Source organism: Mustela putorius, unplaced genomic scaffold (genome assembly GCF_011764305.1).
Source record: "Mustela putorius furo isolate JIRA1106 unplaced genomic scaffold, ASM1176430v1.1 tig00003845_pilon_pilon_pilon, whole genome shotgun sequence".
NCBI classification, from domain to species: Eukaryota; Metazoa; Chordata; class Mammalia; order Carnivora; family Mustelidae; genus Mustela; species Mustela putorius.
In genome coordinates this window covers 51,899,826-51,971,914 of record NW_025421998.1, presented here as the reverse complement: position 1 = coordinate 51,971,914, position 72,089 = coordinate 51,899,826, and the positions used below count along the sequence as shown (strand labels likewise).

Below are 72,089 nucleotides of genomic sequence, written 5' to 3'. Positions count from 1 at the left end.
ATGACTAGAGCAGAAATCAAGAGTCAGATGCTTAACCAACTGAGCCACCCAGTCCCTTATGTGACATATATTTATGCTAATGTCCTTACTCAGTTTCAGTCACTTTAGGCAGTTCTTCTCCCTCTCATCTTCTCCTTCCCCCACGTCTGCCCCTCATCCCTCTCTGTCTCCTCCTCCTCCCCCTCCTCCTTTTTCCCCTTCTTCTCCTCCTCCTACTTCTCCTTCCTCTTTTTCTCCCCCTTCTTCTTCTTCTCTTCCTCCTCCCCTCCTCCCCATTCTTCCTCTTCTTCCTCCTCATCCTTCTCCTTCTCCTCCCCCTCCTCCTTCTGCTCCTCCTCCTTCTTCCTCTTCTTCTTCAGTTCTCTCCAGCTTGGAGCCCGGAGACTGACCAATAGGAGATATTGAACAATTTTCCTAAATGAGTGGCATACTAAGTCTTTCAGATATTTTTTGGCAAATTGCATTTATAATAAATTCTGTTTGGACAGACAGAAGACATATGTTTTATAAGGGAAACTCTCTTGTTTTGGTAATTTAAACACTGAAGTAGGCTTCTACGTAACTTCTTCTTGATGAGTAGGAGATTTATTGTGAATTGGTTGGACTTCTTTTGTACACCAGTATCAGGCAGATTTTTTTTATAAATACTCCACTTGTGGGGCACTAGGGTGGCTCAGTCACTTAAACATCTGCCTTTGGCTTGGGTCATGCATGATCTCAGGGTCCTGGGATCAAGCCTCTTCTTGGGCTCTCTGCACAGTGGGGAGTCTGTGGCTCCCTCTCCCTCTGCCCCTTCCTTTCTCTCTCCCCCTCCCTGTGGTCATTCTCTTGTTCTCTCTCTCAAATAAATAAAATCTTTAAAAAATAAATATAAATATTCCACTTGTGTTTGAAAATATGTAATCTTTCTCTTTGCTGTAATAAGAGTTTATTCAAGAAATATTTTCTTGAAGAGCTACTATATGACAGACACTTTTCTGGGCACTAGGAAGTATAGTATCATACAAGTATTCATGGAACCTTCTTTCTAGTTTAGTGATAGACAAACAAATAAGCTAATAACCATATAATAGTCACATCGTGTTAAATGCTAAAGACGGTTATAAAGAAGTGTTATAGAAAGTGGTTGGTTCAATCTTTTTAAAAGAGATTTTTAAGAATAAATCTAAAATCAATGAGAGCGCAAGCTGTCTGATAATATAGGTGAATATCATTCCAGGCAGAGAGAACAACCAGAACTATGGCCGTGAGGTAAGAATAAGCTCGGAATATACACCTAGAAGTAATTAATCATGAAGGAGACTGGGGGAAGTCAGAGATAAAGTTACAAGATCAGGTAGCATGTTTGTAGGCTGTGGAAAATAATTTGAATATTACTTTGAATGAGGTGGAAGCCATTGGGTGATTTGAGCAAGGAAGTGGAATGATTTGATTGTAGGGTTCAGCCATTGGAGGTCAGTTGGAAGGTGACTTTAGTGCTCTAGATGAAATATGATAAGGTCTTAGACTGGGGGCAGGTATTGAAGATGGTCAGAGTTCAGATTCAAGAGACAGTTTGAAGTTATAGATAAGCAGACTTAACTCTGATGATTGGATATGGATACGAGGGAATTAGAAGATTGAAGCATGGCTCAGGTGTTGGGCCTGGACAACATGGGAAATGGTGCTGTCACTTAATGAGCTAGAGAAAACTGGGAAAGAGCCAACTGCTGAGGAAAAATCTGCTGTCAAATCTTTCTTTTGAAATGACTGCTTGTAAGATTTTTTTCGCTTTGTCTTTGGTATACTAAGTTTGACAATGATGAGCATAGATGTAGATCTGTTTGTATTTGTCCTGCTCAGATTATCCTGTCTATTCTATATGAAAACTTTTTGTGTTTTTTTCAATTCACAAAGTTCTTTGTTGTTATATCTTTAAATGTTGTGTTTAAAGAGAGCCATTCTTCCTATATTCTCTTCCTAAAATTCCTAACAAATATATTGGACCTTCTGATTCTATTCTTAATGGCTTTTAAACATCCTGAATCTTTGCCATGCTTTCTACATTATCTTTCAGTTTATAAACTTTCCTTTAGCTGGATCTAGTCAGTTACCTTTTTAAAGTTCAATTTGGTTTGTATAAATCTACTTGTTCCTCTTTTCCTCTTATTGTGTCCTTTATTCATTATGATTTGCATTTTCTCTTTTACTCTGTAATTCATTTAAATACTAACTTACAGTTTCTTTCAGACTCATCTATGATCTCCAGTTCTTTCAGTTCTCCCATATTTTCCTCTTACTCTTTTTTTTTTTTTTTTAAGATTTCATTTATTTATTTGACAGACAGAGATCCCATGTAGGCAGAGAGGCAGGCAGAGAGAGAGAGGAGGGGAAGCAGGCTCCCTGCTGAGCAGAGAGCCTGATGTGGGCTAGATCCCAGGACCCTGGGGTCATGACCTGACCCGAAGGCAAAGGCTTTAACCCACTGTGACACCCAGGTGCCCGCCCTCTGCTCTCACTATGATGACTCCTCCTTCTCCTCCTTTTTCTTCCTCTTTCCCTTGTTCTTCTTTTCACTATGAACTCCTCCTCACTAGGGGATTTTTGTTGTTTGGTCTTTACTTCGTGTGCTGTAGGACATGGAATTGTGTCTATAGAACACTTTTTTTTTTTTTTTTTTTTGCCAAGACAAAAGGGGTATGGGGCCTCACTAGTCAAGAACTGGTTTTTATGCTAGTCTTTCAACTTGGGTTTTATTCACCATTTATATAGGCAGTTCTACCAGTGCATACGATAGAAGCTTGAGGTCTTGATTTATCATGCATGATTTTATCCCTTCAGGTATAGGCTTGAGTAGAAGGAAATTTTTGGTTTTGGGGGCAAGTGGATAGAGTGTTTCATGTAAGAGGCAGTAACATTTCTGGCACCCAGTATCACATGGGTCTCATCCCACATTCAATTGAATTACAGTCCTATACCCTAGCCTCTGTAACCTGTGCCCATTAAGTTGACTACATTGAAGGGAAATCGCAATGCCATGTTCTACCCACTTCTCTCTTTTGAGTTTTCAACATATTCCTGGCACACAGGTATGTATATATATATATATATATATTTTTTTTTCTTTTGTCTACCTCGGATTCATTTAATTTCTTGTTAATATATATTATCCAGCATTTCTCATATTTTTATTAAGAAGAATTCATTCCAGGGCACCCAGTGGCTCAGTGGGTTAAGCCTCTGCATTCAGCCCTGGTCGTGATCTCAGGGTCCTGGGATCGAGCCCCACATCTGGCTCTCTGCTCAGCGGGGAGCCTGCTTCCCACCCACCACCCCCCAGCCCCGCCTGCCTCTCGGCCTACTTGTGTTTCTATCTCTCTGTCAAATAAATAAATAAAATCTTAAAAAAAAAGGAATTCATTCCCTGCCAGCTTAGACCACTGTGTTGCCAACATTCAGAAATAGCTTTGTGATGTCCACATATCACACCTATTCAGGAGGGGTTGCTTCTCTTTTTCATACCCTGAAACATTGGAAAGTATATGTTAATCCTTGAGCCCTTGGACCAATTTCAGATTGCCTTAGTTGGGTCCAGTCCTGGATATGCTAATGTTCTTTTGAGAATAAAGGGCAAACCAAAATTAACACCTCTTGTCATCACAAGTCTGTAGTAGAAAGGAAGACAAGGGAAGAAAAATACCCTGTCGTGCTGTTAAACAGCCTCATCCAACACAGCATCAGAAACAAAGGATTTTCCTAACTCCTAGAGTGGTTCTTAAAACCAGAAATCATTATTTACAATTGAGGAAAGGGTAGATTGTCTTCTTATAGCCTTCACCTACTTGTCCTTCATAAGATTGCTGAAATTCTTAAAAGTAAGCAGGTTGCCTTTCCTTAGTTTTATATGAATATAAAATAGCAAATAACTTTCCGAAGGTGTATAAACTAATTTGTAGTCCTGTCACATTCCTATCCAAAGTCCTACTTAAGAAATAGCATTTAAATGATTAAATGAATTTCTTTCTTTAGTATCTTTTCTATACAGTCATATGAAACCATTTTAGTAAAAATAAGATATCCATTCCTCAGACTTCAAAAGTCAGGCTTTCCTGGCCCCTTGAACTCATAAATATTCTTCTCATGATTGAATATAAAGAAACAGCAACTCACATTTCTCAGTCCCGCCATGAGTTGGGCACTTTGCAAACATTATTTTACTTAATTCTCACAACAAATAATGCAGGTAGTTACTATTACTAACTTTTGGTAGTAGTGAGCAAATAAGATTCATAGAGATTAAATACACTTCCCAATATCTTAGTATTATTTACCAGAGTTAGGGCTTAACCCCCAGTACTAATACCTTAGTTTCATAAAGTCTAAAATTAAAGAAATCTAGAAGTCATTTATGAAATCTGACTAGTGATTTCAAGTCATTGCTAAAAAACAGATGGATGGACCTAGAGCCATAATTTAAACATCTTAACTACATCATGCTTCATTTCCCTTAACTTTTAACTTCTAATGAATGGTAATACCTTTTGAAAGCCCTTTTCAGTTCCATGAACTGCTTCAGAAGGATCAAATCCATGCATTGTCTTTTAGGTATTCTAATGTTAAAATCCAAGTAAATAAATGAAATCTTTTTTCTTGTACATGTCCTTTTTTTTGGTCCATAGTTCAAAGCAAGAGTTTTATGGGGCTAAATATAGGTGACTATTTTGGCTACACAAATATTTTAATTGGCTTAATATTTGCCTCAGTATCCTAAGATATAATAGTAAAATAATATTCCATATCATAATAACATCTGTATTATAATAACTATCATAATAAATATCACTGGGGCACCTGGGTGGCTCAGTTGTTAAGCATCAGCCTTTGGCTTGGGTCATGATCCCATGGTCCTGGGATCAAGCCCCGCATCGGGCTCCCTGCTTGGTGGGAAGCCTGCTTCTCCCTCTCCCTCTGCCTGCTGCTCTCCCTACTTGTACTCTCTCTCTCTCTCTGTCAAACTAATGAATAAAATCTTTAAAAAAATAACAGCTATCATTTACTTTGCAATATCATGCACGATGCATTTTACTAGGTGCTATGCACAGATTGTCTCAACTCATCAGTGGTACATTGGAAAATCCTGACTTTTCAGCCAAAGCTCTGAAGTTAGATTATTTTCCAAAGTTACCCAGCTGATCAGTAGAGACGGCAATAACCTGATCTATCTGAGTCCAAAACCTAAGTTATTGCTACTACAGTACAACTTAGAAACTCTTGCTAAGAACACTTCTATTTTAATACGACTCTATCTTAATACAATTCGTTCTCTGAACTCAAAGTGGTTATTCTGCTCCTGTAGGTTTTTGTGAAACTGAATAAAATATAGATGCAATCCCAATTAATAATTAATACAAATGCACAGGGAAGAGTGGAAGAGTGGGTGGTTACTGCCTTGTGTGTTGTTGCCAGTGTAATTTAATTCTACTTCTTGGTTTGTGTTGTGCTACCTTTGTGGAGAAGAAAATGTTCTGTTACTGGAAACCATTACCAGAGTGCATGCGAGGTACCTAACATATAAAAGAATAGTACAGCCATCTCTTTTTAAGGGGCATCCTTTGACAGGTTTATTTAGTGTTAATTTTCTGATGCCTTTGTTTCATTGAGTTAATATTTGCCACCTGACATCTTTTAGCTAAACACAGTGATACTTTGAAAGTTGTACATTCAAGCAGGTTTAGTAAAACAAAAAATACTTTCTCAGCTATACCAACTTAATTTTTTTCTTCCTTTTTTTCCCCACCATTGTCAAGATATTAGATTAAAATAATTGGCTTGGAAGTCTCTGTGCATGTCTCTTCTCTGATCGTGTATTTATATTGCAATGTCCAAAGACATAATCATCCATATAGTTTTGGTTCCTTAGAACACTTGAACCATTATAGCTTTCTTTCCTTCACTACCACTAAGACTTTTTTCAGGGGTATAATCTGAACAAAGTTTAACTTGGTGGGTTTTTTTTTCTTAAATCCAACAGAAGTCACATATTTGAATGCCTAACAAAAACTTATGTTACTTAAAGGAAATAGAAATATCTACTTTCCATAATTAAAAGAAATATATTACTAAATGAGCCAATTCAAAAGAGACACATTTTTTTCTTTGTGTGGCATTAAAATGATAAAACTTAAAGCATCATGTGTTTCTCTTCTCTCCAGGATTATTGAGATTTTATTCCTCAGTAATACATTATTTTCCTTCTTTTTATTGATACCCCTTTTTACATGTTCTAAACCCTACCTGACACTTTTTCTTCTTTATAATTTTGCTATTTTGTCCATGATTTGGGGGCTTTGTTGGCATTCCAAATGCATAGATATATACAAGAGATTAATGGTCTTCTACCTGTAATAGCTTGCAAATTCTGAATATTTAAGTACTATTGGTCTCTCTAAACAAACCTAACTGAAATATGGTAAGATATCCTAGGAACTCCTGTGCTGTTATAATTTCTTCAGTGACAGAGGTCTTGCCTTTGTGTCTCTGAATAGCTTTTATTGAAAGCTATTTTATTGAAAAAATATTTTATTTAGTAGTCAGTAAGTGTTCAATAAATATTAAACTTAATAACTAAAAAGTCTCAGAAATAATTCTATTTTTGAGGAAAGCAAAACCATATTGATTTAAGTTCCTACATGAAGTTATCAGTAGAATGTGGCTCCCTAGCAAGAAATTAGATTTGTTAAAATTCAAACGTTTCTGAAACAATCAAGAAAACTAAAAGGCAACCCACTGAATAAGAGAAGATATTTGCAAATGACATCCAATAAAGGGTTAGTATCCAAAGTATATAAAGAACTTATACAGCTCAACACCCAAAAAACAAATAACCCAATTAAAAAATGGGCAGAAGATATGAACAGACATTTCTCCATAGAATATATCCAGATGGCCAATAGACACATGAAAAGACACTCAACATCACTCATCATCAGGGAAATGCAAATCCAAAGTACAATGAGATATAACCTCACACCTGTTAGAATAGATAAAATCAAAAACACAAGAAAACCGGTGTTGGTGAGGATGTGGAGAAAAAGGAACTCTCTTGCACTGTTTGTGGGCATGCAAACTGCTGCAGCTGCTGTGGAAAACAGTGTGGAGGTTTCTCAGAAAGTTAAAGATAGAACTTCCCTATGATTCAGTAATTGCACTACTGGGTATTTGGTCCTAAAATAAAATTTTAAAAGCCCACTAATTCAAAGGGATACATGCATCCCCATGTTTATAGCAGCATTATTTAGAATAGCCAAATTATGGAAGCAGCTCAAGTGTCCATCAAAACATAAAAGAACAAAGAAGATGTGTGAGATATATATATATATATATATATATATATCACATTATATTGTACACCTGAAACTCATATAATAGTGCATGTTAACTATACTGGAATTAAAATAAATTTTTAAAAAATGAAGACTCTATACCAATAGCTATACTTACAAATGACATAATTTTTTGAATAATATATAAAGACTAGTAGCTAAACATGTTGAGAAAAATAAATACCAGAATATAACTTGTTTTTACATGACTACTTAGAAATTACTTTTGGGGGGGTTTCCTCAATAAACCTGTGTGACAGTACATGTGAGAAAATATAAATAGATAAATAAATAAATATTTTTTCATTACTTCAAGGGGGGAAAAAAACTTTCAAGCAGTGATTTTTACCCAGAGCACTCTCAATCAAAAATAAAAGCAAAATAAACACATTCCAGATAAACCAAATCCGAGACTATTTGTTGCTAGTCACCTTATGTAATAAAAGAAGTTCCTTAGTCTCTAAACAAAGTTTCTTAGTCTCTAAACAAAAGACTTTAGACAGAAACTTAAAACCCATAAAAGAACATTAATAAAGGTAATTTTTTAACCATAAAATATTTTTATAAATAAATAAAACTCAGACCTTTCTGTAACTGACTTGTCCACTGGAGAGAAAGTATAAAGTGTGCATCTCTATTAAATGACAAACCAACAAACGTAGCTACTTTTATACTAATTCTAGTACACAAGGCGAGTAATTTTAAGTCACTTATTATGTAATTTGTGTAAAATGATACTTAACAACTTGTATTCATTATTCTTTGCTATAACATTTAATACACTGTGAGTTCCTAGACTTGTTAAATACAAAAACAAAACAGCATTCATTTGACAAAGTAAGTTCATTAAAAGACTTCATTTTATTCAGAACTATTCCTGACTCAGACTTACTTTGAAGAGTAGGAAATAAGGCATTTTTATTCCACATTGTCATTGCTAACATGGTTACTGAGATTTTATAAGCTAGCATACCCTTTCCCATTGTTATTATTTTAAAATGAGATATACTAAGGATTTTGGAAGCACACTTCTCTCTGAGAGGTAGATAAGTAAAATCAACACAACCTGATGAGCTAGCAAAGAACAGAAGTCATTTAAGTATCAGTCTACCTAATGAAGAGGAGAAGGGGGCTTTTTGATAACTATTTTAGTTTCTAAGAGATCTGCTGCCAGAGAGTGCACTATGTAGGGCAGCCTTGAATATTGTAGTGACTGAACAGAGACATCTCTTCTATTATCAATTAATAATGTGCTGTTCTACTTAATGTGAGATCTCATGAATGGTGAACCAATCTTCAAGAGACTGACAAACCCGAGGAATACAGACAGTTCCTACTCCTTATATTGCAACTCTGGGAATTAGAAGCTGGGTGTTCACCAAGGTGACACAGCTGGTGAAGAAGCCCTGTGTAGGTAACAGGCTGTTGCTGCAGTGACATCTCTGTTTCATCTCTCCAACTATGCAAACAGTAGATAAAAAGTAGCTATAGCATCCCAAATGACTTTTCTGATCCTCATATAAAGAAAAGTCATTCTAATTGGAAGGCTCATCAGCACATTATCTATTCAGAACTCCATTTTTATCCCTTTTGTTGGTAGTTGTCAACTGTTTGCTTTAGTTTTATTAAGAGCTAGAAAAATTCATTATCGTGAGACCCAATATCTTGATGACAGCCCCTATTATGTAACATTATCAGATGAATCTGGATCTTTGAGAAGATGTCTGAAAAAAAAAAAAAAGGACCCACAAAACTTGCATTCTTAGAGATGGTAAGTGTTATAGCCTGTAATAAGTCATAGTTCAGACAAGAAAATAATTAAACCTGATGGCAAGATACAAGTGAGACCCTAACTGATAAATTTGCTCATACATCAGGATAATAATTCTTAAACTTATGTGTGGATCAAGGCCATCTGAAAAGCTTGTCAAAACAGAGATGACTAGGCCTCACCCCCAATCTGAAAGTTGGCGTGGGGCCTGATAATTTACATCTCTATAGGACTCTAGGAACACACTTTGAGAACTACTGTACTACAACAGTGGGATACGACCTGTGCTTCTCCTAAGAATACTTACATTGCTATTAAAAGGGGGCTTACTTTGGCACGCCCATATTAAACACTTTTGAATAATATCCAAAGAATCCACATTCCTTTCATAAGTTTCTCTTTGTGGTGAACAACACTGTATTTTTTGAAACCTTAACCTAATTTTATTCTTCAGTTACAACCCAAGTTACATATTATAAATAACATGGCTAATTTGCTGGGAGATGGAATTTTGGACAAAATCAACAACTTGAATCAAGAGATGCACAAGTAAAGATTCATCCATCTGTGAGGAAAGTGGAAAGTAAGTGAGCTACAGTGATTCCTATCGTTTGATTTGCAAGTCTCACCTGAAGGGAAGGAGCAATGCTGAGCTTCATTCTGCTGAATGTCAAGAAAAGTAAGAGAGTAGAGCAAGAGTTGAGAACATTGTAGAGAGAAAATTAGAGGCAGGGAAGATTAAAAACAAGGAGAGAATCAGTGACACTGAGAAGAAAGTGGTAAGGAGATAAGAAAAAATATCTGTAATAGAACTGAAATAATAGCTCTACACACCTTGCCAGCCCTTGAACTTGAGAGACTCACTGAGTCAACACCCAAAGCACAGAGAAAATGAAATGCTTCTAGGTCCTATGATTCATTTAGTGAAAAGGCAAGCTAAATATTCATGAAAACATTTTACAATTATAGGGCACTAATTGTTGAGTTTGATATAAAAAATTGAAATAATGTTTGGCATACCTTGTTCACAAGATAGCAAAATAGGTAGTATATTTTAGATTTTGCTAAACATTCTATTTCAATAAAAATTATTTCAAAATGCTAGCATGTGAAGTGTTAAATTGTATATATGTAATTAGTTAAATGTTCGCATGTATGCCACACAAATCTCATCTAACACACAAACATAGAATAAGGTCATTTGCCAGACTTATGGGGGTAGGAGTGATAATGATAACAATAATGAAAATAATGATGACATAATGACAGCTAACATATTGGTGCATGACTTGGTACCAGGCATTATTTTAAGTACTTCACACATATTTTCTAAATCTTCATCATATATTTTCTTGGTTAGCAGATGGAAGTACTCTATAAAGCAATGTTATTATTTCTAATTTATAAATGAGGAATCTGACTTACAAGGAGGCTAGGCAGTTGCCCAAGATCACACAGCTACTAAGTAGTAGAATTATGGTAAGAACTCAACCAGTCGGTTCCAGGGACTATGGTCTCCAAAACTATGGTTTGTTGTCTCTCACAATAATGTAGGTGAGATTTCAGAGTTTATCCATAGCTTGTCCCCTATCTGGGGTATTAAGTTATGTGGATCACAGAGATCAGAGAACATACACATCACAGAAAAATAATGGTAAATAAATGTCAGTCATATGACAACTCAGACTGGCAGGCAAAAACTGCCTGGCATTCTGTGTTGAGAAATGTCATAAGGCTTTATCTGGTGCAGTAGAAAATAGTACTATGGTCAGTTAATAACATCTGTCAGAGAAAAGGGAGAAGAAAAGTGTAATAGTATAGTAGAACAGAAGGAATGCTGGAAATTGTGTAGACCATGGTGACTTAATTAGTAACTTGTTTGTTTGAGAGCTAGAGGGAGAGAGAGAAACTTTTTTTTTTTTAAGATTTATTTATTTATTTATTTATTTGACAGATCACAAGTAGGCAGAGAGATAGGCAAAGAGAGAGGAGGAAACAGGCTCCCCACTGAGCAGAGAGCCCGATGTGGGGCTTGATCCCAGGACCCTGGGATAATGACCTGAGCTGAAGGCAGAGGCTTAACCCACTGAGCCACCCAGTTGCCCCGAGAGAGAGACTTTTAAGCAGGTTCCACCCTTAGTGCAAAACCTGCCTCAGGCTTGATCCCACCACCCTGAGATCATGACCTGAGCCAAAATCAAGAATCTAATGTCTAACCAGCTGAGACACCCAGGTGCATAGTGTTGCTTGCTTGCTTGCTTTTTTCTTCCTTCCTTCCTTCCTTCTTTCCTTCCTTCCATTAGAAAAGCTTTCCCAAATGAAATTATTTTATTGAGTTCCTTGATGGCAGGATCATAATAGTAGAGGATTTATATTCTTAAACTATGGATAATCTACTTTACTTCATAGAAGGGTAGCTATACAAATTTGTCATGCTTTACTCAGTAAAATGTTAATTTCCAGTCACTTTCCAGTGGCCACATGGAGGTAGCTTTCTAAGCTTCCTCACCTGAAATGAGATCCCAGGTCATATTATTAAGTTGAGCAGAGCATCTGTAGCCTGTGCATGATGGGATAGTGCTTGTTTATCACTAAATCAAAAATACTGTCTCACTTTACAGATGAATTAAGTGACATTAAGAGGTTATCTTGCCGGGGCGCCTGGGTGGCCCAGTGGTTTGGGCTGCTGCCTTCGGCTCGGGTCATGATCTCAGGGTCCTGGGATCGAGCCCCGCATAGGGCTCCCTGCTCCGCAGGAAGCCTGCTTCCCTCTCTCTCTCTCTCTGCCTGCCTCTCTGCCTACTTATGATCTCTGTCTGTCAAATAAATAAATAAAATCTTAAAAAAAAAAGAGGTTATCTTGCCTATGCTAATTACTTGATTTGCTAACAGTATTACTATGAAAATATTCATAACCTCAAGTATCATTGTGGATCCTATGTATGTATGTATTTGGCTAGATATCTTTACAGATAAATGCATGGATAACAGTCGATGTGCTGTAACAATCCTAGATGCAATGGCTGGGTACCTGTCAGGCCCTTTGTGAGGGGCCAGTCCTCCTACTTGGTCATGACTCCAAAGCGTTTAGGTATGCTCTTGAGACTTAACTGTGTAAATTATTCTTTCATCTACGTAAGAAATGGTGTATGTTTGCAGCTAAGTAGGGTAGCTGTTTTTTTCCCTCTAAGGTTGTGTTCTCCATGGTGTGTTCTAATTTTGAGCTGTCCCTACCCTTTTCAGTTCAGAACCACAGTGCTTCTGCTGTTGTTACTCTTTGTAAACTTCAAGAGTTTTCTACGAATATCATTGGAGTTAAATCTGTGAGACTAAAGTTGTACCTAATTCTTTGTTTATTTGTTTTTTTAAATATTTGTTTATTTGACAGGGAGACCACAAGCATGGGAAGCAGCAGGGAGAGGGAGAAGCAGACACCCTGCTGAGCAGAGCTCCGGGGATACAGGACTCAATCCCAGGCCTCTGGGACCATGGCCTGAGCCAAAGGCAGTTGCTTAACTGACTGAGCTCCCCTCAAGCTGCCCATATCTCCATTTCTTTGAAAGAGGCTTCTCTCTGCCCTATGAGGAGAATCAAAGTATTGTGGGACAGCATTCCTAACGTTTTCAGAAGTCTAATCGAGTAGTTGAGAGGGTCTGTGAGGTATGTTACATATTTCTCAGGTCTCAATAAGTTTTAGTCACACATTAGAAACTGTATTCTGAGACCAGGTTTTACTGGCAACAGTCTTGGTTTGGTCTTTGCGTTGAAGCCTTTTCTTTCTTTTTTTTTTTTTTTAATTTTTTATTTTTTATAAACATATATTTTTAACCCCAGGGGTACAGGTCCGTGAATCGCCAGGTCCACACACCCCACAGCACTCACCAAAGCTCACCACCCCCAATGTCCGTAACCCCACCCCCCTTCTCCAAAGCCCCCTCCCCCCAACACCCCTCAGTTTGTTTTGTGAGATTAAGAGTCACTTATGGTTTGTCTCCCTCCCAATCCCATCTTGTTTCATTGATTCTTCTCCTACCCACTTAAGCCCCCATGTTGCATCACCACTTCCTCATATCAAGGAGATCATACGATAGTTGTCTTTCGGATGGAACTAGAGCGTATCATGCTTAGTGAAATAAGTCAAAGGTTGAAGCCATTTCTAACTTTGAATCTTTGCTGTCTGGAGAGAAACAGTTCTATGTATAAAACCAGAAGGGTTCTAGATACTTTATATTTTCTCTAAATTTGGCTTGAGATTGGAGAGTCCCCCACCCCCATCCCCCAACCTCTCTTTTTAATGTATTTTGCTCCTCCCTCTTTTATCATAAGCACCTAGAAGAAGACCTTCCAACACTCTGGACAGGAAAACTTCTTAGCCAAAATAATCAGTTGCTTAAGTACCCTTTCTATCTTCCATGTTATTGCAGATGACACTCACTAATTGTCCTGCCAAAATAATTTGGATCCTCTTTTTTCTAGCCTTGAATAATAATTTATTCATTGTACTTCAAGCTTTCACTGACAGTCTCTGCATGTGCCTGGTCCCCAAGTCAATGGTACATGTTTTAGTTCTTGGTTGTGTAACATCCCATTTGTAAACCCAAGGCAGAGAGTTAGGGAAGAGAATAATGAAAATACAAAAGGAAATTATTGTGAAAAAGATTTATAGAGTTCACTATATAAAAAATATTTAAAGCCTCATTGTATCCACCTCTCTCACCAAAAGTAAAGCTTCAGACAAATAATAAAGTGAAATTATTTTAATTACATATAATGGGAATAGAATTAAATTTAAGTAAGAAATGATCCTAACAGAAATTTAACAGTATGTATCACAAATAAAAATGTATATCTTTGCCATAATAATTTCACTCTTTGAGATGTATATTAAGGAAAGATCAGAGGTATACTTAAATGTAATAGCATGGGGGTATGCATTATACCTTATGCATACTACAAAAAGATTAGAAAGAAAAATAAAAAAATCCCAAGCAATACTTCACCAACACACACACACACATGCACACACATGCATATTATATATTATATATTATATATTATAAGCAGGGCTGGTCAAGTGCTGGCAGCACAGGGTTATAGAAAAGTAGAGAAAGAAAGAAACCTGGAAAAGTTATAAGTATATAAAAACAGGAAAATATTACTACAGCAATTCTTGAAACATAACATTTGTGCAAGAGTTTTGTATTAGTAGAAAGTCTAGGGTTTAGAAACATAAAGTCATAAACATAACCCTGGGGGTGCCTCGGTTTACAGTCATTTAAGCGTCCAACTCTTGATTTTGGCTCAGGTCATGATCTCAGGGTCCTGGGATCCAGCCCAGCATCAGGCTCTAGGCTCAGCAGGGAGTCTACGAGATTCCTTCTCTCCCTCTGCCCCTCCCCCTGCTCCCACTCTCTTCCTCTTAAAAAAAAAAAAAAAAAGGTAACATTAGAATGAAAAAGAAAAGTATTTTTACTTACTTCCCTGGAATATTGGGACACAAAATAATTAATGATTATAAAGGGCTTTGAAATGTAACTGTATTTTCTACCATCAGCCGTGCTGCTGATCTTTAGTAGGGACCACACAAATCCGTTAGCCCTTCATCATCCTGGCAGCACTGCCAAGTATCATCAGTCCTGGAAGCCCTGGCAGCCAGCGTGGACCCTGCCCAGGATGATTTCCTAGGAGCCTTAGTTCTCAGTCCCTGGAATAGAGCTGGCCCTGACTGCACATTATAACACAAGTAATTACTCATCAAAACTGGTCTTGCTGCAAGCAATTCATTCCCCTCTCCGCAGATGTCTCCTACTCTGACCAGGAGCAGCATGAATGTGGGCTAAAAATAGCAGCTGCACAATGCAGCCAGCAGCCATGCTGAGACTTTGCCTGGAAGTGGTTTTCATACCCTTGGTTTCAGAGCACTTTCCTCACACAAATTAACCCTTGCAGAAGTCCTGGAGGGGACTTCTATTTATTCTCTCCTGTGCCTCAGTCCTTGGCGATAGGAAGCATGTTTCTTGTTGAGAGTTAACTCTGCTTTGCCTAATTGAAAATTCTTCCTTTCTCTCTGCTTTATGCATTTACCATTTCTTGTTTCCTTGCCAGTTTTCTTCCTTTTCCACAGCTGGAACTGGAGAGGGGAGTATCCGGTCTACAACTGTCACCATGCTTTCTGACGACACTATATGCTATGTGCAAGTATGTGCAAGGATGTCTAGGCACTTGGGTGCATAAATATATAACCCTTATTCTCTTATCACATCAGCCTCAGGAAAATCAAGCATTAAAGTAAAACAAGAGAAACATTTGACTCCAGTCTTCACTTTTGCTAATATGGTCTTCATGTCCCTAGTCTCGTCATCCTGTTTGATTTCAATTGTCTTCTAATGTGAAGCTCTCATGAATGGAATCCTGATTTAAGGACTCCATATACATCACCTTAATGAGTTCCTCTTAAAAACGGTCATCTACCCTCTTTTGTTGGAACATCTTTGTCTTGTTGATCTAGGGAGTTGGCCATCTTGGCTTAACATCCTTTTTACAATTATACCAAAGTGTCTGATTCCCATTGCTAATAAGACTGCTGGATCCCAGAGTTCCTTATGTGGGTAGACTGATTAAGCTCAACTGTAGTCTTCAAAAAAGAGGATGATGGTCAGATGTGGTCTTTACCCTCAAGGAACTGAAAATCTAACCATGCATTCTGGCTGTGATTATATAGTCTCATGTAATTCTTCTGTTTTTTTTATAATTTATATCAGGCCACTCAGTCTCTGTGATGACTGCCTTGCATAGTAATTATTAAGTTTCTCCTCCAGCTTTATTGAGATATAAGTGACACACAATGTCATATAAGTTTAAGATGGTCAAGGTGATGAGAAATGATTGCCACAATAAAGTTAGTTAACACATCCTTCCTCTCACATATCATTCAATATTATCCATGTTGTTATGGGGAGAACATTTACATCTCATGTAATTCTATTGTCAGATTTTGTTCATCAGAACAGTAAGATGGACCCTGAATCCAGGCAAGATGGAACCAATAATGGAACATGATCTCTACCTTGTGGTTCTTGCTTAGGTGATGTTTCTTAATAATAGGAATAGTTAGTTCTTTGAACACTTACTGTGTATCAGGCACTGTTTATGCTTTGCATATCGTTAGTCATTTTATCCCCACAAAAACCATGTTTGTTTTATCTTATTTTGAGAGGTAAGCTCAGCATTCAAGGTCACTCAGGAGAAAAAGTAGCAGAGGCAGGATTCAAACACAGATGGTCTAATTTGGCAGCACACATTTTAACTATAGTAGTAAACAACCACAGTTAACATTGCATTTCTACAACTGCAGTGTATTTTCCATGAAATATTAGTCCTTTAGAATACTGTTTGAAAAAGGATGGTCTATGCATATATAAGTTTGTAAAGCATTGCATATGACTGTATGGGATTCATGGCACATTTTAACATGGTTAAAGCTTACCTGTAAATACTGTAAGGAGGAAAACAATTTATCTTGGCATAGCACAACATTCCCAAATGCTTTTGCCTGTAGGACTCTTTCCATCACATAGTTCCCAACATGCTGAGAAATGCTCCCAAATAATCTACTTTGAGAAATAATCTTAGGGGGAAGGAATATGAAAAGGAAAATTATGTTTCTGAGAAAGATTCAGTGATAAAGTGAAATAAAAGTTCCTATAAAGTCAGGAGTTTGAAACAAATTTCTCTGTTCCGTTTCTGTAGAGCATGATTTAAATATTAGCAGACAATGCTTTGTATTTCTCTTTACTTCCGCTCCCATCTGCAATTCATCTTGTCTTTTTAAAAGTTTACTTGGTATATTTCATGTTGGTCCTGTCTACACTGAGGAGACAGAACTTTCTTTATATATTTACTTTAACACAAAATGTTTAAAGAAGAAAAACATACATTTAGCAAAGTATACGTATCAGATGTGTCAGCTGAATTTCAGAAAGTGAACACGTGTGTGCCATCCATATCCAGATCAAACCACAGAGCATTGCTAGAAGCCCAGAAGCCTCTCCCTGTTCCAGTGACTACACATGCTCACCAACCATCCTGACTTCTAAGTCTGTAAGTTTGTTTGCCTTTTTAAAATTTTCTGTTGTTTGTTTACAGTGTCACTGAGATGTCGTTGACATCTACTAAACTACACATATTTTAAAAAGTGTACTTTTGGGGCGCCTGGGTGGCTCAGTGGGTTAAGCCTCTGCCTTCAGCTCAGGTCATGATCCCAGGGTCCTGGGATCGAGCCCTGCATTGGGCTCTCTGCTTGGCAGGGAGCCTGCTTCCTACCACCACCAACCCCCAGCCCCGCCTGCCTCTCTGCCTACTTATGATCTCTCTCTGTCAGATAAATAAATAAAATCTTTAAAAAATTTAAAAAAAAATTAAAAAAATGAACTTTTGTTGAGTTTTGACGTACTATAAAACACAATCAAGATAATGAATATATCCACCATCCCCCCAATTTCCTCCTGACCTTCATAATTCTCCTTCTCCAAGCAACCACTGGTCTTGCTTTCTGTCACTCTAGATCAGTTTGCATCTTTTAGAATTTTATATAAATGGAATCATATATATGTATCCTCCCTTTATGAGGTGGGGGTCTGACTTCTTTCACTCGGCATAACTATTTTAAGATTTTTTTCCTTTTGTTTTGTGCATTAATAGTTTGTTCCTTTTTATTGCTGAATAGTGTTGCATTGGATGGATACACTACAATTTGTTTATCTATTCACCTGTGGATGGACCTTTTGATTTTTTCAAATTTGAGGTGATATAAATAAAGTATCCTTGAACATTTTTGTACAAGTCTTTGTATAGACATATATTTTAATATCTCTCTTGTAAATATCTAGGAGTGATATGGCTGGGTCATATAATCAGCATATGTTGAACTTTTTAGGAAACTGCCAAACTGTTTTCTAAAGTGAATATACCAAATTACACCGCCCACCGCGATGGTAAATAGACTTCTAGTTGTTCCATATTCTTACCAACAATTGATATAATCAGTTTTTCGTTTTAGCCTTTCTGGTGAGTAAGTACTGATATTGTATTGAGTTTTTTTAAAGATTTTATTTATTTATTTGTGAGAGAGAGAGAGAGAGAGCACACAAGCAGTGGGGAGGGACAGAGGGAGAAGCAGACTCCCTGCTGGGCAGGGAGCCTGACTCCAGGCTCACTTCCAGGACCTTGGGATCATAACCTGAGCCAAATGCAGATGCTTAACCAACTGAGCCACCCAGGCACCCCTGCATTGAGATTTTAATTGGCATTTTCTTAGCAAGTATCTTTTCACATATTTATTTGCCATCTTTACATCTTCTTTGCTGAAATATCTATTCAAATATTTTGCCCTTTTTGAATTGGGTTGCTTATTTTCTTATTATAGATACTTAAAATTTATTTCCCTATTTTGGATACAAACTCTTAGCTAAAAATTAGTTTTGCAAATAATTTATATATATTTATAGTAGGACTTTATAGAATGTATAAAAATGTTAAGATTTTGCAATGTTTACAAACCAGTTGGTTAGGTTTGCTGTTAATTAGCAGGCTGATGCAGTCACAGAGATACATTAGTCTGCTAATGGCAAACCTTACCAATTGGTTTGTAAACATCTAGTAAAATCTTAACATTTTTACATATTCTATAAAGTCCTACTATAAATATTCTAGCAGTATTAGGCCTTTAAACACTTTCTTAAATCTCTTACTCCCAACACACACACACACACACACACACACACACACACCCCAAACAAGCTGCTATGAGTCAAACTTTGCCCTCTCTCTTGAAATTCATATATTGAAGCGTTAAGCCCCAGTGTCACTGGATTTGGAGAAAGGGTCTTCAGAGGTAATTATGATTAAGTGCGTCATAAGAGTATGGCCTTAAACCAATAGGACTGACGAGAGCACCTGCATGGCTCACTTAGTTGGGCATCTGCCTTCAGCTGGGGTCATGGTCCTAGGGTCCTGGGACTGAGTCCCATGTCTGGCTCCCTTCTCAGCAGGGAGTCTGCTTCTCCTTCCCCTCCTCTTGTCTCTCTCTCTCTCTCTCTCTCTCACCAAAAAAAAAAAAAAAAAAAAAAATCCGAACAAACAAAAAGCAATAGGACTGACTGGCTTACAGGAAAAGGAGGAGAGATGGGTCTCTGTCTCTCCAAGTGTATACACAGGAAAGGCCATGAGATCACACAGCTAGAAGGCAGCCATGTGCAAGCCAGGAAGAGAACTCTCACCAGAACCCAGCACGCTGGCACTCTGAGTGTAGACGTCCAGCCTCCAGAACTGTGAGAAAATAAATTTCTGTTCTTTTAGCCAAGCAGTCTGGTATTTTGTTATGGCATTCTGAGTAGAATAATATACAAGCCAAATATAATCACAGTTCCTATAGCTTTCTTTGTTATATAGTTGCTTAATTTGCTGCATGCAGTGAATTTAGTGATTACTCTAGCAGACTTAGGATTTATAGGTAGCCTGTTCTGATGATCCTGGTGTTTTCTCATTGATTTATTGCTGGCTGCACTCTTAATACTACCATAGGACCATCAAGCTGCAACTAATTAAGTGGTTTATTAAATGACATCTTTTCCCAGAGTGTGGAAATAGGCAACCTCTCTTAAAATGAGGCATTATTTTGCTAGTATTTTATATAGTAAATGCCTAATAGCTTTGAGCTTAAGAATAGAAAAAAAAATTCTGTCAATAATGTTTATGAATTTGATCTGATTGTGTGTCTAGGTGTCTGAAATTCTGGTAGGCCCTTTTCAGGTGTTTCTAATATTTTTGTTGTGTCTCTGTTTCCCAAAACGTAGAGCCACAATTCATTTTTATGAGAGAGATAAACAATTATGATTGGTCTCATGGAATTTGTTTTAAGTACTGCATGTTAACTATGCCACTGGAACTCCTTATGACAATTCTTTAGTTTTCTTAAGAAGGTCTTTTAGTATAAAATTCCTGGGTAATTTGTCCATGGAGTACTTCAAGAATCTGATGCCCCTGAAGATGCTTGCCCCATTAGTGACAAATAACTCCCTTACATCGTGGACCTGGTAAAATACCAATTAATGTGCTCTAAATATTAGCAGGTTCCTGCTTGCTCCCATTTCCCAGGGCACTCTTCATAAGAACCATGTTGATGGGATAGCCAAGCTGAAATGTGATCTTGAAAAAGTTAAGGGTTTTTCTTTTTTTTCCTGAAAAATAAATTTATAAATATTCATGTTCATCTGAAAGATTAATATTTTTAAAAAGATATTTTATTTATTACTTGAGAGAGAGAAAAAAAACATGAGCAGGGGCAGAGGGAGAAGTAGATTCCCCACTAAGCAGGGAGCCCAATGTGGGACTCCATCCTAGGACCCCAGGATCATGACCTGAGCTGAAGGCAGACCTTAACCTGCTGTGCCACTTAGGCATCTCTCAACTTTTTCGTTTGTTTGTTTTAGTAAGATTGATCTTTACAGAAAATTCAAAAAAAAAATTAAGATGAAAAGCCAAATCCCAAGTATTCTAAAAAAACAGTTACATTTAGTTTATTTCCTCCTGGCATTTTTAATGCACATATTCAGCATAAACTGTTGTAACCAGATTAATGATGAATTAACAGAAGTTTAACAAAGAGAAAGGTTTTTTTTGTTTGTTTGTTTTTTTATAACTTTTTTTTAAATTTTTAATTTTTATTTATTATTTTTTTTAAAAGATTTTATTTATTTATTTGCGAGAGAGACAGTGAGAGAGAACATGAGTGAGGAGAAGGTCATAGAGAGAAGCAGACTCCCCATGGAGCTGGGAGCCCCATGCGGGACTCATCTCAGAACTCCGGGATCATGACCTGAGCTGAAGGCAGTCGTCCAACCAACGAAGCCACCCAGGCGTCCTTAATTTTTTATTTTTTATAAACATATATTTTTATCCCCAGGGGTACAGGTCTGTGAATCACCAGGTTTACACACTTCACAGCACTCACCAAAGCACATACCCTCCCCAATGTCCATAATCCCACCCCCTTCTCCCAAACCCTCCCCCCAGCAACCCTCAGTTTGTTTTGTGAGATTAAGAGTCACTTATGGTTTTATAACATTTTTTTTTAAGATTTTTATTTATTTATTTGACAGACAGAGATCACAAAGAGGCAGAGAGACAGGCAGAGAGAGAGGAGGAAGCAGGCTCCCTGCTGAGCAGAGAGCCCGATGCGGCGGGGCTCGATCCCAGGACCCTGGGATCATGACCTGAGCCGAAGGCAGAGGCCTTAACCCACTGAGCCACCCAGGCGCCCCAGGAGAAAGGTTTTATTATGCAGATACAGCTCTCCACTTCTCTCTGCACTATGTTTCCTTCTATATTAAAAAAAAGGCAAACTTAAAGGCTCATGATTTAAGAGTGTACTATGTGAAATGCAGACAAACTTAAGAAATGTCTTTGATCAAAAAAGGATGTTAAAGATATTTAAAATAATGTCTTCAACAGTTCTTTGGGGGAAAAACCTTTTTCTTTAGAATCCAACACTTCCCCTACTGTGCCCCTTACTTACTGACGTTGTGCCAAATTAGACTGCAGCTATAGGAAAATAAACATCCAGATAAGAAATGAAATATTTAGGTAATTGTGGAGTTCTCCTCAAACCTCCAGATGTTTGGCATTCTATGAGGAAACTATCACATGACTGAATTAATTTTCCACTTTACATCTGGATGTTTTGCTACCACAGACTTCTTCTCTTGGCTGTTTATAAGAAATGTTCATTTCTTGTCATGATTCTTTACAAGAGAGTCAATTTTAAAATAACAGCAATGAAACAAATTATATATCTTCCATGTATCAGTCAAGACAGATAAAATGATGTTCTAAAATAAGTATTTAAAGTGATTCGTCATAACGTATACTCAGTATGTTTTTGTCCTTTAACAACTATGCAGGATACGAACAGCATTAACTTATGCATACATTTAAGCTTGGATTGACATTTGAAAATCATCATGTACACACTGAATTGTTTTCAGTGTTTATTCTATGGGTAGGTCCTCATGGACAATATGCTTTGACTTAAAAAGGGATGCAACACTGTAATTTCTAGCTCAGAGGTCACAAAATCCCTCAAGGACTAGGATAAGAAATATTAATGAGTTAAGTGGACTGGCTGAAAGACAGTAGGAATTTGTTACAATCTGGGAATTCCTAAATTCCCACCCCCAAAAAGATGAAAAGAAAGTAGTGAGAACCCAAGGAAACATACCTGGGAACTGAATCTTGCTCAAGTTTTTTTTTTTTTTTTTTCATTTATTTATGGGTCTTCTGTTTGTTTAAAGACACAGAGAGAGAGAAGTGGGGCAGAGAGGGAAAGAGAATCTTAAACCGGCTCCATGCCCAGCATGGAGCCCAGCATAGGGCTCAATCTCAGACCCTGGTTTCATGACCTGATACAAAGTCAATGTACAGAAATCAGTGGCTTTCTTATACACTAACAATGAAAATACAGAAAGGGAAATTAGAGAATAGATTCCATTTACTATAGCACCAAGAACCGTAAGATACCTGGGAATAAACCTAACCAAAGAGGTAAAGGATCTGTACTCAAGGAACTGAAGAAGACACAAAAAGATGGAAGACCATTCCATGCTCTTGGATTGGAAGAATAAACATTGTTAAAATGTCTATACTGCCTAGAGCAATCTATACTTTTAATGCTATTCCGATCAAAATTCCACCGGTATTCTTCATGACCTGAACTGAAATCAAGAGTTGGGAACTTAACCAACTGAGCCACCCCGGCACCCCAAGAACTACTTATTTTTAAAGCTTTAATTTTTAGTTTAATTCCACTCTGGGAATCTAATTGCCCTCCCCTGGAAAAAGGAGACGGAGTTCCAGTTTATAATATGACAGAGCAGCCTACATACAACCACATTTTGGTCCCTAACTCAGTACTTTCTCCTTCCCACCACCTTTCTTTATGCTGCTTACAGTGCATTCATGCCATCTTTAGCACGTTTTTTAGATTCTTTCAAAAAAGGCAGAACCAATAGGATTTGCTGATGGGTTAGAAGAACGCAAGTAAAAGCAAGGGGTTGGATCTACCTAGTGAATGGGAGTGACACATTGATTTGAGGAAGATTGGGGAGCTGGAAGGGAAAATCAGGAGTTCTGCTTGGTCATGTTTTCTTGAAGTGCTTATCAGGAGCCCAAGAAGAACAATGGAGTGGGTAGGGTTCAGGGAATCAGTGAGGCTGAGAGTTTTTTGGGAAGCATCAGCGTGACTCTGGAGTAGAGTGTGGTGAGAACTGAGCTCTGGCCCATTCCAAAATTGTGAGTCTCAGAAGAGAGATTTAAGGAAAGGATTCTGTTTTTTACCCTGCTCTAGCAAAATGAAACAAGACTCTGTGTTGCTTACTTTTTGCCCCCATCCCCACTTTATCAATTGTTTTATACTAATTAGAATGTCTTATCCTATAATTTGATTTTTTTTTTTGAGTCATTATTTACTTTTGGACTTGCACTGTGAAACAGAATTCAGTGAAATCAATTTTAAGCCACTGTAGTGTCCAGCATGCTAGGAATTTACTGGTGAAAGTGAATGGGACAATAGTCACACTCTAGCCAGTGTATTTTATTCCCAGAAGCTACTGAGTGGAAATCAGAATAATTACTTTATAATTATTACAGAAAACAATATTATCAAAACAAACGTAGGGGAATAATTTAAGTAAGGACCTTATATGATATCTTTCAATGAAATGAGGGTTTCCCTTGAGAAGGCAAATGTCTTCAGTAGCAGTGAAAATAAATATTAATGTTAATAGCTGGCACCAGTAGAAACATTACATAAATTACATAAACTACATGGAGTGGAATATGAGACCATGAGAAGAGCATGACAAGGAAGCCCAGGAAACATAAGGGCTAACTATGCCCCTCTGCTTTAGAAGGGAGAAGAAAGTTAAAGGAAAAAGAACCGGTGCCTGGGCAACATCTGAAACTGCCCCAAAAGTTTGGAAGCAGCAATGTCTAGTTAGATTATTGGTAAATTGTTACAGCAATTTAAACTTATTCTATTTATTTCTTTTTCTTAAAGATTTGTTTATTTATTTGTGAGCGAGAACATGCAGGTGTGGGGTGCAGGGCGTGGCAGAGGGAGAGAGAGAAGCAGGCTCCCTTCTGAGCAGGGAGTCCGACCCGAGCCGGGGCTCCATCCCAGAACCCCGGGATCAAGATCTGAGCAGAAGCAGATGCTTAACTGACTGAGCCACCCAGGCACCTCTAAAGTTCTTTTAATTTAAACCCCAAGCCTTCATCAAAGTGTGCTACACACAATGCCTTCTGTAAGTGCTTTTATCTATGTATCTGTGTTTGGATGCATTTAAGTTTTTTTTTGTTTGTTTGTTTGTTTGTTTTTAATTTGCAAAGCCAGGCAAAGTGCCGAGGTTAACTCCAGGACAGATGATAAATTCAAAACCTAGCATGAAGAGTAAAAATTCAACCTTGTTAGAAGCTGGAGCCAGAAATGGCCAGAAAGCATCATTCACCTACTTCTCCACCTTATATTTAGAAACCAGAGGCATATTGGTGAGGATTTCACTAGCTGTAAATTATGAGTTAGATGTCTGAACCAATCTTGAATAATCCTAAGGAACAAAGTATATTCTAATTTGTTGTTGTTGTTTTTTTGTGTTTTGTTTGTTTTTAATTGTGCTGTCTTGACCCAGTTTTTGAGAGGTTGGCTAGAGGCCAATTTGTTCCCCTTTTTGAGCACACAATTAAATCTCCACCCTCAACCACTTCTCTTACCTGTCTCACACTCCAGTTTACTGTACATTCTTTTTTTTTTTTTTTTTTTAAGATTTTATTTATTTGAGAGAGAGAGTGCGCGCATGAGGTGGGGCAAGGGGTGGGTAGAAGGAAAAGGAGAAGCAGGCTCCCCGCTGAGCAGAGAGCCCAGTGCAAGACTCAATCCCAGGACCCTGAGACCATGATTTGAGCCGAAGGCAGATGCTTAACTGACTGAGCCACCCAGGTGCCCCTTGTGCATTCTTCTTAATCACCCTGTGACCAGCTAGGTACAGCTCCAAGGCACAATTATTCAAATTAGCCAAGTCACACAGAACCCTGGAAACCTAGCAGCCCGCCCCGCTTGCCATCCATAAACTGCTCCCCCGGCTCCAGCGTGCTGTTCATCTTCTCCGCACATTCCCCTTTGTGGCCCTGTGTCTCTTCTGGAGCTGTAAGTAGCCAAGAGTTCTGCCTTTCCTCTGTCCTTTGTCGTGTGTCATGTCCCACCATCAAAAAAAATCTTTAAATCTTATGAGACACAAAGAAGCATCCGGTCAATATCTGGGACTTACTTCAAAATGTAGAATGTACGTTCTGTTCCCATATGGAAGACATTGATATGGTGGCTCTAAATAACACATCTTTCAACTGGTTGTGTAAGAATCAGGCCAAAGGATTTGTGAACAATATAGACTGATGCTCCATCCTTGACCAAATGAATCAGAATTTCCAGAGGGTGGGAAGTGGGACACTGTTCTTAAGTGTTTTAGATGATTCCAGTGCACATACGACAGTATAGGTACTGGTGATATGGAAGATATACAAGAGATACTGGCTTACCTTCAAGGATTTTAATTCTGGATTGAAATCCTAGATCTGATTTTTACCACCGTGTTCTATGGAGCAAGTTACTTAACCCTTTGTGAGATTCAGTCCCATCTGTAGAATGAATATAGTAACTTGCTAGTGTGATGATTAATGAGAAATTGTTTAAAACTGTCCTGAAAAATGTCCAGAGCTTAACAGCTTACAGTAGCTGTTACTATTTAGAGAAAGCAGACACTAGAAAAAAAAAATGCAATGTGTAGCAAGGGCCAGGATGAGCAGACATATACAAACTTTGAAAATAGGAGATAGAAATGGTAAAGTCTTCCAATACTTATTTAGCCCGGTTATATGCAACAGATTTTCCCCTGTAAAAATGGTGGATACTAATTCAGTATTTAACCCTTAACAGGCATAGCTAACAGTGTAGTTCCTGCAGATGATGCCCCCGTGACATAGATATTGATTTGTTTGTAGGTGTTCATTGACCATCCACCCATTTGATTTACATCAGTCACTTCATTGGCATTATGAATGGTCTCCTTCCTCTGCATGTGTCAGAGCCTTCAGTGTTTACCCAGGTGGGTCCTCAACCCTTTTCTCTCATGTGCTCTCACAAGTTTTCTCTTCTTTGAAATCTTTATTTTCATCGTTTAAGAAGCCTGTCATACACTTAGGGAGTGCCAAGTGTCAAAAATGAAGTCATTACTCAGCAAGTTTTAGATAACACTCCTATACTTGGAAGCCATTGGAGCACTTGGTTTTGAAGATCTTTCCAAATATACATATACTGGGATGATCTATTGTCTATCTGGGCTGGTACATATGATTCTTTTTCTACCCTTCTTTTGTAATGGCGATACTAAGCTTGGCTTGATACTAAGCACAGTTTTGTCTTAGCGTTGAAGACATACAGCTATCATGTTTTGTTTAAAGTTCCCGCATTGCTGTAAACCATGGTGCTTCCAGTATTCCCCTCTTTGCCCTTCCCTATTGTAGAAATCAAAAGAAATAAAAGACGCAAATTTAAGATCTCTGTTAAAACTATTATTCTTGCTTTCTTCACTATTCAGTGGCTAGATGATCATGAGCAAATTATTAGCTTCTCTGAGTCCATTTATTCATTTATGGAATTAGAAATGACAATACCTGCCCCATAGAAATGTTTTAAAGATTATATGGCATAAATTAATGTATGTAAAAACTAAGTGGTAAATTTTCAAGCATAAATACTAATTCATTACTATTTTATTTTAAATCCCTGTGCTTAAGGAGAGACCGAGGGAGGAGAGAGCGAGAATTTCAAGCAGACTCCTTGCTTTGTGCAGACCCTGACACGGGGCTCTATCTGATGCCCCTGAGATTATGACCTGAGCTGAAATCCAGAGTTGGTCGCTGAACCTACTGAGCCACCCCAGAGGCCCTGATCACTTTCATTTAGACACAAACTAATTCCATGTTCTCATCTTCTACCCCTGGCACCACACCAATGGGGTCCTTATACGTCACTGACATGTGTTCGTTCTATAGGGATAGAAATTATCCCAGGAAAAGTGGAGATTGCACCACTGAAGTCCTAGCTCCCTCTCAAGGAAGCACAGTGAAGGGGGCTTGGTTCCTCCAACATCCGGCAGTCAGAGATACTGTGAAGTTGGCAAGAACTATTTTCTGTCACTGTACTTGGATTCCTCCCAGGCACAGTGGGGGTAGTTCAGCCTTGAATCGAGAGATCTACATTCTAATTTCAGCCCCACCACAGGCAAAGCAATTTTAGTCATGTTATTTAAATTTCCTTGTTCTCAATTTCAGCAGATTTCAAGTAAAGATGCCCATCCTACTCCTGACCTGCCTCAGAGAGACTCTGTAAGAAAATTTTCTCACAGATATGCACTGCTGCGAAGTTATTAGAGACAGATGTATTTTCATTTTGTGCCCAGGTACTGCAATTTAAGGCTCAGGATTGTTTGAATCTTAGAATATAATGATATAATGTCAGTATATAGAAAGCCATTATCTGTTACCTCATCAGTAACATTTTCTCATGATCCTTATTTTATGCCAGTAAAAATAGAAGTGAAGTACCTAGTAATTGGAAATGTTTTGTCTATCTTTTTTCTCAAGAAAAAGAAAGTATTTGAAAGTGTCATCTTCTAAGGAGCTTATCGGTTCACACAAAGTTTTTCTTAGGACAGACATACCCTGCATAGAGCTAAGTGAAATGCTGATATGACTACATTTCTCTTTTAGGCAAGTCATCTCATATGGTTGCCTTTATTACCAAGGTGATAAAAATGGAGGGAGAAAAGTAGAACAGCATCATTACATCACCCTCAGTTAAAAGGCCATATGTATTTCTGTCCAATGAGGGAACCAAAAACAGTCATTTTAAATATCTGTTCAAATACAAACATTTATGGAGTCCTCCTTTGATGTTGGAGATCCAGAAATGATTAAACATGGCTTCTGTCCTCATTTAGTTGAGAATCAAAATAATTTCAGCAAATTATTATGTGTCCCTGGATTCTAGACTGATGTCCTCAAAGAAGAAGTAGCCTTTAAGAAATTAATTAGGTTTGGGGACGCCTGGGTGGCTCAGTTGGTTGGACGACTGCCTTTGGCTCAGGTCATGATCCCGGAGTCCCTGGATCGAGTCCCGCATTGGGCTCCCAGCTCCATGGGGAGTCTGCTTCTCTCTCTGATCTTCTCCTCGCTCATGTTCTTTCTCACTGTCTCTCTCTCAAATAAATAAATAAAATCTTTAAAAAAAAAAAAAAAAAAAATTAATTAGGTTTCTGGGAGTGCCTGGGTGGGTCAGTAAGTTAAAGCCTCTGCATTCAGCTCAGGTCCTGATCCCAAGATCCTGGGATCAGCCCCACATCTGGTTCTCTGCTCAGCAGGGAGCCTGCTTCCTCCCCTCTCTCTCTCCCCGCCTCTCTGCCTACTTGTGATCTCTGTCTGTCAAATAAATAAATAAAATCCTAAAAAATAAAATTAAAGAAAATTTTTTAAAAAGTTAATTAGGTTTCTGTCTTCAATGCTATTGTCAATAAAAATTAGTAGGAGGAAGGAAAGACTGTGCAAACAGCACATTTTTGGGAATCTCAAAACAGATCTCTGACTATAGAGACTGTAACAAACTAAGCAGACCTCAGTTCACACCAGGCTCTTGATCAAAATCCCAACAATTTTGTTAATGTGACACGGGTCCTGTTTTATGGACATTAATTCCCATTCAGTGTATAAAAAGCAATTAAGCGGGAAGATCAACATATATATGGGATCAGTATGCAAAAAGGAAAAGGGCATTTGTCAAGATGAAGAACAGAATCTTATTTTTCAGGAAGATCACCATCTTCTGTTTAACTGTGAAAGATTTCTTTTGGATTCTTCTCCATCCTCCTTATGATGATGGAAAAGAAATAAATTAAACTCACAAAGATGAAGAGAAAAGGAGACAGAGGGTAGCATGTTATGAAAGGGAAAACTAAAAAACAAAAACAAAAAGCTGAAACCTGCAGACAGAGAAGCCCAGTAGAAACAAAAGACTCATTCTGCATAACTGCAGTGAGCTTCCCTAATTAGAGGCTTTAGAGACCTCTGAAGTCAGGGGTAAAGGATGGGCTTGAGAATAGAAAGATTGAAAGATGTGGTGAACATATTATTTAGTGAATCTATTAGGATGCTCTTGAGAGTAAAGGATTCATTATTAACTATTAAACTAAGACACGTGACATTCATTAGGACTGTTCTGGGCAATGACATTAATTCCGTGTAGAAGGAGCATGTTCAAATCTTGCTCTTATTTTTTTAAATCGAATTATGCTCCTTTACAAATTGATTTATGTTTTAATGTACAACATTTTGGATACTAACCTTTGACTGATAGGCATTTCATATCTTCTCCTATTTTGTGGCTTGTCTTCTAATTCTTAGAGTGGAATTTTTTTTGTTAAGGAATTAGAAATCCTTAATTTCCTAATTTCAGTGTTATCAAATGTGTTCATTTACCCTCTCATAGTAGCACTTTTTGTGTTCTCCTTAAAAAAATCTTCTAAGATCATGAAGATATTTGCTTATATTCTTTTCTAAAAGTACAAAGCTTAACTTTCATAGTTAAGATTTTAACCCACCTGGAATTAATTTTGTGCATGATGTGAACTAGAGGTAAAATAGTTCTATTTTTTAGTATTCTTATCCCAATATGATTTTTTGAAAATCCCGTGTTTTCTATATTATTCATAGAGTCAACTGCCCATACATAAGCAGTAGCTTTGTTTCCAACCTTTTTAAATTAAATTAAACTTCATTTTAATTAATTTTATTTTTTCCTATGTCTGTCTACATGCAACAATAATATCATTGGATTTATTTTTAGTTTTAAAGAATTATCTAGTAAAGCCTGTCTTCTCACTTCATTCTCTTCTTCAAGAGGGTCATAGATGCAATTGACCCTTTGCATTTCAATTAATTTTTTTATAATCATGTCAAATTCCACAAAAGTTCCTGTTGGAATTTTGATAGGGGCTGTCTATAAATCAAGCTAAGGAGAATAGCCATTTTTACAATAATGTGTCTTTCAACTTATCAGTTGATGGATTTTCTACTTATTTAGGTATTCTTTTTTTTAATATTTTATTTTTTTAAAGATTTTTATTTTTTTATTTGACAGAGAGAGATCACAAGCCTAGAGAGGCAGGCAGAGAGAGAGGAGGAAGCAGGCTCCCTGCAGAGCAGAGAGACTGATGCGGGACTCGATCCCAGAACCCTGAAATCATGACCCGAGCCGAAGGCAGAGGCCCAACACACTGAGCCACCCAGGCGCCCCTTATTTAGGTTTTCTTAATTTTTCTAAAATAAAGTTTCATAATTTTTCTACATAGAGATCTTGCCTATTAAGATATATGTAGATTCTCTTACAAATGTTATATTTTCAAAATTTCATCTTCTGAGTGTTACTGGTAGATATTTGTATATTAATTTTTATAATTTTTGAATTAAAAAATCTTGCTAATTTTTTATCAAGCCTAATCATGTTTCTGTAGATTAATTCAGATTTTCTTTATATACAATCGTATAATCCACAATGACAGTTTTATTTCATTTCCAATTCTCATGTATTCCACTGTTTTTGTTTTTTGTTTTTTGTTTTTTAATTTACTATTTACTTCTCCCTCTGCCTAGCACATGCAATACAATGTTCCAGGGGACATGGTGGGCATCCTCTTGATCCTGTCGTAAAGGGCAGGCCTTTGACATTTCAACAACTTTGAAGTTTTAGTGTTGTTCTAAATGATAGCGTATATATGTCCTTTATCTGATAAAGGAAATTTCCTTCCTTCCCCCTCTAGTTTCTGAGAATTGTTAACATGGTGGTTAATCTTATCAAAGTTTTGTCAACACCTATTAATTTTTTCTTTTTTAACCTATTTTTGTGGCAAAATACTTTGAGTTATTTTCTAATATCATTCTAATGACTTTTTTGATGGTGAACTAATGCTCGTCTGGGATAACACACACTTTTTCAGGGGCGCTTGGGTGGCTCAATGGGTTGAGGCCTCTGCCTTCGACTCAGGTCTTAATCCCAGGCTCCTGGAATCAAGCCCTGAGTCAGGCTCTCTGCTCAGCGGGGAGCCTGCTTCCTCCTCTCTCTGCCTGCCTCTCTGCCTACTTGCGATCTCTGTCAAATAAATGAATAAAACCTTTAAAAAAAAAACACACTTTTTCATAATAATATCCTTTCTACATATTACTGTATTGTTGGCTTATGAATTATACAACTATGTTAGAAAGTGATGTTGGACTCTAATTTTCCCTATTTTTAACTTCTTTTTTTTTAATATCAAGGTATTACTACCTTCATAAAATGAATTTGAATGCATTATTTATTATTTCTTTTCTCCGGAAAGATTCACGTAAGATTGGAATCATTTATTCTGTGAATGTTTATTAAAACTTGTTAGTGAGGCCATATGGTCCTGGAGTTTTCTTTGTGGGAAAATGTTAAACCAGTGATTCTTTTTCTTGAATGGTAGTAGGAATATTCAGATTTACGTTTTTTCTACAAATTTGAAAAATACGAATTTTTACTACTAACCTTGTCTTACCAATTTTACATTCACCCCACCCTGATATTGGCTATTTTTTCTTTTCCTTTTCTTTTTTTTTTTCCTTGACTTACTCTCACTTCAGGGTTGTCAATTTCAGTACCAACCTTTGGCTTTGTTGTTACTCTATATTCTGTATGTTAATTTTTCACTTATTTCATCAGTTTCTGCTGTTGCTGGTTTTATTTCCTGCTCTGCAGGTTCTTTTGTCATTTGGGGCTTATTCTAGTATTATTTTACTAATGTCTCACATTGGATACTTAGTTCCTTAATTTCAGTCTTTCTTGTTTAAAAAAAAAAAAATAGGCACTTAAGGCCATGACTTTTCCTGTATTACTTTAATCCCCTTTAACAATTTTTAAGCTTTCTTATACTGGATCATATTTGCATCATTATTCAGTTGTGATATTCTACCTTCTAATTTCCATCATAATTTCTTTTGTTAATTAGAAGCATATTTTTAAATTGCCAATTTAACTTTAATGCCTTCATAATATATTTAGCTCAGTTCCATTGTGGTAAGAGAATGTGTTCTATGTGATTTAAATCCTTACAAAAATTTTGAGACTCTCTATTATTTTTATTTAATGCAACCAATGTTTACTTTTGCCTACATTTTTAAACCATCTTTTCTGCCCTTAATTGCTTCTTGCAGTTGGAGAGCTTTTATTTGGAACCACCTCCTTTCTACCTATAGCATGCCCTTTAGAATTTTTATCAGGAAGTGTGGGAGTGCTAACAACACTGATTCCAGCTCTTTCATGCCTGGGGCATCCATGCCCCTCTGGGCTACGTGTTCTACTCCCAGAGGAGGTTAATGTAGCCCCTGGCCAGAATGCGGAAGGCTTGTTCTGACCATCGCTAAAGCGGTGCACAGAAGGCTCCACTTGAGATAACTACCCCGTGACCTCCCCACCTTGCCCATCACTCTATAAATCTGGAGATTACAGTCTGGACTCCGCAGAGAAGACGTATGTAGGATAGTCGTGCATCAGTTAGACTGCAAGCCCGCCTCCTGGCCGGCTCCTCCCATCAGTAATTTAGCCCGATTACAACTGCATGGAGGGTATGGGGTAGCGGCCTGCTTTGTTTTTCTGCCTCAAGTGCCTTCTCAGTCTGCAAGATGTGATACCAACCCTCCTCCATCTTCTAACAGGAAGTGCTGCCTGTGAGTGCTCTGGTATCTTTCATTGTGTCAGCTCCTTGAAAGATACATTGTTTAGGTATAGAATTCCAGGTTGAGTGTTAATTTCTGTCAGCCTCTTAAAGTTACAATTTAATTGACTTCTGACTTTAATTGTACTCAGAAGAGATCAGAGACAGCATTATTTGGAAGGCATTGTGTCCTAGTTTGTTTCTTTACCCTCCTTGGTTTTAATATCTTGTCTTTCTGAAGTTTCATGATACTGTTTCTATCTGTGGTTAACCTCCATGTCTTTTATGCACTTCCCCCTCATTCTCCTATTCATTTCATCGGTCATGCCTCATTTTTCCTTTATATCTGCCAGTTCATAAATCTCTTTTATTTTGTGTCCAAACTGCTGCTAAACATCTCCATTACTGCCTTCATTTGAGTTAGTGTGCATTTATTTTTAGAACATTTATTTAGTTGCTTTTTAAATCCGCAGTGTCATTTTTTTATAATTTTCTGTTCCCTGCAGATATTTTCAAGTCAATTATGTTCACTACATATAATGAGGTAAACACTGTCACTTTATACCATTAGATATAGTAAATATAGTTTTAGAATATATGCTTATTATTCCAATATGTAACAGCATATGATTCTCATGTTTTTCTATTTTTTTGTTGGCACCCATTGAAAGACCCTCGATCCACACCCAAGAAGCAGACACCAAGCCTCCACTGCATGCAAGTTGCAAGAGGTTTATTGGTTACACAGGCGCCTGCGGACGCATCAGCCTTCCGGAAACTGAGCACGCCGGGCTAGGTTGGGGAGCAGATTATATAGGGTGGGGTTGGGGTGGTGGGAAGCGAGCTTACAGAAGCAGATGCATGGTTACAGGGGTCTGATTGGTAAATTTGAAATCATGCATTGTTGGGTTCAAGGCACGGACACAGCTGGTTGCTCTGGCAGCTCTCTCAACATAGCCTTGACAGCCTTGACTTATTATCACTCCGGAAGGTCCCTGTTCCTCATTTGTCTTCCTTCTTGACAGACTGGGTGATCACAGGTATCCTGTTTGCACAGGATATGTGCTTGCCGTTATCTAGTTATGGAGGTAACAAGTTACTTAATTTCGCCTTCAGCAAGGAGAAAGAGAAAGGGGGTCTTTCATTCCCCCCTTTTTCTTTATCATAGATAGAATCTTATATCCATTCATGTTGTTCATGAAACAAGTCAGTTTGAGATCCGGTCTGTTTAATTAGTTGATATTGCTGTGTCAGTACCATTGTCTGGATTACTGACAAGCGATCCTTCATAAACTGTACGAGTTTATTCAGGATACAGGGGCCGATGGAGAGGATTAGTAGAAGTATAATAAGGGGCCCTAAGATGGTGGATAGTAAGGTGGTGAGCCAAGGTGATCGATTAAACCAATTTTCAAACCAGCCCTGGTGGGATTCAAAATCCTTTTTTCTTTGGGCTAGTCTTTCTCTGAGTTTATCCATGGTTTCCCTAACAACCCCTGTATGGTCAGCATAAAAACAACATGTTTCCTTGAGGGCTGTGCATAATCCCCCCTCTCTCAAGAACAATAGGTCCAGCCCTCTCCTGTTTTGTAGGACCACCTTGGAGAGGGAGGTTAGGGATTTTTCTAAGGCAGTGATTGATTTTTCTATAGCCTCTAAATCAGCAGTCATGGCGGCTTGTAAATGCATAAGCTGATCGCTTTGGAGTAAGGTGGAGGTTCCTGTTCCGATGCCTGCCGCTATTCCCCCAACTCCTAATAATATGGCTAATGTCAAGGTAAGGGGTTCCCTTCGATATCTAGGTTTATTTTCATAGAAGTGGAGGATGGTCTCTGATCTGTGGTAGGTGATTCTAGGCCTTAGTTGGACCAACACGCAGTAATCTGCGGTGGCCTTCGGGAGTTGGGCAGAGATACAGGGAGTTAAACCAGTGTTACATGCCCAATAGGTCCCATTGGGGGCTTCTAAATAGTAGTTACCAGGGGAGATGAGGGTTGTTATATTACATAGTGTCTCATGGGAGGATGGTATCTTGCCTAAACATAGTCCCTGGCCCGATACTTTAGGGAGGGTTAACTTGTGACTGGGAGGAGAAGAACAGGTTCTGGGGGGAGCCTGTTTTGCCTGGGATGCCAGGGGGAAGGGTTCCCTCATGGCTGTCAGACGGAGTGGCCGGGGGTGTTGTGCGAGGGTCTCTCAGGTGAGGGTTAGGGGCTCTTTGGTCTGGTAAAACTGGATTAGGACCTATCCCCGAGGTTCGGGGGTTTTCAATGTTAAGTTTAATTTTAAGGGTAAGGCCTTTATCTTTCCCGTTGAGATACCATCTAAAGCCCCAAGTTTTTCCTTGCACCCAGGAGGGAGTGCTGCTTGGGTTCTGATCCCTAAAGGTAATTTTTAATGGTAACAAGAGGGCATTTTTATAGTTGGTCCATCCTCTGGAGAAATAGCAAGTATTTTCATTGGACTTAGTATAATTCCTGCGGATGGTAATTGAGTCCCATGAAGAGGAGGGGTGCCAATAAGCATCTCCAGTGGTCTCACATCCCCATTTGGCACAAAAGTATTCTTGGTATCCCCCGCATCTATATGCCATATCGCGAGTCCTACCATCTTTAGGACAGACATAAAAATCTGACTGAGCTAGCCTACATCTAGCTATAGGTGATTTACAACCGGGTTCTTGGACCCCCGTGGGGTCTCCAGTATAGGAGTGTAATGAGTGAGGATCAGCGGTGGGGATATCCCATTCGTTTAGCCCAGCTGCCAACTGGCAGAAGTCAGGGGTGAGAGTGGGCCACCATGTACCCAGGGTGTGTTGACCCGATGTGGACCAGATGACCTTCCCCGTTTGAGAGAGAACCTGCCAGGTTAATTGCTTGGTAAGATGTGGACTGGAGCCTTTTATAGGGGAAAGGAGATAGGACAAACAAAAGAGTAAAATTAATGGCAAACAAGTCTTATCTTTAGTGGGTCTGATGGTCCATTCCGAGTTCTGAGGATGTTCGGTCTGCCCGTCTGGGTGTGCCGCTTTTACATGGGATGCATGGATCCAGGCTGCGATCCCGTCAACTTTTAGCGCTGTGGGCGTTGTTAGGAGCACCGTATGAGGTCCTTTCCAGCGGGGTTCAAGGTTTGTGGCTCAATGCCTGCGGACCCAGACAGTATCGCCGATTTTGTAAGGATGAGGCTTCGACGGGATGTTAAGTTCTTCCTGATAGGCAGCTGCTAGAGGCTTCCACACTTCTTGTTGGACCAGCTGCAAGGCTTGCAGGTGGGCTTATATAGAGGGGGAAGGGGAATGGGTAGAGATATCTGTCTCAAAGAATGTGACAACTGGAGGGGGAGCACCATAGAGGATTTCGAAAGGTGTTAGACCATGAGGGCCAGGAGTGTTTCTGGCTCTATAGAGTGCTAGAGGCAGGAGCTGGACCCAATCTTTAGAGCCAGTTTCAAGCAATAATTTAGATAGAGCCTCCTTGATAGTTCTATTCATTCTTTCTACCTGTCCTGAACTTTGGGGTCTGTAAGCACAATGTAATTTCCAATCGATCCCCAAAAGCTTGGCCACCGACTGACTTACCTGGGAGACAAAAGCAGGCCCATTGTCTGACCCTAATACCTTGGGCATTCCATATCTCAGGAAAATTTCTTCCAGTAATTTCTTGGCAACTATGTTGGCTGTCTCCTTCTTGGTGGGAAAGGCCTCTGCCCATCCTGAAAAAGTATCTAAAAAAACTAAGAGATAATTATATCCATACATGCCGGGTTTAATCTCGGTAAGTCAATTTCCCAGTGCGTACCAGGGTGGTGACTGCGTACTCGGACTCCAGGTCAGATACTAGTTCTTCCAGGATTGACTTGAGCACATGCTCTGCAATTTGCGGCAGCTTGCCGAAGGAGGAAATTTCGTTTGGGGAAATAGTTTTCTAAATTGGCTCTGTCCATTAAAGATTTCATCTTATTTGCACTTAGATGAGTCAGCCGATGGAGGTGATCTATTAGTTCCTTTGCTCTATTAGTTCCTTTGCCATTTTAACGGGTATTATGGCTTTTCCTTGATATTCCCATCGGTTTTGGACCGGGTTGTAATTGGCTCCTAACCTCTGTATGATGTCCAAATCTGTTTTCTCATAACTCCAAATGGGGGTCTCACTGTTCTCCTCTGTCCCAGTGAGGATAGTCACAGTCAATAGTTGGGGTCCTAGAGCTGCTCGTCGGGCTGTTTCATCGGCCAAGCGATTTCCTTTGGCCTCTGGGCTATCTCCTTTTTGATGGCCTGGGCAATGCATGATGCTTAACTTCTTGGGAAGAAATAAGGCCTTCAGCAGGGCCAATATTTCAGTTTTTTTTTTGATTTCTTTTCCATCAGAGGTTAATAGTCCCCTCCTTCTATACATTTCCCCATGAATATGGGCTGTGACAAAGGCGTATCTACTATCGGTGTAAACATTAAGTTTCTTACCTTCTGCCAGCTGGAGAGCCTGAGTTAAGGCGATTAGCTCAGCCCGTTGGGCTGAAGTGCCTCCTGGTAACGCGCTTGCCCATACAATCCGAGAATCGGTTGTGATGGCGGCTCCTGCCCTCCGCTCTCCGTTCTGCAGGTAGCTACTACCATCCGTGTACCAAGTCAGGTCTACATCCCTCATGGGCTGGTCAGTCAAGTCAGGCCTTGTCCCATGTATTTCTGTAAGGATCTGGTGACAGTCATGTAAAGGGGTCTCTCCAGGGGTGGGTAAGAGAGTTGCGGGGTTGAGAGTCACCACAGGTCCGAACTGGATCCTGTCTGTGTCCAGGAGGAGGGACTGATAATGAGTAAGGCGAGCGTTAGATAGCCAATGGTCTGGAGGTTGACGAATTAAGGATTCCACTGTGTGGGGAGCCAGGATTGTGACAGGCTGTCCCAAAGTTAGTTTGGTTGCATCCTTAATTAGGACCGCTATGGCTGCTATCATTTTCAGGCATGGTGGCCATCCTGCTGCCACGGGGTCTAATTTCTTAGAGAGGTAGGTGATAGGGTGTCTCCAAGGCCCTAGTCTTTGAGTTAGGACCCCCTTAGCAAACCCTTGTTTTTCATCGACGAACAGGTCAAAGGGTTTAGTTATGTCCGGCAGGCCTAACGCTGGGGATTTGAGGAGCGCCTGTTTAATATGATCAAATGCCTGCTGTTGTTGTTCGGTCCAGATGAAAGGGACATCCTGTTTGGTTAAGGGGTACAGGGGAGCCGCTATTTCTGCGAACCTGGGGATCCATAGTCTGCAGAAGCCCGCCGTCCCTAGGAATTCCCGCAATTGCCTGGGGGTTTGGGGCGTTGGAATGCTGGATATAGTCTTTTTCCTTGCGGCCGTTAGCCACCGCTGGCCGTTAGCCACCGCTGGCCATTATATAATTCATAACCCAAGTAGGTGACCTTAGTCTGGCAAATTTGGGCCTTCTTTGCGGATGCCCTGTATCCCATTCGGCCAAGGGTTTGTAGGAGGTCCCCAGTACCTGTTCGACAGTCCTTTTCATTTGTTGTGGCCAATAAGATGTCATTGACATATTGGAGTAAGATCAGGGAGAGATGACTCACCCGGAAATCAGCCAGGTCCTGGTGAAGGGCCTCATCGAATAATGTAGGGCTGTTCTTAAATCCTTGCGGCAGCCTTGTCCAAGTTAGCTGGCCTGAAATTCCCAACTCTGGGTCCTTCCATTCAAAAGCAAAAATGGGTTGACTCTGAGGACTTAATTTTAAGCAAAAGAAAGCGTCTTTTAGGTCTAGAACAGTATACCAGGAGTGGGTTGGAGGCAGGGTGCTAAGTAGGTTGTAGGGGTTAGGCACAGTAGGGTGGATGTCTTCTATTCGTTTATTGACCTCCCTCAGGTCCTGGACTGGCTGATAGTCATCTGTTCCAGGTTTCTTGACAGGGAGTAGAGGGGTATTCCAGGGAGATCGACATGGGGCCAAAATGCCTTGGTTTAGTAGCCGCCATATGTGTGGTCTGATGCCTTGGCGGGCCTCATTAGACATAGGGTATTGTCTAACATTGACAGGGATGGCTGTTGCCTTTAATTGTATGTGAATGGGAGGTTGCTGGGTGGCTTAACCCTATTCCTCCAGTTTCTGCCCAGGCATTTGGGTAGGATGAGAGCCAGAATTTTATGTCCCCTTTAGGTTGGGGGGCTCCCTCATGCAGTCTATATTCCTCTTCTAGTTGCAAAGTAAGTATATGTAGAGGAGTCCCGTTGGGGCCTGTCACTGTGGGTCCCTTTGATTCGAAATGGATCTGGGCTTTTAGTTTAGTCAATAGATCTCTCCCCAGGAGTGGGTAGGGACAGTCAGGCACGTGGAGGAACAAATGAGAAACTTTACCAGACGCCAAATGTACCTTCCTTTCCTTGGTCCAGTGATATTGTTTTCCTCTGGTGGCCCCTTGAACCCATGCCGTCCGGTCACTTAATTGTCGTGGGGTTTTGGTTAAGACAGAATGTTGTGCCCCGGTATCTACCAGAAAGGTGACTGGTTGCCCCCCAACAGTTAGAGTTATCCTGGGCTTGGGGGGGGGGCTCCTGGCCCTGACATCCCTAGTCCTTATCTAGGGCCATTAATCTTGTGGCCTGTGTGGTATCTTCCTTGGGGTTACGGGGTCTTTTGGGGCAGCTTTTGACCCAATACCCTCTCTCTTTGCAATAGGCACATTGGTCTCGGTCTACCCGAGGCTTTCTTTTGTCTCCTTCCCTTCCTGGCTTTACTGCATCTAATCCTTGATTGCCTTGCAGTACGGCGGCCAAGATTTTACTAAGTTCTTTATTTCGCTTACGCTCTCATTTGTCTTCTTTTTCTTCTGCCTCTTTCCTTAATCTATCTTCCTTTTCCTCCTGGGTTTCTCTTTTACTATAAATTTTTTCTGCTTCTTTTAATAAATCTTGCAACGAGAAATCTTATAAATTCTCCAACCGCTGTAACTTATGTCTAATATCTGGTGCTGACTGCCAAATGAAGGCCATGGACACATTTCCTCTCTGTTCATGACTATCGGGATCGAAGGGGGTATACCTACGATAAGCCTCTTTGAGTCTTTCTAAGAAGGCGGTGGGAGATTCTTCTGAGCCTTGAGTGACCTGTCTCACCTGGGCCAAATTGGTGGGGCGGCGCCCCGCATTATGGAGGCCTGCTATGAGTAACTGGTGATAAAGATTTAGGTGGGTCCTACCTTCAGCCCTGTTGAAATCCCAGTCGGGGCGGGTCAGGGGAAAAGCTGCATCTATCACGTTTGGAAGCTGGGTTGGTCTTCCATTGTCTCCTGGAACATTTTTTCTGGCTTCTAGGTAAACTTTTTGTCTCTCCTCTGTAATGAGAAGAGTTTGCAAGAGCTGTTGGCAATCATCCCAAGTGGGTTGATGCGTGATTAGGATGGACTCTATCAGAGCGGTTAAAGCTATGGGGTCCTGTGAGAAGGAGGGGTTATGGGACTTCCATTTGTATAAGTCTGAGGCTGAAAAGGGCCAGTATTGGAGTTGATTGCCGGCCCCCCCGCCTTGGCGCAAGGGAAGGAGCTTGGAAGATCCCTCCTTTATAGCTTCCTTATGACCCCTAAGTCTACCAGCTATTGGGGATTGTGAGGGGTGGCATTCTTCTGGCGGATTATCTGGTTCCTCCTCAGAATCTGAGGAAGTTGGGGCCTGTGCCGGCGGAGGAGGATGCTGATAGGGAGGGGGGTCCTCAGTTAGGAGGTCTATTAAGGGGGAGTCATCAGGAGGAAGAACCCTCTTTGGCTTAGGACGCCGGGAAGAGACAGAATCACCAATAACTGGATATAGGTTGGAAGAGACAGGGGGTTTGGGAGGATGGGCAGGACATAGGGGAACAGGGGGTTTAAGAGGTTCGGCGGGACATAGGGGAACAGGGGGTTTGGGAGGTTCGGCGGGACATAGGGGAACAGGGGGAGCAGAGGGTGTTGGGAGGGGGATGGGGTCTGGAATGGGCTTAGGCTTAGGATGATTGAAAGGAGAGACCCAGGGAGGGGGGTCATTAATAAGACTTTCCCAAACTACTATGTAAGGGACTTGGTCCGGGTGGCCCTGGGGTCCTTGGCTGAAGATCCGCTCCTTGACCTGTAATATAACAGTGATATTAAAGGTCCCATCTCTGGGCCATCCAACATTAAAGGTGGGCCATTCAGAAGTACAGAGGGTTTGCCATTTTCTTTTCTTGATTTCCACTGACAGATTGTTAGCTCGAATCTGAACGTCTCTCCAGTGACCTAAAGTGAGGCTCAAGGGGGTGGTAATGGTTTGCCCTATCCTACAATTTTGGGAGGAAAAGAGGATTATTTATAGGCAGGTATGACTTTAATATGATGGTTTAGATATATATAGATATAGATGTGTATATATATATATATATATATATATATATTCCTTCCTAGAACAAAATGACAAGGGGAGGGGGTGCTTTCAGGTGCTGTCCTGCTCGCGTCCCTCGCGGGAACTTAGGAGCATCTTTGCTAAGGTCTATCCATATAAACCCCGGACCAGGCTACTCCGTGGAGTAGATGACCGTTATGCCATATGACGCTCTGCGAGACTCAGGGTGCAGCCCACTCAGACTCCGTAGCCAAAGGCGGAGGAGCCACACAAACATTCAGTCAGACATTCCTCAGATTCAAACGGGGCAGACAATTTCCTTAAATGGAATGCTATGAAAAAAACCTGTTGACATCAGAGACAAAGACCTGTGGACATAAGAGACAAAACTGATGGTCAGGAGGAACGCGAGATCCTCTTTTGACCGAGGGGTGGCCCAAGACAATGGCCTTATTCAGAAACCCCAAGGCGTCCCTTGGAGTAAATTGAAACCCCCGAGGCGTCCCTCGGTTGCAGCAGGAGAGAAGTCCGAGTTCGTCAACTCCTTCTCAGCCTGCGCAAATACAGAATAGAAAGATAGGAAGCAGGCTTACAAAGAACAAAGAGACAGATACACAGATAACAGGGACACAGATGCTGGCCAGCTTACCTCCCGGTGGGGAATGGCCGGGGTCTTGGGTGGGATGTCAAGAGATCTCGGTGGGACCTCCAAATGAAAGACCCTCGATCCGCACCCAAGAAGCAGACACCAAGCCTCCACTGCATGCAAGTTGGAAGAGGTTTATTGGTTACACAGGCGACTGCGGACGCATCAGCCTTCCGGAGACTGAGCACGCCGGGCTAGGTTGGGGAGCAGATTATATAGGGTGGGGTTGGGGTGGTGGGAAGCGAGCTTACAGAAGCAGATGCATGGTTACAGGGGTCTGATTGGTAAATTTGAAATCATGCATTGTTGGGTTCAAGGCACGGACACAGCTGGTTGCTCTGGCAGCTCTCTCAACATAGCCTTGACAGCCTTGACATATTATCACTCTGGAAGGTCCCTGTTCCTCATTTGTCTTCCTTCTTGACAGACTGTGTGATCACAGGCATCCTGTTTGCACAGGATACATGCATCCTGTTTGCACAGAATCTAGTTATGGAGGTAACAAGTTACTTAATTTCGCCTTCAGCAAGGAGAAAGAGAAAGGGGGTCTTTCACCATGTGTAAGGAATCTAGGGTGTATTAACAAGTAATTGAATTCCTGGGCCTTAAGTTATATCAGTGTTCTGCTTTATGGGTGAATTAGGAGAAATGGACTATGGGCTGGTAAACATTCTTGAAAACTCAGTTAAGACAACAAAGGTATTTCTCATTCATTCAGCCTTCCGTTAAGTCATAAGGGAACCTTGAGTGTATCAAGGGACTTTTCAGATGTGATTAGTTAAGGATCTCCATCGGGGAAGATTATCCTGGATTGGTTGGGTGTGGCCAGTAAAATCACAGGGCTTCTTACCAGAAAAAGAAGGAGCCCTGTGAGTCAGAGTCAAAAAGAGACTTGAAGTTCCTATGGTGGTGGTTTCAGAGATAGAATGACCATTAGCCATGAAGTCCAGGCAACCTCTAGAAGCACAAGGAGAAGGTAAGGAAATGAATTCTCCCATAGAGCCTCCAGAAGGAATGTAGCTCTGCTAACGCCTTGGTTTTAGCTTTGGAAAACCATTTCAAACTTTTGAGCTTGCAAATTATGAAATAATAAATTTGTGTTTTATGTCACTTAAATTTGTAGTAATTTGTTACAGGTGCAAAAAGGAAACTCACTGTGTTAGTGTTTTGACACACTAATAATGTGTATCTCTGGCAGATAGAATAGAATTAATTTTGTTTAGTCAATTTGTATTTTTTTTTAAAGATTTTATTTATTTGACAGACAAAGATCACAAGCAGGCAGAGAGGCAGGCAGAGAGAGAGGGGGAAGCAGGCTCCCCGCCGAATAGGAAGCCCAATGTGAGGCTTCATCCCAGGACCCTGGGATCATGACTTGAGCTGAAGGCAGAGGCTTTAACCCACTGAGCCACCCGGTGTTCTCATCAATTTGTATTTAATATTATTATTGAGATAGTTGGGTTTAAAAAAAAAAGACTGCCACTCCAAGATCTAATCTTCTTAGTCCCCTTATTTCTCCTTGCATGTCCATTAAGCAGATTTATTATTTTATTTCTTCTATTAGCTTTTTAGTCATATATACTGTATTATTCTTTCAGAGGTTACCCGAGATGTTAGAAGATGCATCTATGAGTTCCTGCATTAAAACCTAAGGCAGTGCTTTACAGCTTGTTGCACATTCGAGGACACTAAGAAATTTAACTCCATGGCCCCTTACTTCACCTTTGGTGCAGTTCTCCCCCACACAGTTTCTTTCTGCATAATTTATAAATCCCACAAGTTACTCTTGTTATTACTATTATTATTGTTGGTATTTTGTTGTTGTTGTTGTTGTTTGTTTGTTTTTTTTAATTTTTTATTTTTTATAAACATATATTTTTATCCCCAGGGGTACAGGTCTGTGAATCACCAGGTTTACACACTTCACAGCACTCACCAAATCACATACCCTCCCCAATGTCCATAATCCCACCCCCTTCTCCCAAACCCCCTCCCCCCGGCAACCCTCAGTTTGTTTTGTGAGATTAAGAGTCACTTATGGTTTGTCTCCCTCCCAATCCCATCTTGTTTCATTTATTCTTCTTCTACCCACTTAAGCCTCCATGTTGCATCACCACTTCCTCATATCAGGGAGATCATATGATAGTTGTCTTTCTCTGCTTGACTTATTTCGCTAAGCATGATACGCTCTAGTTCCATCCATGTTGTTGCAAATGGCAAGATTTCATTTCTTTTGATGGCTGCATAGTATTCCATTGTGTATATACACCACATCTTCTTGATCCATTCATCTGTTGATGGACATCTAGGTTCTTTCCATAGTTTGGCTATTGTGGACATTGCTGCTATAAACATTTGGGTGCATGTGCCCCTTTGGATCACTACATTTGTATCTTTAGGGTAAATACCCAATAGTGCAATTGCTGGGTCATAGGGCAGTTCTATTTTCAACATTTTGAGGAACCTCCATGCTGTTTTCCAGAGTGGCTGCACCAGCTTGCATTCCCACCATATTTTAAATAGTACTTATATTTACTTATATTTTTTACTTTCTGGCACTCTTCACTCTTAGAGTACTCTGCTTCTAGCTGACATCATTTTCCTTCAGTCTAAAGACTTTCCTATGTTGTTTCCCATGGTGCACATTTGCTGGCAAAGAATCTCTTAGTTTGAAAATTCCTCTACTTTCCCTCTGGGAGGCAAAACAAAAGCAGGAAGTAATTTACTAACTTCAGAAAAACAAGAAGTTGTTAAGCAACTAAATAAATCCTTGTCCAGCACACGGGTCACCTGTGAACGTTATAGAGTTAAGATATTAAAACTCAACGTTGAGTTTTTAAATTTGTGTATTTGATTAATCCTGCTGGGGAAAGCCTACTAGGCCTAAATATTTGTTTTCTGTACTCGAGAGGAGGATAATATTATAGCCAAATCCTTATTTTTAATTTTAGAGAGTCAATAAATAATATTCAAAACTGGAAAATTAGAATAATATATGGGCATAAATTTGAAAGTCTTAAGAGAGAAGAAAAACAGTGAGGATACTTGAATATTGCTGCCTCTTGCAGAGAGGGATTTAGGTGGAAGTTGAGAGGGGAAACTGCTATTTTTCAATATAAGCCCATTGGACTATTTGAATTTTTAAAATTCATGTGCTATTTGATAAAAACAAAATAAAGTAGAAGGTAAGTTCCCTTCTGAAGACTAACTTTTGGGTAATATGTAAAACTTCTGATAAGAGGTAGACTGAACAGATGAGGAATATGATAAAAAAAACTACTAGAGTGAAAATAGGCAATATCATCAGAAAGGAAGACATGGCAGTGTCCATTCAGTGTTCTGGAAACGGGCTTTTTTTTTTTTTTAATTATTAGTTTCAAAGGTAGAATTTAGTGATTTATCAGTTGTATGTGACACTCAGTGCTCATTCCATCAAGTGTGCTCCTTAATGCCCAGCACCCAGTTACCCCCTTGCCCTCCCACACCCTCCCACATCCCCTCCAGCAACCCTGTTTGTTTCCTAGAGTTCAATGTCTATTATGGTTTGCCTCCCTCTCAATTTTCATCTTATTTTATTTTTCCTTCCCTCCCCCTTCATCTGTTTTGTTTTGTTTCTTAAACTCCACATATGAGTGAGATCATATCTGTCTTTCTCTGAATGACTTGTTTTACCTAATACTCTCTAGCTTCATCTACCCTTGTTGTTGCTAATGGCAAGATTTCATTCTTTTTGATGGCTGAGTGATATTCCATTATATGTAATATCTCTTTTTTTGTATTCGTCTGTCAGTGGACATCTGGGATCTTTCCATATTTTGGGTATTGTGGACATTACTGCTTTTAACATTGGGGTGCATTTGAATCACTGTATTTGTCTCCTTTGGCTAAATACCTACTAGTGCATTTGCTAGGTTGTAGCGTAGCTTTATTTTTAAACATTTTAGAGTTAAGGTCTTATTCCCCAGTTTGCATCTTAATAGGGTCTTATTTCATAGGCATATAGACAGGGGTAAGAGGCAAACGTAAGGAGTGTGCAATCCCTGTTTTGAGAGTGTGCCCCTAAACTGGGGAAGTCACGATAGTGAGAAACCCAAGACAAAGAAACCTGAGGGAAGGCTTCTTATTATGTATGAAACAAATAATGGCAGACAAGTAGATACAAGGATAAAGCATCAGGAACTGCTCAAATGAACAAGAGAAGTTGGTTTGGATTTTATAAGAAAGTGTAATCGTGAATTAATACAGGGCCCTCACGCAGAAGGGACACTAATGCAGTATAATTGACAGATGTGATGAGGAAATGGATTCATGGATGAGGAAAGAAAAATTAATGTATCTTTTAAGCTTTTGGCACTGATGGTACCCTGACTCACTATGCAGACAAAATGTCAAAACTGAACCTCATCGCATGACACAAATTGTGGCAAGGTCACAATTGACCCAACTGTGGACTCTGCTGGTCTCCTTAGACTTACCCATAAACACTGTTAAACAATAAAATGACATCATGTGCAAAAATTCTTTTTTTTTTTTTAAGATTTTATTTATTTATTTGACAGAGAGAGATCACAAGTAGGCAGAGAGGCAGGCAGAGAGAGAGAGGAGGAAGCAGACTCCCTGCTGAGCAGAGAGCCCGATGCGGGACTCGATCCCAGGACCCCGAGATCATGACCTGAGCCAAAGGCAGCGGCTTAACCCACTGAGCCACCCAGGTGCCCTGCGCAAAAATTCTTGAGGGACCATAAAGGGCACTACATATAAATATTACAACCAAGTATAAGTACAAAGAAAGATATTTTGTTAGCCAGGTCTTTGACTAGATATGCACTTTAGACTTGATTTTAGCAATAAGATAGGTTGCTATGTGGCACTGTGGGAAAATCCATCACATATTTTGAGGAACAATTCTCTGAACCTCAGTTCCTCATCTGTACAAATAATGATAAATGACTTAAGAGTCTTAAGGGCTTTAGAAACACCTATATTTGTAAAAAAAAAAATACACTAATATAAAATGTTAATATGGGAAATTAAATATGGGATGTATGGAAACTTTCCTCTGAAAATGCAAAGCTGTTCCAAAAACATAAATTTTATTTTAAAAAGGTACCTATATGACATTCAAATAAAATGTTTGTCAACAGAATAATTAAATTATTGCTAAAATACCTAATGGAGTGCATGGTACATAGAATAAGCTCAATAAATGTTGTTTCCTTTTCTTTCATCCTTGAGCTCTCGGGAAATTGATCTGCCACTTCCACATTAATCTCTGTGCTTATTCAGCCTTCCTTCTTATTCTTGTCTATTTTTTACCATTTGATTCACATTAATTCAGCCCAGCACACATCTTTTTTGAGTTCCTCATTTTGGACAACCTTCAGAGAGTGATTTTTGTAGCAGGGAAGCCAGATCACTTTTCAAGTCTCACTTTTCTATTTGTTAAAGTCTTTTACTAAAACACCCAGAAAAACCCAATTTTCCTCCACTTCCTTGAACCTTTACCCTTCTGGTTCACTAAGGTACTGAGAAACAATAAGTTATTAAAAACTCAGATCCTGAATGCTTCCTTGAGGCTAAAACTTGGGCATGCAAACAAAAGAACCCCCTATTCCAAACAGAAGGGCAACATTTTCCAATGTCAAGAATCTGTATTCCCGGGGCACCTGGGTGGCTCAGTGGGTTAAGCCACTGCCTTCGGCTCAGGTCATGATCGCAGGGTCCTGGGATCGAGCCCTGCATCGGGCTTTCTGCTCAGCCGGGAGCCTGCTTCCTTCTCTCTCTCTCTGCCTGCCTCTCTGCCTGCTTCTGATCTCTCTCTGTCAAATAAATAAATAAAATCTTAAAAAAAAAAAAAAAAGAATCTGTATTCCCTAAATGATATCCAGGGTATGCAGGAACATTTGTTGGTCTGGAATGTTTTAAGAGGGCCCCAAGTTCGTAGAAGGGACTTCTTTCATTTAGGGGTTCGTTATCAGGCTCACTGTCCTCTGCCTGTGAGATGCCTGATAGCAGCTCTGTACCCTCTGATTCCAGTAACTTGTCTTCAGTACTTAAGGAATTCTCATGAGACCTTCTTCATCCATCCCATTTTCAATGTTGCTTTCCTTACTTGAACTTCTTTTCCTCTTAAACTGCAACATTCAATTCCTTTATATCTACTTATTGTTTTGTTTTTTCTTACCATATACTTCTTTCTGATGCCTGAGAATCATCTTGGGGTGATGCAGCACCTGGGCTGGGGTTTACTTCGCAGACTCTACTCTTGGCCTGAATGGGACCTGTCTTCAGCTCCGTGTCCTCCAAAGCCTATAGAAGTATAAGTTCCCCAGGAGTTTTTCTTGTTAACAAGAGTTTTCAAAGTTCACTTGCATAATTGAGAGAAATTCAAAGTTCACAATATTAGCCATTTAGAAATTTGGTGCTATGAAAAAGATGTGTTGAGCGATACTCATTCTTATTTTCTATCCAACTATAATCATCTCTTGTTTTCTTTATTTTTTTTAAAGATTTATTTATTTATTTATTTGACAGACAGAGATCACAAGTAGGCAGAGAGGCAGGCAGAGAGAGAGTGAGAGAAGGAAGCAGGCTCCCTGCTGAGCAGAGAGCCTGATGTGGGACTCGATCCCAGGACCCTGAGATCATGACCTGAGCCGAAGGCAGCGGCTTAACCCACTGAGCCACCCAGGTCCCCTCATCTCTTGTTTTCAACCCCCAAGTTTCCTTAGGAATCAAATTACTTAAGTTCAGTTTGAGGCCAGAGTTTTTTCTAAGTCGTGGACAAATGGATATATGTGTTTTTGAGTTGTAAGGAGTACAATACATCACATTTTCCTAAACTTTCTCACTTTAAGAGCTATGGGGGAAATGTTTTTAAAAAGGTTTAAAAAAAAAAAGCTTTAACTTGGCGTGCATCTAAATGTTCATTAGGGAAGCAGAGTTAGGGAATTTCTAAGTGAAAGCTGTTGACTGCTTTTAAAAATAATTAAATTCAGAATAAAATGTTTGATCAAAAGCTCTTAGCCTGCTTTAGGAAAGGAAAATTTAGAAAGAGCTATGTGAGGAAAGTACATGAAAGAGATCATGGAACATAACTATTGCTTCTTGTATTTACCGGCACTTCCAATATAGCATTCAAGACACTCCTTATAATTTTTAATTTTTAATTTTGGGAACTTTTCATTTATTGCATTATTTAGTGGCTCTTGCATTTGGGAAAATGTTCATTTATAGTAAATAAGATACCATATTTTAATACATTTCTGAAATGCCTGACATACTATATTCTAAAACTGTATGTATTAATATGTTTTTATGTATGTATATAATATTCTGCTACATGTACCTAAATTACTATATGTAAATATATACATATACATGTAAATGTTTAACTCTATAAATATTCAGTTTCTAAAACATGATTAATTAGAAAACTTAATATTGTTCATGTAAGAAAACTGTAGTTATAAGGAAATATTAAGTAAAATTTCCAATGTAGCTCTTCTAATAAAATATGTAGCGTAAGTTTAAACACAGACTTCCTAAGGTGGGTGCTGAGGATGTTTGTAGGTATTCATTCCAGTCCTTACCCTCACTCCCCCAACCCCAACATCAAAAACTAAGAGACAAATGCTGAAATTTTAAATGCCTTTAAACATGTATGTAGCTACCTTTTACTCTAGGCAATGAAAGATGTTAAGAATGTGTCTTGATTTTTATCACTTGGAACTAATTGGAATTAAAATGAAAAATGGATTAATTGCACAATTCACAGGAGAGAATACAAAGTGGGAGAGAAGGAGACTAGAGGTTTTACAGATTTTGGATAAATTACTGACTACTGGTATTCTCTCCTCTTAAACATATCTATGTATCTCTTCTTGGCTCTCTTTCTTTGGAGAGCCCTGATTCACTCGGTTCTTAAGCCGCAATAGACATCTGATACACATGTTTTCTAGGATCTCTTATCATTTCTTTCATAATCACAAGCATAATTCACAGGAGAGGATATAGCTGAAAACTCTTCTACCATTTAGAATTTTGTTTTGGAAAACAGCTGACCTATTCTTCTTTATCATCTTCTATATATATGATAAAAATGTGTCAAGTTCATATTATCTTCCACAGTGTCAGAATGAAGTCATAGGGAGCTTTTCATATACCTTATTTTCATTTATCCTTCTAATACTCTGGTGAAATAGTCAAGTATAGTTATTCCTCCTTGAGATAGAGAAAGATCATGTGACCTGCTCAAAGGGACCCAGATAGACAGGAAGATATATTGTATGCTATGAGGGAAAAAAACAAATTTTCTTTTTTTTTTCAATTTAGGGGACTTGAGTTTCTAGTTCTGTCTTTATAATGTCGTGTTTGTTCTTATATAAGTGATTTTATTGCTGGGAATTCTCGATTTACTTATTCTAGGGGGGAAAGTACCTACATAAACTCATGGTGTTATAAGAATCAAATGACAGAACAGCTTTCTGTAAAATAACTTACAAATTCCAAAATAATTGCACACAGTGGACTAGACTGGAAGCCTGATTTTTAATCTAGTATGTTTTAATGGTTCATTTTTTTATTATGTTCAGTTAGCCAACATATAGTATATCATTAGTTTCTGATGTAGTGTTCAGTGAGTCATTAGTTGTGTTTAACACCTAGTGCTCATCATGACATGTGCTCTTCTTAATATCCTGTCCATTCTGTAACCTCAGTTTGTTTCCTGGAGTCCAGAGACTCTGAGAGGCATTAATGGTTAATTTTTAAAAAATATTTATTTTAGAGAAAGAGAGAATACACATGGGGAGGGGAGGGAGAGAGCGCACGAGAGAATCTCAAGCAGACTCCACACTGAGTGCAGAGCCCAATATGGGTCTCAGTCTCATAACCCTGAGATCATGACCTGAGCTGAAACCTGAAGTTGGACACTCAACCAGCTGAGCTATCTAGGTGGCTTCTTCATGATTAATTTAATGGTTAACTTAGATCCTCCCATTACTTCAAATATTTGGTTGGAACTATAATCAAAATGTCAAAGTAAGAATAATAGTCTAAGCATTGTGTTATTTTGATCTACTAGAACTGTACAACAGGAAAACCAAGAAGAAAACACTAAAGACTAAGCAGCACCATGAAAAATGACTAGTGACTTCAGAAATCTCCTCACCAATAAAGAGCTCTTTTGAGTGTGAGCCATGATTACTCAGCAAAGGAGGAAGAGATGAGACCTAGTGTTTTTTTTAGTGCTTTATGTATGTCACGTAGCCTGCAAATGCATTACATGCATCGCCTCATTTCATATTTATGGTAACCTCCTGAAGTGATACACTATCCCATTTCATCATAAAGACACTGAAACACAAAGATGGTAAACAGGGGACTCTTTAGGTTACAAATCAGGCAGTCAGGATTGTTGTTTGTGCCTAATCATAACTCAAAAAACAGAATAACCAAAAGTTTTACCAGGTTCCCCTGATATTATTCAATATATTCCTTTGTTTGCAAAATAGTTTAATTGTCAGTAAGCACAGTTCTGTGGGCTTTTGCCAAACAAATATCCTTGTACATTTTAAGGGCAACCGGCTCCAAAGTGATATAAGGAGTGGAAATTTTAGTACAGTTGGTAAGATAACCTCATGATGATTTGTAGCATCAGCTCTGTGATTCCAAAAATAGAGCTCACTGAAGCTACACAGCCTTTGGCTGACACAGCAGAGAGTAAAATCCATTCCAGCCTGAGGCTTCTAGCTGGACTTTCTATTTGTTAGAGTTGCTTATGAATCTCCCTCCATGTTCCCCTTACAAGAGGGGGTCACCATTGCCCCCCTTTCAGCACAGACATTGCCTTTGATTTAAAATGACTGTAGACTGCTAGGGCAAAAGAAGGTATCTGGGGAAGCAAAACCAAAATCTCTCCTGGAGGGAAATATCCTGTAGAAGTGACATTTTAGACCTCTGCAACTCAGTAGGATGATCTCTGTTGACTGCATTTTCTGTCTGAAAGAGTTTGCTATAATGCAAGCAATGGATTTGTTTAGCTGTTTTTTTTTTTTTTTTTTCCAAAAGTGCTTATCTTTGAGTTTGGGTTCTAAAGAAATAATTGAAAAGGCAAGTGAATGCACCAGACTTCAGCTGTGTCAAATTGATTTGCAGAGGAAATAAACTGATGTATTTAACTGTAGACATCACATTTCAGGAGGGTGGTAAGGGGACCAGTTTCTGTCTCTCTCCCTTCTGGGCCTTCTCCTTGAACATGGGTTCAAGTGCTGATTAGAAATAGCAAAAGATATTAATGTTTCATACCCAATTACCTCACTGGTGTTTTATAGCTGAAAATAGCAGTGAATCATTCCGGGTTTCAAGGAAGTAAATATCTGTCCAGTGGGAGGGGTATCTGGTTTGAGTTCTAACCATTGAGTGGGCAGTGTTTCCCCAACAATTGCAAAGGCACTTCCAGTCTCAGTTTATTAGACACAAATCAGATTAAAAGACTTCCACAAAATTTCCTCAGCAACATGCAGTCTTTGGAAAAGGACACAAGATGGGGTAATACAATTTCTATACAAGAATCTATTTTTAAGTTTTCAAATGCTTCAAAAGTTGATCCATCTCTAGGGAATGGGGATGGGATACAGACTAAAACCCTTGGTGCCACTCTCATTACACAGTCTAACCAAATGGGATTTCAAAAGTAACTTTCCAGAGTATCATTATAAGGACATTTATGTCTGACCAGATGGATCAAGATGTCAGGTTCTCATGGCCTTTGCATTAATTCAAACAAAAGTAGGCCCTTCTCTAAGATTAATGTTCAGCTTCTCTATTAATACATTGATATTTGGACTAGGACTTGATTGAAATAAAGTTATGTCTCCTTTACAATGTTGCATAAAATGGCTGGTCAAAATGGAAAATCTCATTTGAAAGAATTTTGTGCTTTATTAAATAAAAGCAACATATTAGTAACCATTGCAAAGAAAGAATACTCTGCCTTAGTAATTGATCTTAGTCATTGATCTATTGGCCTGGTGAATTCTTCTGATAGTCTATTTTGCACAAGGAAGAAGTTCTTCTTATTATTAAGGAATTTATAATCTAAGGGTATTTACCCTGACCACTGGAAGAACTATCATAGAACAGAATCTCAGATGTTTCTCTTTAACCACAATCAAAATCTGGAGTTAAATGATGTCACATACTCAATAAAGTGTCGTTTACTCAATAAAATCAGGTGTATATACATATATATATAATCAGGTGTATATACATATATATATGTAGATTATTGTTTAGTGATTTCATGGCAAGTGGCCTCCTTTAAGCTATGATTAAGCAAAAGCAATGAAATGCATAATCATATAGCAACATTTTAGCAGAATCATGTAGGAAACATCAAGAGATCGGGCAAGTTGAGTTGGAAATTGCATTTGGAGAAGAAAGGGAAAGAGCCACTGTAAGCCTGGCTAGGCAGCAAAGCTAGCTAGGGTTGACTTGTGTTTATGCAATTAAATTAGGATGGTATCCTGAAATCTGACATTTGCAGAATCGTTTGTGTTTTGAAGGAGAGAGAACTTGCTGAGTATGGAGTAAAAATGTTAGGTTCAAAGACTACATATACCCTCTTCGTTTAAAAAAAAAAAAAAGAAGGTATTCTAATATGAGCAAAAACTAGTTAAGTAAATCCCTTTTATCTGTGTTCACAGAAGATATGGATAAACAGTCATAATACTCTTTCCTCTGAATCTTTTTCAGAGTCCTGGCACCATTTACCTGATATTCTCTGGGAGGGTCAAGAAAGAGTTCACTGAAGGGACATTTAAATTCCATTATGAAGGAACTTTGTTAGCTGAGCACTGGGAGTGGCCAGCATATATTCCAAGCATTTCAAATAACTGATCTTATTTTTGTGGTTCTCAAGGTGAAAGGATATTCTAAGTATGAGATGCTTGGGAGACTTGTTTTATTTAAATTCCAGTTTTATTAATTAGAGCATAGAGTTTCTTAAATATGTATTCATACTGATGTTTTGCTAACATGATTCGTAAAAGGAAAGAAAGAACTAACGAGCCCAAGTACATAGTAGCAATGAAATGTTAGTTGTGACACTTTCCCAAATTAATTGCTTCATAAAGATTCATTTTATGGAATATGTATCCTAATGAGAATTCTCAGGACACTTTTTAAAATTAAGGTTGGTAGTAGTTTCTATTTCTAGTGGAGTTTTAAAAATTCACAACTTATATGGTTTTTGACAACTATTCTAAATTAAATTTTCTGAGAAAAGTTTTAAAGACCTATTTTCGCTTAAAAATCTTAAATTTAAAGATAGATTCCTAGAACCAGGAAGACCTTCAAGAGACCATTTAACTTATAGTCTTCTTAATTGTTCCTCTTTTTCTTCTTCAAATTTATCTTTAAAGCCTTGCATCTGTTTTTGGCTACTGGATTGATAATCACTATTTTAATGAACACCAAAAAATAATTTATAGTATAAAAAAATCTGTATTAGATTAAAGATTGCAGGCATATTAACTTAAATGTCAACATTGAAGTGTAATGTCACTATAACTTAATTGGTAGATTGGATTAAGAAAAAAACCAAATAGACCAACAGATAAGCAACAACAACAAATGATAGCAGTGATTGTGAGTAAATGTTTAAAGGACCCTGGAGGTAACCTGACCAAGATTCCTATTTTAGCCCAGACTCTTACCTACCTCTGTGACACGTGACAACTGACTTACTCCCTGCAAAAAACCCCAACATAGTAGCACCCATCTCAAAGTGGTATTTTAAGAACTCAATAATTAGCAAAATACCCAGCACAAAGGTCTTAATAAAAGATCACACGAAGGGGCGCCTGGGTGGCTCAGTGGGTTAAGCCGCTGCCTTCAGCTCAGGGTCCTGCGATCGAGTCCCGCATCAGGCTCTCTGCTCAGCAGGGAGCCTGCTTCCCTCTCTCTCTCTGCCTGCCTCTCTGTCTACTGTGATCTCTCTCTGTCAAATGAATAAATAAAATCTATAAAAAAAAATCACACGAATATCTTAATAAGATCCTCATACACAAAAATCCTCAGCTACAATCATTTTGTGGACAGTTCAACTTACACACTCAATACCATATGAAGAAATCCCTCAGGTATTCAGAAAATTCCCCTTCAGCATTTCAGGTTATTTCCTAGCCATCTTTGCATCTGTTTAACTTCCTTCACAAAGTTGGCTTTCCTGTTTCTTAGCTTCCTGACTCACAGGAAAAAGAGGAGCAATCTCTTTGCTTCCTATGGCAAGGTTTACCTCCTTGCTCTCCACCATTTCTTTTCCTTTCTTTCTTTTTTTTTTTTTTTAAACTAAGTTACAAAGTTTTACTTTATTATTTAGTTGTGCAAACAGGGTAAATATTTAAGAGGGTTGATGGTGAGAGAATGTTGATTACCTAGTATGTATAAAAGACAAATGAGTGGGACATTAAACAGTGCACTGAGTTATGAATACCCTTCCCCACCCACAAATTCTCCCCTGACATGAATGAGCTCATCCACTGATTGGCAGATGGGCTGCATTTGCTGACTTCCTGGCCAGCTGCCCTAAAAGGGTTCACTTTCTACCACACCAGCAAAGACTGTCAGGACACACAGTTCACACTCTTGGGCTGGAAACCCACCTCTGGGGTCAAGGTAAACAGACACTAACACAGATGGGCCGGCCTGGCCCTAGTCCCTCTGGCGGTATCCACACGGAGCACTGCAGCATTTGTACAAGGCGGTCATCCGCTCTTCTGCTGAGCAGGTCCAAACTGCATGAAGACGTTCACATTTAGAACTTGACTACAGTAGAGTCAACATCTCTCAGGCAGCTACTCCACCAAGCACATCATCCACTTCTTCCAGCTTTGGATACTTCTGATTTGTTACCTCGGGGGTGATGTAATGTTTCTATCTTAATGTTTCCTTTCGCTGGCATTCAGCTGTGTGATTTCAATAGCTGTGTGCCCTTACAAATAACCTGTCTATGCCTTACAAATAACCAAATCTCCTGGTATTTTGTTTCTGAACAGTAATAAAGACGTTTTTCAGAAACACACCATGGCAGAGACTGACTATCTCTTAACCAACAGTTTGTTCTTCTCAAGCAGGCAGGTAGATATTGCCCAGCCTCTCCTGCTGTATTTGTGGCCATATGGCCATGTTTTAGCCAACGCAAAGTAAGTGACAGCGATGTATGTCATGTACAGGCCTGGACCAGAAAGACCTCCTCTATTCTAAGTGCTTTTACCCATTTACCCCTTAATGTTGATGAGCACATTAAAATTGGCAGCCAAGAAGGAGGAACTGCAAAATAGAAGGTGCCTGGACCTCTAAATTACTTCTGAGAAGGGAGGCACCTACTCATTTGGAATTTGGATTTTATGAGAGTGAGCAAGAAACTTCTATTATGTCTGAGCTATTGTACGTTTTGGGGTTTGTCGATCACAGTAGCTGGAATCCCCTTAAATAATACTTAAACCGACAGTTTACATGATCAATATGTATTATTTAAGAATAAGAATGCATTGCCATTGAGGAGCCATTTTATTCATTTTTAATTGATTGCTGCTTTATTAATTTCCGGAGCTAAGTTTTGGATGTTGATAATGAATTCCCTGGGGAGAACAAGGTGGACAGAGAAATTAAGGAGCAGAAAATAGCATGAGCAATGAATGGAGAATTCAATTGCTCTACGTTAAAAAAATCACACCATGTGGGAGAGAAGAATGATGGAAGATAAAGTTGCAATGTGAGTTTGTGGCAGGATCATGAGAAATATTTTCTATTAGGCCAAAAATTAGTAATATATCAATTAGAGTCAAGGAAAATGGCTCAGTTGTGTCAAGTACTTTCTGCCTGCCTCTGTAACCACACTGCTCACGTTATATCATAATGTTGTCCATCTGTTAAAAGATACTTTCTGAGGCTTAGATCTAAGATGTCAGTGGTTCTAAATTGACCACAGAATGAATCCAGAATCTGTGTAAGTTGTACTGGTTCCTGTTTCGCCCTGCTGCACAGCCATTAGCCTAGAACTGAACTTCTCAACTTCCTCAGTGTTATTGACATTTGGGGTTGTATAATTATTTGTTGCAGGGGCTTGTCCCTGCACGGTATGGGATGTTTGGCAGCATCTGTGGCCTCTATCCACTAGATGCCAGTAGTACTCTCCCCACTGCCCAACCTGTGATAATAAATTGTCTCCAGACATTGTTACATGTCCTCTGGGAGACCAAATCACACTCAGTTGAGAAAACTGTCGTAGGTGTCTCATCACCATGAATTAGTGGAAACTTTTTTCTTTTCTTTTCTCTTTTCGTGTGTGTGTGTGTGTGTGTGTGTGTGTGTGTGTGTTTTGTTGCTTGGATCTCCTGTTTTCTTCCTCCTTTGTTAACCTCTTCATTTTAATTGATTACATTCTCCTGTAGCTTCCTGAAAAAGAATGCATGGGCAGTAAAAGTACTAAAATTTTAACTCTTTTAACTTTAGCTATTCTACTTAATTTAATAGTTTGGCTGAGTATACAATTCTTAGTTGGAAATTCGTTTCCCTGAGAATTTTGAAGGCATTGCTCCACTGTGTTCTAGCTTATAGCATTTTTGTTGAAAAGTCTGATGTCATTCTGATTCCGCAATGTGGGCTCTTGTAATTTCTCTTGGGAAACTTCTAGAATTTTCTCTGTGCCCCCATGTATTCTGAAATTTCACAGTGATACATTTTTATGTATATCTGTGTAACCATTATGCTGAGAACTTGATGATCCCTCTTCAAGAATTCATGGGCTCCAGTTTGGAGAAAATGTTGAACTTTTATCTCTGATAATTTTCTTTTCTCTGTATTTTCTTACCTTTTTTCCTGGAATTGTAAATGTTCAGCGTTTTAAGTCCTGGTTTAATATTCTAGTCTTTCCCTTTTTTCTGCTTTTTGAGAGGTTTCTTCATCTTTGTCTTTAACCTTTCTACTAGAATTCCTTTTTTACTGTCATGATTTTACCTTCCAGGATTTTTATTTTTTTCTGTGCATGGCATTTTAAAAAATTACCTCATGTTCTCCTTTTATGAGTATAATAATTCTAATCTCTCTGAAGATCTAAAGTGCCAGTTTAAGAAAAAAGTCTTTTGCTTCTTTGCTAAGATTCTTTTCTTTTTCCCCTTTGTTTACTTTAGTCTTTATATTAGAGGCTTTCTTCAAATGTCTGGTTATACATGATTTTCTGTTAGGATTTATAAAATAGACATAAAAAATTGATCCAAAGGTATGAGTGTGTATGTGGGTTTTGTCCATTGGTGTGATCTACTATGTGGTATTTAAACTTTTGTTTTATTGGGAGATTCATACAAGTCAGTATCTTTTGTTCTATTGTCTCTATACGTCTCCATAAAGAATATTCATTTATCCTCCAGCCCAGGATGTATCAGCCTTCCTATAAGCATTCTTAGAGCTGATTGGGAAAACGGGCTTCAATGATAATTAATGACTATTCATTTTTCATGTGGTGTCATTGCTCTTAGTAATATGCAGTGTCCCCGAGTCCACTGCATTAGACGGGAGAAGTGACCTGACTGTTAACATTTGGGAAAGTGATCTGAGGAATCTAATGATATCCCATAGCTAACCAATTCTCCTGATTTCTACCGCATCAATTACCTCCAATTGTAGAGGTATGTGGCTGATGGCTTTAATCACTGTTCCCTACTGTGGTTCTGTGACGAAATCTCCTGCTTCTGTTGCTTTCCTTACTGACTGTGTAATTCTCAGCTTTGATGTGTTAGTCTACCACATGTGATAGGTTGAATAATAGCCTCAAAATATTATCAAGGACCTAATCCATGGAACTTGGGAGTGTAACTTTACAAGGCATAGGGGGGCATTGCAGATGTGATTCAGTTATGGATCTTGAGATGGGGAAATTATCTTGTTTTGTACAGATGATCCCAAAATGTAATTGCCGGTATTTTTACAAGGGAAGTCTGAGGGGTGATTTTTTTTTTTTTAAGATTTTATTTATTTATTTCACAGACAGAAATCTCAAGCAGGCAGAGAGGGAGGAAGGGAAACAGGCTCCCCGCTGAGCAGAGAGTCCAATGCGGGGCTCGATCCCAGGACCCTGAGATCATGACCTGAGCCGAAGGCAGAGGCTTTAACCTACTGAGCCACCCAGGCGCCCCTGAGGGGTGATTTTTTGACTTCAGAAGAGGAAGACAGTAATGGGATAATGAAACAGATTTGAAGATACTTTGCTTGTAGCTTTGAAGATGGAAGGTGGGGTCCTGAACCAAAGAATGCAGCTCTAATACCCAGAAATACACCATAGAGCTTCCCAAGGATGCACAACTCTGCCAGAAACTTGGTTTAGGTTAATGAAACCATTTGGGATTTCTGACCTTCAGAAGTGTAATAGAATAAATGGGTGTTATTTTAAGACATCAAGTTTATAATAATTGTTTAAAACAGTCATTGGAAACTAATACACTAGTCATCCACCTCCTTCCTAGTTTCCAAAGTTGTGTTAAAGTAACTTCCTTTACACATTGTCTTTATCCTTGTGTACTGTGTCTTTTTCAATCTTTTTTGCCTTTGTCATGACAGTTTGGGTAAGAGAAATACTTAACACCTTTTAATCCTTTATGTATTTGTGTCTAAGTTTTGTTTAGAGGTATCCAAATAATACGGCACATGTAATTTATTGACAATGCTTGCTGGATAATAAATGTACATTTTGTTTGCATTTTGTGGTTTTTTTTGATGACCTTTTTCTATTTATGTACAGTTTGTTAGCATATAGCATTTGTAATGGAGGAGATAGACATGATTAGAAAATAGCAGTCAACACTATTTTGGAGCTATTGGTAAATGCAATTTGACAAAAAACATGAAATAACTAATATCAGAAAAATAGAGATTATCTCTATTTGCTAATAATGTGAACATATAACTAGAATATTTAACATTCCATTTTTATAAATGATAGTAATAATATACTATAGTTAAAAACAAAAAGATGTCTGCAAAATGAGGTGCATATAGACCACCAATTTTGAATGATCAGATACACAGAATATAAAATAAAATAAATACACCCATTGAGTTTAATGAAATATTATAAGAGGACACTAAAAGTAACATGAAAAAAAGTGCTATCAAAATGGATTAGCTAATCTGAAAAAATGAAGTAAGCCTATTAGAAAGCAGTTGAAGATTGAAATTAGGAATTTAGAGATGGTATTCTTCTTTGGGCGTAACTGAAGAAATAATTAGTGAACTGGTATCTAAAGAGATTACACAGAAATATCAAAAATAGACAAATATGAATGAAAATCTGAGAGACATTGAGTGGCATACAGGATAGAGTGTTAAGTTCTATATATCAAAATATTCTAGACAGAATAAAGAGAAAAAAGAGAAGTTGTATTAGAAGAGGTAGTGAAATTTTATAGAATTTATTAAAGACAAAAGCTCTTATATTTTATTGTCCCCCAAATCCCTAAATATGAAAAGGCAATTCAAAGAAAACAAATCAGGGAAATATAAATCTAAACTAAAATGAAATACAATTACACCATAAAAACTGTTAAAAAAAAATGTAAAAGCCTGAACATACCAAGTGTCCGTAAGATGGGGAACAGTAAGAACTCTGATAAAGTGCTGGTAGACTCTAAGTTGATATGACTACTCTGGAAAAGAGTTCAACATTATTAGTAAAAATTTAAAACTATGAAATCCTACCTTTAGAATTTAACCTATAGAAATGAAAGTACCAATAGAGAATGTTCATGTGTAATTCTATTTTAACATTGTTTATAGAGGCAAAAACTGAAGGAAGAAGAGGAGAAGGGAAAAAGGAAAGCAAGGTAGTGATGACTAAAATATCTTTTATAATATGGTCCCAAGCATATAAATTATATGCAAATGAATGCATGAAGAAAATCATGAAAAGTCTATCACAAAATATCATGGTGGTTATTTAAATTAGGGGATTGGATTTCCTTTATGTTTTATTACTTTATGAATTATTAAAAACTTTTCAATATGCAGGCATTGTAAAAATGTATAATAAAAATAATAAAGCTATTTTTTCTTCTGGAAAAGAAAAAAAAACACCCCAAAGCCCTGAATATGTTATCGATCCTAGTATTATTTTATTTGCTAAGTTGAAGTAAATAAAGCATGTTTATATATTCTACCCCTTATATAATTAAAATGGATCTAATCTGATAAAATGAATAGGCAACCTTTAACTTGATTAATAAATACATAGTCATGAATCACCTTTCAAAGTCAAGAAGAACAGAGGCAAAATTTCTAATTCTTGAATGTACCCGGAAATGGCTTTACTGGTAAAGAGAAAGCCACTTCAGAACAAAGGTTATAATCACATTCCTTGGCATCCACAAAGCCACTGATACGTTCATTCATCAAGTTGAATGTAAGCTCCTTACAGTGTAAGTGACATAAGGGAAGAGGTTTCATTTATCTTGTTCTCAGCCCTGTGCCCAGTATCTAAGCATGGTGGCTTCATCATCACAGAAGCTCAGTCAATATTTACTAAAGGAATGAAAGTATTCACATGTTCTTTCAAGACCTAACTTTTATGTTTTGGTTGTTCTTTTGTTATTTAATATTCTAAGTTTCTCCCATAAGTATTTGCTTATTAATCTCCCTGTTCAAAGAAGTTCATAATCAATATTAGATTTAGTAATAAAAACCAATGTGAATTGATATGTTTGTGTATTAAGCACTGTTCTAACAGTGCTAACTTATTCATTTAATCCTCACAGCTAATATCTCTCCCATTTTACAGATGGTAACACTGAGGCACTTAATTTGTCTACAGTTTCATAGCTACTGAACAGCAGACCCACAATTTGAGTCCAGGTGGTCTAACTCCAGACTCCAGTTTTTCTTCCAGTCATATGCCTCATCTCTGAGAATACAGAAATGCCAAAAATGTTCTAGTCCAGATCATTCATCACTGACACACCTTGATTTTATCTTCTCTGCTAAGATTTGTGTCATGTCTGCTTGGGCAGCACCAGAGCTCTCTAGTCCATGGAGGTTATTGGTTTGGATGGGATATAGACCAGATGTGAACAATGTGCCATCCAATCCAAATGGGTAAAGATTATTAACAAGAGAAAAATCAAATGATGCTATGAATCTAGAGAGAAGAGGGGCAAAGGCCAAACAAAGCAGAAGGCCGAGGGCAGTGTGAATGGACAGGGAAAGGCTCAGGTCAGGAGAGCAGGTAGACATGTAGGCCATTGTACACATAAATGCAAACTAGGGTAACAACAGACAAAAAGAACTCTCCCTAGGAAAATTGCTGGGACTCAAGGGACCATTCTGGGTAATAGCGGGAGTCAGAAAAAGCAAGAGTCTGGAAGTAGGTGTTATGGCTTCAGCAGGAACAAAGTAACTGATGCTGAACCAAAGTTTTCTGAAGTACAATCCACTGTATGCATTTAGCTCAAGGTAAGACTTTGGCTTTGGAAAACAAGTGGATCTGAGAAGGGAGGTGGAATTGTCAACCGCACTGAATGGAGCATAGGGTTGAGCAAACAACAAGCAAAAGATGTCTTCCTCTTCATTTTTACTTTTAAAGTATTTACTAAGTAATATATACTCACTAATAAAAAGAAAAAATGTGCACAATTCCACCACCCAAAGACTGACCCTTGACCAACAGGTGGGGGTAGGGGGTAGAGCTCCCCTCTTTGATCTGCCTGGTGGAAAATCCACACAGACCTTCTGACTCCCTGGAAGCCTAACTGCTAAACAGTTGATTAACTGGATTTTCTATGTAATATGTATTATATACTGTGTTCTTAGGATAAAAGCAAGCTAGAAAAAAGAAAATGTTACTAAGAAAATCATGAGGGAAACACATTTACAGTACTGTAAGTAAAAGATGTCTGTATAAGTACAATCTGCAGTTCAAACTCCTGTTGTTCAAGGGTCGATTGTACTACTAAAAATGGGTATGGAATCTTGTGTGTTTAAAAAAAAAATGCTATGAAACTTTTCAACACACAAAGTAGAAAGATTAGTGTAATGCACTCTACTGTATTCATCACTCAGTTTCAACATTTCCATTCTTGTTTCTTCTTTTCCCTCCCACATTTTACATGTGTCTCCACACATACACACATGCACTTAGAAAAGATTGTCATGCCTCCCAGAAACATCATAGATATCCTTCTTTTTAATTCTATAATCATCAATAAATTGGCACATTATTAAAAATAAATTTGTTATTATGACTTCATGACATCACATTCATTGGCTATATCATGCATTGTTTATATTTTATTTATGCTTAGTTCCTGGTTTTGAAAATAAATAAGTTATGCTGCCTAAATATATATACATACACAATATACATGCACATGATGTATAAGTACACACGTATAAAGCATTTATCTTCTTGCCTATATATATATATATATATATATATATATATATATCTCGGCATGCTTAAATGTTTTTTCTGACATATAATTTTGTATACTCTTCCAAATATGTCCTTAGACTAAAACTGTTAGACATGGAATTTCTGATTCAAAGAATAAGTCTGTTTTAAAATATTCATATTTATTATCAACACTCCAGGAATTTTCTACTCTTACTCTCTTATTGGCACTGTATAAATACATGTATTTTTCCATTGCCTTCAACACTCAATAATTGAAATACCTTGTAAGTTTTTCATGTTGATTATTTTAAGTGGTCTCTTATTGCTTAGATGTACAATTCTTTGAATATTGCTAATATTAGATATTTCTATATTTATGAGCCAAGAGACGCACCTGTAGGGAAAATAAGGAATGTAACTAAAGTTAAAAAGGCTAATTCCATAAATTACACATTTTTTTTTGTTTCATATATTGATCAACCTTATTTGTGTATTTTCCTAGACAAAGGGAAAATATTTATTCCAAAACTAATGTGTACAATAACTTATTTAATTTTCTGAGCAAGTATGGATTGCTTTAAAGGAGATTACAGTAAATTAAATTAACTATACTTAGCATTCTGTTCCACAGTCATTGAGGTTTATATCCATTAAATGTGAATTTGTACCTGAATTAATTTTCTCTCTCTGTGTTGTTGTCTCTTCATGATTGGCTGTTTTTTATTTTAAAAGATTTATTATTTGAGTAGGTTGCATAATGGTTTAATAGCTTACAAAACCTCGAAAATCAGCCACTGGAGCACTAAGTAAATTGCATCTCTATATAACCTCATTTCAAAAGATAAAACTATGTGATAGTAAAACGAAGTATGAAAAATAACATGTAGTCTAATGTCTGCTTTTATTTTTCAAAAGATAGTTTATAACTGACAGTCATATGCATTATGCTTTGAAAAGCTTCGTTATCAATTGGTAGAGGGGGATTCAGCATGCTTAATTGCTTTTTCTGAATAATAAAAATGCCAAAAATAGAATCTAGCAAAGAAAGTCATCAGAGAGGGAGTGATAGAGGGTATCCAGGCAAACTGCTTTATATTTTGCATAGCTGAAGAGCCAGATGGTTTAACTGGATTTTTATTTTCAGAACCACCCACTGCAGGATTTTAACCAAGTCCCAAGTCAAATACAGTACTGCCAGATTGAGTTTAACAGTGTCTAGACCAAAGCCCATTACCTTATCCAGGCGTTCCCAGGTTCCTTATCCTTCTGGTTCTGCCAGATCTGTCTGCCATCCACATTTTTATTCTGGAAATGTGCCCTTTATATACGGGTTTAGAAACAATTTTACTTAACCCTCTTCCAGGTGGAGATGAGATAAAGGAATAGATGTAGTACATGCTTAGAAAATGTTTAACTTTCCACTTTTGACTTTTTTCATGTAAACTGATACCAATTTGATAGTAATATTTAATCAGTTTTACCTGATTATTATGTTTATCCCATTTTGAAGTATCCTAGAATAATCATCTTGCTCATCAAATGGAACCAAGAAAATTGATCCAACATGTCAAGCAAACACTAGTGGTATATTTTACTCTTCAGTTTTAGGGAATTTTTGCTCTACTTAACTGTTTCTAATCATCAGTCTTACAGAATGATAACCTTGATTAAAGTATATAATTTTTTGAAACAGATTTCTTATAAAACATTTATTTTATTGACTATTTCTTTTAAAATTCTTCACTCGTTACTCCAAAAAATGCAATCATTCCTTTCCTAGCTTTGAAAATTTGTATTTCTCTTTTTTTCTTTTCATCCCCTCCATCCTTTTATTTAGCATGTTTAAGTTCTGGCAAAGAATTGGAAACGAAATGGCCAAATTCCTGAGGAAAGGCTGTGCTTTTGGTATTTCCTGACCAACAGGAAACATGTTGGACCACAAATCCAGCCAGAAAAAACAAATGGTTATTGAAAATGCCAATCCATTTTTGTAGGTCCAAAGTCTGGAGAGAGATTCTGAGCTTCAGTTTAATATCTAAATTTTAGAATATATATCAGAATGAAAGAAAATCCACTAGGGCTTGATCATCATGAGTTAAACCCAAAAAGATGACTGGTAAAATATACCCATAATTTCATTCCAATTGGCTAACATTGGAAGTTTTTATGAGGTTGAGTCACTTTTCTAAGGAATTTTGCAATAAACCGTTTTATGTGAGAACGTCATGAAGGAATTGACTTTGGCATCTGTTCTCTTTTGGGCTTCTATCTCTTCTCATATCTCCTTTAGGGGATCTGCCTTGGATTTGCCCAACTAGCTTTCTTTTCTTCAATTTCCTTTTTATAGTCCACTTGGGTCCCTGGCACAGCGCTTACCCCAACTTACCCAGCTGGGTGCATCAAGCAACACTACCCTGCACTGACCTCCCCATTTTAGCTGCTTCCAATGTAGTCAAATTCCCACTGGAATATAGCAACTACAAAAGCATTAAAAATATCAGGCTTGGAATAATTTTGCTGACTCAGTTCAGAATTGGCTTGAAAGAAACAGGGTTTCCATTACCAAAGTATTCTATATTCTAGTATGCTTAGGATGAGAAAAAGGCACAGAGAGTCTTAAACTAACCATATTGTATCATTTTATATATAGGAAGAAGAGCTCCTTGAGCCTGAGATGCTGCTCAACCTAAGTGATACAAGAATTAGCTTTTGGCTTCTGAGTATAAGCCTTGGCACTGCATTGCATGGTCCTGTTGAACAAAAGGTAAGCGTGACAGTTTTATCTCCATTAAATCTAAACCTGAATTACCTATAAATACTTTTTACATCTATATATTCAGAAAAAAAATTACCCCAAACTTATATTTAGCTATATCTAACTTTTAAGAAGAGTAATGATGAAAAATCAATTGTTATGACCTTGGGTTGCAAACTTACTGGTTAAGAAATTAGGCTCTGTGTTATATGCAAACAATGAGTCATGGAACACTATATTAAAGACTAATGATTAAAAAAAAAAGAAATTAGACTCTGAAGTTACAGAATTGAAGTTAACATGCCATTTCCGTCATCTACTAGTGGTTTCACTTGGAGCAAATTAGTTCATCTCATTTAATTTCAATATATCTATTGATAAAATGTGTAAAACAGCACTTAATTATTGTAACATGAATGAAGGTAATCCATATGAAGACTTATAAGCATGGCCTTCTTATGTGCTATGGTGGGGAACCACTAGAGTTTTAATAGAGTTGATAGTCTGGGAGAACGGGAGTGATTCACAATTATGTTGTCTTACTCTACCATCTTGGCTCCCATGTCTCAGCCCTGGTTTCACTATGAATTGTCATGTGTGGGTCGTGAATAGCAGTGTTTATATATCTCTTAGTTTGGATCTTTCTTCAACTGTAAAGGGCTTTGTTGAGAATACTTTAAACTTTTTTTTTTTTAAAGATTTTATTTATTTGACAGATATCACAAGTAGGCAGAGAGACAGGCAGGTGGGTGAGGAGGGAAGCAGGCTCCCTGATGAGCAGAGAGTCCGATGCGGGGCTCGATCCTAGGACCCATTGAGCCACCCAGGCACTCCATCAGAATACTTTAAACTTCTTGGAGTTTAAAGTATGTCATTCCTTAGAGTACTCTCAAATGCTTCAAGTTCTCACTTTCTTTTAGAACTGACCAATATTTGGTAATCACCATTTTGCTTTCTGTGTGTGTGTGTGTGTGTGTGTGTGTGTGTGTTAGAGAACATGTGGCTAATTAATTAATTAATCTGGGATTAATCCTATACTTTCTGTTATATCCTTTTCCTGTCACCATTTTCTCATTTCTCATTGTCTTGATGAGAGCTTAAATTCCGTTCCTTCTTCTCAGAATCATGCATGTAAAATTTTTTCAATATAATTTTGTGCATTGTATTTTAAAATATATATTTTCTGCAATAAATCTTATTAAACATTCTTTGATTCTCTTCATCTTTCCTTGGTTATGACCATTAACTAGCAAAAGTTCTTGTTCTCAAAAGAAAAAGATAGCATATACCACAAACTATAGACTAATGAGTTGACTTATCTCAGAAAAGATTCTAGGGTACATTATTAAAAGAATAGTTTTTGAGCAGTAAAAAGAAAATAATCATGAAGAATCAGCATGTATTCAGAGAAAGTGATGGTAGATATGATTCATTTCTTTCCTTGATAGGATTACTAAATAGATGGTCAATAAATGTATCAATCATGACATATCTGGACTTCAGTAAGCAATTTAATTAGATTTCTCAAAAATTTCTCTTAAAAAGATACTCAATTTTTTTTTTTTAATGGAGAGGCAGAGAGAGAGAGAGAGAAAAGCAGGCTCCCTGCTGAGCAGAGAACCCCATGCGGGACTCGATCCCAGGTTAGGCAGCGGCCTAACCCACTGAGCCACCCAGGCGCCCAAAAAGATACTCAATTTTTTAGAGCAGTTTTAAGTTGCCAATAAAATTGAGAGGAAAATCTAAATATTTCTCATACCCTTGCCTGCACACATGTATATCCTTCCCTTTTATCATTGTCACTCACCAGAATGGTAGATATTTTTACCAAGAATAACCTATAGTGCCAAATCATCACCATCCAGAGTACATTGTTTACCCAAGAGTTCTTTCTTGGTGTTGTGACTTATATGGATTTGGGCAAATATACAAAGATATTTATCCACCATTATGTATCTTACAAAGTAATTTTAGTACTCTAAAAATCCTCTATTTTCTGCTAGTTCATCTCCACAACAGCCTTCTCCCCTGCTAGAAACCACTGATCTTTTTATTGTCCCTACAATAAAAAGAATGTCATATGGTTGAAATCATATGTAGCCTTTTCAAACTGGCTTCTTTCACTTAGTAATATGCATATAAGTTTCCTTCATGCCATTTCCTGGTTTGATAACTCATTTCTTTTTAGCACCAAATAATAATATTCCATTATCTGGATATATCACAGTTTATTTTTCCATTGAGGTACTGAAGGTCATCTTGGTTGCTTCCAAGTTGTGAGTAAAGCTGCTATAAATTGTGTGCAAATTTTTGTGTGGTAAGTTTTTAATCCCTTTGGATGAATATCAGAGTATGATTGCTGGATTGTATTGTAAGACTATCTTGTAGGAGTAAGAAATTTATCTTATTCCAAGTATCTTTTATCTTACTCCAAGTATCTTTCCAAGTGGTTGTACCAATTTGCATTACGATCAGAACTGTATGAATTTCTGTTGCTGCACATTCTTGCTAGTATTTGATGTTGTCAGTGTTTAGGACTTTGGCCTTTCTAACAGGTATATACTTGTATCTCACTGATGTTTGATTTTCATTCCCCTGATGACTTACGATGTGGAACATCTTTTTATATGCTTATATGCCATCTGTATTTCATCTTCAATGAGGAATCTCCTAATATCTTTGGTTAATTTTTTAAAATCAGCTTGTTTCTTGTTGAATTTAAGAGTTCTTTGTATATTTTGGATAACAGTCCTTTATCAGGTGTGTCTTTTGTAAATATTTTCTGCCAGTTTATGGTTTATCTTCTCATTCTCTTGATATTGTGTTTTACCAAGCAGAAGTCTCACATTTTAATGATGTCCAGCTTATTAATTCTTTCTTTTATAGGTTGTATCTTTGGTGCTCTATCTAAAAAGGTATCATCAAGATTATTGAGGTTTTCTACTATGTTGACTTGAGGTATTTGATATTTTTGTGTTTTATATCTGTGATCTTCACTTTTTGTGAAGGGCGTAAGACCTATGTCTAGATTCACTTCTTCTTCTTCTTTTTTTTTTTTTTTTTGCATGCAGATGTCCAGTTGTTCCAGAACCATGTATTGAAGAGACTGTCTTTGTTCCATTGCATTGCCTTTGCTCCTCTGTCCAAAATAAGTTGATTATATTTAGTGGATTTATTTCTAGGCTCTTCATTCTGTTCCATAGATCTGTTTGTCTATTCTTTCACTATAAATACCAGTGTCAGTACCACACTGTCTTGTTTACTGTGGTTTTATAGTAAGTCTTAAAGTCAAGTAGTGCCAGTCCTCCAACTTTGTTCTTATTCTTCAGGATTATGTTGACTATTCTGGGTCTTTTGCCTCTCTATCTAAACTTTAGAATTAATTTGTAGATGTGTTTAAAAATTCAGATTATTTATAGGTTATCAGAAAATTTAACCAGAGGATTATATCAAGTTGACAGGCTTAAAATAATTGGAAACAAGTCTATGAAATCCTTTCTGAACTTCAAATGAACTCTGAAAAGTTGCAAGATATAAGATTAACACACAAAAATCAATTGTGTTTCTATGTACTAGAAACAAACAAACAAACAAAAAGTAATAAAGGAAAAAATTCCATTTATACTGTGACATCCAAAAGAATAAAATACCTATGGATAAATTTAACCAAGGTGATGAAAGAGTTGTATACTGAAAACTACAAAACATTATAAGAAATTTAAAAAGACCTAAATGGAAAATATCTCATGTTCATAGATTCAAAGACCTACATCATCAGGATCATCAGGATGGCAAAAGTACTCAAAATATTCTGCAGATACAGTGTAATCCTTAACCAGATCTTAGTAGCCTTGTTGAGGAAGTAGAGAAAGAGATTCTCAGATTCATAAGAAGTCACAGGGAGCTTGGAATAACCAAAACAATCTTGAACAAGACTCACACCAATTTCAAAACTTACTACAATGCAGCAGTAAACAAAACAGTATGATATTACTTAAGATAAACATCTAGACCAATAGAGTAGAGTTGGTGGTCTAGAAATAAATGTATACATCTATGCTCAACTGATTTTTAACAAAAGTGCCAAGACCGTTAGTGATCGAAGAATATTTTCCTGGGATGCCTGGGTGGCTCAGTCTGTTAAGTGGCTGCCTTTGGCTCAGGTCATGATCCAGGGATCCTGAGATTAAGTCCTGCATCAGGTTCCTTGCTCAGCAGGGAGCCTGCTTCTCTCTTACCTACTCTGCCTGCTACTCCCCTTGCTTCTGCTCTCTGTCTCTTTCTCTCTGACAAATAGATAAATAAAAATCTTTTAAAGAGAAAAAAAAAAAGAATAGTTTCTTCAATAAATGATAGTGAGATCATTGTATACCACATGCAAAACAATGAAGTTGATCCTTGCCTCACAGCATATAAAATAATAATTCAAAATGGATCAGTAAGTCAAATATAAAAGATAAATTTTATAAAGCTGTTTATGTGAAAATGTAGGGATAAATCATGGCCTTGTATTTGGTAATGAATTCTTAGATATGACACCAAAAGCAACAAAAGAAAGAATAATTTGGATTCTATCAAAATTAAAAACTTTTGTATATCAAGGGACCTATCAAGAACATAAAAATACAACCCACAGAATGAAAGAAAATATTTGTGAATCATGTATCTGATAAGGGTCGAGTACTCAAAATATACAAAGATCTACAGTGCAATAAGAAAAATACTCAAACAACCCATTTAAAAATAGACAAGTAGACATCTTTCCAAGGAAGATGTAGAATGGGCAATAAGCACATGAAAAAATACTCAACAGCATTATTAGAGAGGTGCAAATCAAAACCTCAGTGACACCCACAAGGATGGTTGTAACAAATAAGAGAAGAACAACAAGTGTCAAGAAGGATGGAGCAATTTGTATCCTTGTACATTAATGATAGGAATGTAAAGTAGTTCTGCTGTGAAAAACAGTTTGATATTTTCTCAGAATGTTAAACATAGAATAACCATATCATCTATCATAGTCCGGGCCTGGATATATTCCCAATAGAACTGAACACAGGTACTCAAATAAGTCCTTGAATATATAGCCAAAATGTAGGAAACAACCCAAACATCCATCAGCAGATAAATGGGGGAAAATTGTGAGAGAGAGATATATATATATATCCCCATATATATGACTCTCTCTCTCTCTCTCTATATATATATAATATGTATATATTATATATAATATATATAAATATATATTCAGTTATAAAAAATTAATGGCGTACTAACACATTCTACAACATGTATAACCCTAGAAAATTTTATGTAAGCTAAGGAACTGAGACACAAAACATCACATATTGTGGGATTCCACATATATGAATCATCCAGTATAGACATATCTGTATAAATAGTGATCAGACTGGTGGATAGTAGGACCTGGGGAGGGAAGAAGGTCAATGGGGAATAATTGCTTAATGTATATGGGGTTTTATTTTGGAGTAGTGGAAATGTTTTGGAGCTGGATAAGATGGTCGTTATAACATTATAATGTACTAAATCTCACTGAATTGAAAATGATTAGTTTTATGTTCTATGAATTTAACCTCAATTAAAAAAATAAAATTTAGACTTTAAAAACCCGAGTTATACTCTTTTGTACACTAGGATATTCATTAAAGTTTTGAGTAGGAGTGGTGAGTAGGGATACTTCTTCTTTGTTCCTAGTCTTAAAGGGGTAAGCATGTCTGTCACCATGAAGTGTCATGTTAGCTATAGGTTTTTTGTAGAAGTTTTTTTATGAAGTTTAGATGTTCTTCTCTATTTTTAGTGTTCCGAGAGTTTTTGATTGTATGGTTTTGTGGTTTTTTTAAGATTTATTTATTTATTTAT

General features: G+C 38.0%; 1 protein-coding gene across 1 annotated transcript; it reads right to left on the bottom strand.

Annotated features, from left to right (window-relative positions):
- Positions 1-35,085: 35,085 nt before the first annotated feature.
- Positions 35,086-57,253, bottom strand: LOC106004871. The gene is given in 9 exon segments (XM_045089730.1): positions 35,086-36,803; positions 36,806-37,035; positions 37,125-38,404; positions 38,407-39,102; positions 39,104-39,553; positions 39,555-41,304; positions 48,197-48,321; positions 55,709-55,811; positions 57,003-57,253. Coding segments are annotated over 9 exon segments (6,603 nt in total).
- Between the last annotated feature and the right edge of the window lie 14,836 nt (positions 57,254-72,089).